The 63613-nt window shown below is 32.5% G+C and overlaps 5 protein-coding genes and 1 long non-coding RNA gene across 9 annotated transcripts; 3 read left to right on the top strand and 3 right to left on the bottom strand.

Moving 5' to 3' along the window:
* Positions 1-6650: 6650 nt before the first annotated feature.
* On the bottom strand, positions 6651-8938 carry LOC107922948 (GDSL esterase/lipase At2g04570). Its single transcript, XM_016853152.2, has 3 exons — positions 7575-8938; positions 7010-7499; positions 6651-6920 (listed from the first exon to the last, which is right to left on the bottom strand). Exons 1-3 carry the CDS (start codon positions 7950-7952, stop codon positions 6721-6723), a joined length of 1068 nt encoding a protein of 355 aa, XP_016708641.2. The 5' UTR covers positions 7953-8938; the 3' UTR covers positions 6651-6720.
* Positions 8939-19478: 10540 nt separating this feature from the next.
* LOC107923220 (uncharacterized) lies at positions 19479-21273 on the top strand. The gene is made up of 2 exons (XR_001691550.2): positions 19479-19781; positions 19892-21273. It is a non-coding gene; the product is annotated as an uncharacterized lncRNA (long non-coding RNA).
* Positions 21274-22712: 1439 nt separating this feature from the next.
* LOC107922733 (protein-tyrosine-phosphatase IBR5) lies at positions 22713-26400 on the bottom strand. The gene is made up of 5 exons (XM_016852885.2): positions 26164-26400; positions 24804-24903; positions 24174-24231; positions 23638-23744; positions 22713-23294 (listed from the first exon to the last, which is right to left on the bottom strand). The coding sequence occupies exons 1-5, from the start codon at positions 26398-26400 to the stop codon at positions 22981-22983; spliced, it is 816 nt and encodes a 271-aa protein (XP_016708374.1). The 3' UTR covers positions 22713-22980.
* Positions 26401-26455: 55 nt separating this feature from the next.
* Positions 26456-33067, top strand: LOC107924391 (3-oxoacyl-[acyl-carrier-protein] synthase, mitochondrial). 3 transcript variants are annotated; one of them, XM_041081302.1, is made up of 16 exons: positions 26456-26593; positions 27608-27808; positions 27994-28223; positions 28877-28984; positions 29073-29144; positions 29322-29408; positions 29709-29860; positions 30353-30433; positions 30524-30557; positions 30670-30736; positions 30828-30904; positions 31377-31437; positions 31519-31601; positions 32180-32251; positions 32504-32700; positions 32832-33067. In XM_041081302.1, the coding sequence occupies exons 2-15, from the start codon at positions 27685-27687 to the stop codon at positions 32666-32668; spliced, it is 1413 nt and encodes a 470-aa protein (XP_040937236.1). In that variant the 5' UTR covers positions 26456-26593; positions 27608-27684; the 3' UTR covers positions 32669-32700; positions 32832-33067. The 3 variants fall into 3 exon arrangements, with proteins under 3 accessions (XP_040937236.1, XP_016710313.1, XP_040937238.1); XM_016854824.2 differs by having other exon boundaries at positions 26463-26593; positions 27603-27808; XM_041081304.1 differs by lacking the exons at positions 26456-26593; positions 27608-27808 and having other exon boundaries at positions 27994-28676.
* Positions 32970-37092, bottom strand: LOC107924390 (putative BPI/LBP family protein At1g04970). 2 transcript variants are annotated; one of them, XM_016854821.2, is made up of 6 exons: positions 36590-37092; positions 35792-35930; positions 35133-35487; positions 34643-34891; positions 33506-33631; positions 32970-33417 (listed from the first exon to the last, which is right to left on the bottom strand). In XM_016854821.2, exons 1-6 carry the CDS (start codon positions 37008-37010, stop codon positions 33214-33216), a joined length of 1494 nt encoding a protein of 497 aa, XP_016710310.1. In that variant the 5' UTR covers positions 37011-37092; the 3' UTR covers positions 32970-33213. The 2 variants fall into 2 exon arrangements, with proteins under 2 accessions (XP_016710310.1, XP_016710311.1); XM_016854822.2 differs by having other exon boundaries at positions 35792-35931; positions 36774-37090.
* Positions 37093-51160: 14068 nt separating this feature from the next.
* LOC107922735 (uncharacterized) lies at positions 51161-55378 on the top strand. The gene is made up of 11 exons (XM_016852887.2): positions 51161-51320; positions 51433-51566; positions 52005-52086; positions 52425-52495; positions 52617-52718; positions 52828-52917; positions 53619-53693; positions 53793-53825; positions 53910-53990; positions 54713-54772; positions 54854-55378. The coding sequence occupies exons 1-11, from the start codon at positions 51266-51268 to the stop codon at positions 55031-55033; spliced, it is 963 nt and encodes a 320-aa protein (XP_016708376.1). The 5' UTR covers positions 51161-51265; the 3' UTR covers positions 55034-55378.
* Positions 55379-63613: the final 8235 nt, after the last annotated feature.

Below are 63613 nucleotides of genomic sequence, written 5' to 3'. Positions count from 1 at the left end.
GAACCGTTGATGGATTACTAAGGCATCCGGCAGATTCTTTAGCTTGGAAATCATTTGACAATAAATTTACAAGCTTCGCAAGTGATCCTAGGAGTGTGAGGCTTGGGCTAGCATCTGATGGATTTAATCCTTTCAAGATCATGAGCACTGCCTACAGTACTTGGCCAGTAGTGCTTGTTCCTTACAATCTGCCTCCATGGATTTGCATGAAGCAATCTTCCCTAATCTTATCTATGATTATCCCTGGAGAGAAAGGGCCCGGGAATGATATCGACATTTATTTGCAGCCACTTATTGAAGAGTTAAAACAATTGTGGGTTGGTGTTGAGACATACGATGTGCTGAGAAAGGAGAACTTTAATTTACGTGCAGCTTTAATGTGGACCATTAATGACTTTCCCGCTTATGCCAATTTATCCGGTTGGAGTACCAAGGGTCGTTATGCGTGTCCTTGTTGTGCTGCACAAACATGTTCGCAATGGTTATACAATGGGAAGAAGTTCTCTTACATGGGGCATCGTCGGTGGTTACCGGAAAATCATAGATTTAGATTTCAGAGTTCTGTATTTGACGGTACTGAAGAGTTCAGAGAAGCTCCTTCGCAGACCAGTGGCTCTGAAATCTTGTTCATGTTGGAAGATATGAATTTTATTTATGGGAAGATGAACCAACCGCCAAACACGCAAAGAAATAGAAGATCCAATGATGAAGCTGATGATGACTCTGATGAAGAGGACGATCCTAATGAGGCGGAGTTGTGGAAAAAAAGAAGTATTTTTTTTCAGCTACCTTATTGGGAGCATCACCTTCTACGACACAATCTTGATGTTAAGCACATTGAGAAAAATGTCTGCAAGAACATTGTGGGTACAGTTTTGAATGTCGACGGAAAATCAAAAGACAATCTTCAGAGTCGACTTGATTTAGTCCAAATGGGAATCCGACCTGATCTTCATCCCAATCCACTTCCGAATGGGAAATATCGGTTGCCGCCTTCTATTTTTTCAATGTCAAAGACGGAAAAAGAATTGTTCTGCACGGTGTTGAAGGATATAAAGGTTCCAGATGCGTATGCATCAAATATATCTCGATGTGTTAGTGTTAAAGATAGAAGATTATATTCGCTAAAATCACATGACTATCACATCTTGATGCAAGATTTACTGCCAGTGGCTCTACGATGTTGTATGTCCAAGAAGGTGACGTCTTGTATAATTGAACTATCCAACATAATGAAAGCCATTTGTGGCAAAGTTTTGGACGTTCAAGAACTTCAGAAGGTACAGGATCGAACCGCTTTAATTTTATGCAACATGGAGAAAATCTTCCCACCTTCCTTCTTCACCATTATGGTTCACTTGATAATCCATCTCCCGCACGAAGTAATTCTTGGCGGACCCGTTTTCTATCGATGGATGTATCCCATAGAAAGGTGTTAATTAAAAGTTTTAAAGTTTTCCTTCATTCACCTTTATGCCTTTAGTTTCAATAATTAAGAAATGTTGTATATTATGTTTAGGTTTCTATCCAAATTAAAGTCTTACTGCCGCAACAAGCGATATCCAGAAGGATCGATTGCTGAAGGCTACTTGGCAGAAGAATGTATGACCTTCTGCTCAAGATATTTGGAAGATGTTGAAATAAGGTTAAACAGACCAAATAGGAATGCTGGACTCACGGACCATAACTTAGCCGATACTTATTTGTTCCAAAGTTTTGGAGAACCAATCGGAAAAGTTGAAATTACAGAATTAGATCATTTATCGTGGGTACAAGCACATCGATATGTTCTGTTTCACCACGATTTATTGGAACCTTTACGGAAGTAAGTTCTACAAATTTGATAAATATTTATCAAACTAATAATTGTTTATCTTCTAACAAAGATCACATTTTTTTAACACAGTGAGTACAAACAAATATTGAGATCTCGTTTGCGCTCCCGAAGAACACAACATCGAGATATCAATAAGTTGTTTACAGAATCATTTTATGAATGGTTAAGCCAAACGGTATGCAGTTCGAGCTTCCGCTTACAAATAATAATGTTTTCTCATAACAAATGAATTACTCAGTTTACTTTCCATTCAATAGGTTTGGAGCGGGAAGAACGTAAACGACGATGTTAAATGGCTCTCCCAAGGTCCAAATCGAGTGGTTAAAAGATATAGTGCGTTCCTCATCAACGGATTCAGATTTCATACAAAATATCGCGAGAGGTTGAGGAGAACGCAAAATTGTGGAATTGTTGTCAATTCTGCAATTACGAGTTATGCTAGTGCTAGGGACAATAATCCTGTCGAGGGAAATGTGGAATATTTCGGACAACTTACTGACATAATTGAGTTGGATTACTACGGCAAATGGAAAGTTGTCTTATTTCGTGGTGATTGGGCCGATGTTAATACAGCTCGTGGAATTAAGCAAGATCAATTTGGTTTTACAATGGTGAACTTTGACCGATTGATTCACACAGGACAACAACTGATAGATGAGCCGTATGTATTCTCATCTCAAGTCAAACAAGTTTTTTACTCAAAGATCCAACTGATGAGGGTTGGTACGTTGTACTCCGTAACATCCCTAGAGACTTGTTTGATATGGGCAGTGGAAGTAGAGATAACATCGAAGATAGATCAGTAACTTTACCCTTTCCAGAACTAAACTTAAACGATAATATCCCTAGTACTAGTGCACAATTTGGATGGGTTCGTCAGGATACCGATGAAGATATTTACGAATAATGATGTAGTAAGATTTTACGATTGTTTAATTATATATAATATCATAATTTAAATCTTCGTCTTATTATATGTTTCAACTGTTTTATATGTGCTGTTATTGTTGTAATTAGCTATTAAGTTATTAACTATTTTATGTGTATTGTAGATAAAATGCCTAGAAGAAAAATTCTAAGGGGAAGCATTGTTCAAAATAATCCAAACTCGACAGAAACTAATAGTACTGAACAACAGACAGCAGTTGGATCTTCAAATGTTCCGATTACAGCTGAGGATCCTACAGAAGTTCAAAGTAATTTTTCATTTAATTTACATGCGTGTTTCTGTTATAGTTGATTTATTTTTCAAATTCTTATATTATAATATACCATTTGTAGCTGAAAATGGTGGGACGCGCAGAGGTCGAGGACGTACGCTACTTAGAGAGTTGTACGAGTTAGATTCAGTCGAGCGTGTCAAAGTTGGACGAAACAGTTTTGGTCAGCCTGTTGGATCAGAAGCTCGACTTTTAGCTGGATACATGGGCATTTTAGCACGAAATCCGAATATGTTACCTATAAACTACGAGTCATGGCATCAAATGCCCGATAGCAACAAAAACCAAGCCCTCGATAATATTAAGGTAACAAAATGTTAATGTCATCTATAATGCTTGGGAAATAGTTTCATTTATATTTACTTTATTAACTTGTGTTTTTTGTTTTTTGCAGGCGAGGTTTGCTTTAGAGGTCTCGGATGCTTATGTAAAGAAGGCATTGGGAAAAAGATGGAGAGACAACAAAAGTACTTTGAAGAAAAATTATTATAAGACAAAAACAACCCTCGATGAGAAATTGCAAAATGTCCCGCTGGGTATGTTGAGGTACCAATGGGAAGATGCGGTTAGATTTTGGCATTCGAATAAAGGCGAGGTCTGACGTCCTTCTAAACTATTGTAATTATTTTGGTTTATAGTATTTTCTATTTACGTACTAAAAAATTTCATAACGTAGGATCGTGAACAAGTTGGAATAAGCAGCAGGCAGAAACAAAAATTCACCCACACAGCCGGGTCGAGAAGTTTCGCATGTGTAGCTGAGGCGGAGGTATTTTTAAATTTTTTAATATTGTCGAATATGTATAACTTTCTATTAAATAATATTTATACTACTATATTGTAGGAACGGTCGTCCGGTCAAAAAGTTGGACGCCTTCAACTTTTTGAAATTACACATAGGAAGAAAGATGGATCTCCCATGACTCCTGAAGCTGCTGAAATAATGGTACGTTTACTTAATACGATTTGACTTATTTTAGTTATTTATAGTGTTTATTTTCTAATGGTTTAATTCATTGCAGTTAATGCGACTATTGTTATGTTGCATATGTTTTTCAATATATAATATTGTGTTCCTAACTATGTGATATATTTATTAGGAAAAACTAAATGATAAAAAGGCGGAGTACGAAGCAATTGCTTCTAGTGATAGTTCGGTTCATCTTGAAGATATTGATAATCGGATTATTACTGAAGTTTTGGGTCCTGAAAGGTATGGTCGGGTTCGATTTCAAGGATCTTTTGTTAGCCCAACCCAATATTTTGGATCCAGCTCCCACCAATACATGGCTTCGGGGAGTCAGGCTCAAGCTGAAGTTCAGAGGTTAAAAGACCAAATGGCTCAGATGCAAGCGACTACAATTGAGGTTCAAAGGAAATATGAAGAACTCCAGCTACAACTTAAAGCAGAGGCGGAAGCGAGGGAAGCAGCGACTGCAGCGAGGGAAGCGGAGGCTGCAGCAAGAGAAGCAGAGCAGAGCAAAAAGTACGACGAACTTCAGCAGCAGCTTCAGATTATGATGAAGATGTTTAAGTCGCAACTTCCACCTTCATAGTGTATGACATAAATATTTTTATCATTTTAACATTTAACATTTTTTGCAAAAACAATATGAATTCACTTTTATTTATTGATATTAATATTATTTTATTCCCTTATGTTGAAATATTATATAAATTTATTGCTATTGGTTGCTTTTGAAATGTTGCTTTTGAAATTTTGCTACAGGAGGGCAGAAAAAATGAAAAATTTAATAAAAAAATCCCAAAAATAGTGGCGTTTTTGTATAAAAGCACCACTAAAGAACATGTTCTTTTGCGGCGTTTGTAAAAAATGCCACTAAAGAACATGTTCTTTAGCGGCGATTAGAAAAAAAACGCCGCTAAAGAACATGATCTTTAGCGGCGTTTTCCCTTAAGCGCCGCTAAAGAACATGTTCTTTAGCGGCGTTTTTTCCTAAGCGCCGCTAAAGAACATGGTCTTTAGTGGCATTTTTTTACAAACGCCCTAAAGAACATGTTCTTTAGCGGCGTTTTTTTCTAAGCGCCGCTAAAGAACATGATCTTTAGCGGCGTTTTTTTCTAAGCGCCGCTAAAGAACATGATCTTTAGCGGCGTTTTTTTCTAAGCGTCGCTAAAGAACATGGTCTTTAACGGCGTTTTTGTTTGTAAACGCTGCAAACATTTGCGACGTTTTCATTAGCGGCATTTTTTCCGGCGCTTGAAGAAGCGCCGCAAATATCTTTAGTGGCGTTAAAAAGCGCCGCTAAAGGCCTAAAAAAACGCCGCTAAAAACCTGTTTTGGTGTAGTGCTCTATGCCATCTAGGTCTGAGAGAATTTCTTTAAACACAATTAAGTGTTAGTGCATAGACGTACCTTCCTCCAAACGATGAGTATAAAGGCGTTGCTTCATATGCAACTTGCTAAGGTTTTCGACATGCATAATTGTTGTAGTTTTGCCCATAATACAGCGGTAGTCTTCTCCTTTCAGCATGTCCTGTTGAATTTCATTCGATAGATGCAGATGTAATTGCGTTAAAGCCTTTCAATCTTTACGCTTCTTTTCTTTCTCTGTCAATGTCGAAGGCATCTTATCTACTCCTAGCAGGGCATCCTCCAAATCCATCTGCGCAAGAACTACCTGCATCTTTATCTGCCACAGCGAGAATCTGGTGTTGTGATCCAATAGCGGAATATAATACTTTATTTTCGTCATTACTATGATCAAAACAAACAACCTGAAAAAGCTCTGATACTAATTTATTAAAAAATTAAACGTCAATACTGGCAATATAGAAAGATCACAAAGAAAAAGAAAGAAAAAATAGAACACACAAATTTTACGTGGAATACCTTTCGGGGAAAAAACCACAGGTAGAGAAGAAAATTCACTAATGTCGAATTCGAATGATACAAAGAGGAGTTTCGACTACATTTATTTATAAGTTAAAAAAACCCTAATTTTAATCAATGTCAAATATATTATGCTAATAAATGCTAAATATATTATACTCATAAATACTAAATCTTCTAGAAAGAAAATATATTTTGTTTAACCTTACTCGCAAACAATCTCTTAGAATTTGGGTCACACAACTCAAACATAAGCAAATTTATTAATCAATATTAGCAATGTCATACATAATGGCAGAGCTAGAAAATTATTTTGGGGGGCTGAAATTAAATTGTATATTTTTACGATAGTAAAAATATAATTTGACTATTTTAATAGTGTATATCTTTATAATTTTTAAATGATTAAATCAAATTTTTATCATTTTTGATGTCAGAGTACAATTTTACCATTACTAATTTAAAGTTTTATAAATTATAAAAGGTGTAAATAATTTTTTTTTTCATTTTAATAGGGCCAAGGGACTAACTCCTTGGTTCCGCCACTGGTCATGTATAAATAAATTATGAATAAAAGCGTACATAATTTTAAAGATTTTGCATATGAGTAACAAGTACAAAAATAAATTTAAATAAAAATTATTTTTTGGAAGGTAAATAAATTACAACTTAAAATTCTAATCTAAATTATTATTATTGAAGATGACATAAATAACAAATAGATTAAATATAAAAATGGTAAAAAAAAAATTCTAGAGTTATACAGATATTTTTTTTTTTTGGCTTATATCATATAGTGGAGCATACAATTAAAGTGAAAGGAACTTGGCCAAAGCATTTTGGACAATGTAACTGGCTATGATAGAACAGGTTTTCTGAGTGGGGTGAAAAGAATCCCAAAACACAAACTCGTCGGCATTGGAACATGTAAAAGGATTTCTCCGGCTGCATGCGTATCCCATTTCGAACATCCCTGTTGCACAACATGCCACCGCCGTTACCTCGAACCCTGCCCATCCAATTATTTATATAAATAACATTAAATCTGATATCAGTTTACTTAAACATAATTTAACAATATTAAGGCAAAAGCCATACCATAAACTGCAGGCTTTTGAATGATTTTCATCAAAATACCATAGGGATCTGAAAACACCATCTGCATTCCATGAAACTTTTTATTCTGTTTAATCACTAAAGCATTCAGTTTCCCATTGAAATCGGCTGCCAAATTGTTGAAACTATCTACACACTCGCTTCCACCCATAAGGTTCCCGGTTCTCTCCAACGGCATACACCCCATCGGAGGCAGCCCTCCTAACGATATCTTCCGGGCTCCAAGTTCATACAGCTTCTCTGTGAAACTTGCGGCGATCCCAACCAGGAAGCTTTCGTATTCTTCGATGGTGTATTCCGATGAACGGCCTGGGATTGCGTAATAGTTCTCCAGGAAATCGTTCGTTCCCACGCTTATCAGGTATAAAGCCCCGCTGATTACGCCGTTGGCTTTCCTATCTCCCAGATAGGCTCTCAGTTTCTTTTGATAGTTCTTGTAGTACTCCAGTTGTTTCCATAGTGGTATCACTGACTGAAAATTAAAATTTGAATATGCATCGTTTTATTAGAAAAAAAAAGAAGAAGAAGATGAAGTGCGGGAACTTACGAGGACATTGGAAGTGGCATTGTCGTAGCCGGTTGCGGCAGAAGCAAAGGTAACTCCGGTGGCGAAATCGGATATACTATAGGAAGGATCGAGGTAAGCAGGAATTGCCGGTTTGAGGCCGAAAGCCTCGGAGATGAAGTCGGTTGTGATTTTGCCATTGGAAAATCTTCCCGTTGGACGCCTACCGTTGAAGTCTCGACCATAAGGTTGAAAATTGCTCCTAGCTACGGTGGGGATGTAGTTGTTATTCCCAGAATCAACTGAGGAGTCCCCGAACACTATGATTGCTGGAATTTTGCCCCCATTAACCAACACCAAAAATTGAATTGAAAGGAGCCATAAGATGTGTATCGATGGCGCCATTTGCTTCAATTCCATAGATTTTCAAACAGACTATATATATATATATACAAATGTGGTAGGGGTGGGGAGGGGAGGGATCGAGCTAACTTTCTTATTTCTTATTTTCTAACTTTCGGATGATCAAATGGTTGGAGGAGGGCTTTTATATGCGTAAATATATATATATTCCAAGCTGACACAGAAAATGATAATAATAAATAAAATGTTAAAATTTTATATAAATACAAAACACTATAATTGTATGTAACTATGATATGGTAATATATATTCCAAAAAAAAATATATCTATATATATAATAATTAAGATGGAATGTTGGTGAAAGATTTAATAGCTACTTGAATCAGGAGTAAGCGCTGTTCTTGGGTGATGTAATAACGGCCAGGTTGGCTAAAGACGTCCAAACATTTGAGACAATGGTTCTTATTGCTTCAGGCTTTAGCTAAGTCCTGTATCATAATTAAAGCTTTTTAATGTCTTTCATAAATACAAGCTATTAAATTTAAAGATAAATTAATAATACATTAATTTTAATTAAATGTGTTATTTAGATTTTTTATATAGATAATTTTAAAATCTTGATTAATTAAAAAAATGATCTGTTTTTTTTATTATATACATAAATGACTTGAAATTAACAATAAAAATTGACGAAGCTAAAGAGAATGGTACTACCAACATGTCATGTCAGCCACTGGAATAAAAAAATTAATTTTTTAGTGGTGCCAAGGAGAATGGTTCAACTTAATAAATATTAGGAAAATACTATTATTTCTCCTTGGCACCACAAAAAATATTTTTTTTATTCTGGTAGCTGACGTGGCATGTTGGTGGCGTCATTCTCTTTGGTTGAATAACGTCATCAACTTTTACTGTTCATTTTAAGTCATTTACCTATATATATCAATAATAATGTTAACAATTTGTGAGAAATGGATCAAACCAAAATTTTATTTATAAAAATATAAAAAATTAAAGTTGCATGTATAAAATTATACATTAGACCAAAATTTATGTCTAATTATGAGATTTATACCTTAAATTTATGTACAATAAAATTTTTTTAATTTGATTAAAAAACAGTTAGCGTCCTTAATTTATATTTTAAAAAATAAGATACATGATGGTTTAACTTTTGTGAAATTAAACTCCATCAACAATATACGATATAATAATTTTAAATATAACAAAATTTATTTTGATGACTTTATGATTCAAACCGAATTAAGATATTTGGAGTAGAAGCATTACATTTTTTAATAATTTATTGATAAAATTTGAAATTAATTTAATAAAGGCATCATTAAAATTAATAGCAAAAGCAATCAACTAAACCCGTAAAGCATACGGACTACTTAAATTAAAATGTGGGAAATAATTCAGATGATCTAAAAAGAAAAAAAATGTGGAGAGAGATTTATTATTGGTGGTGTTATTAGTAGAAACACATGCAAGTCGTTGGTGTGTAGGTCAAGGCCTTGAATTGGAAGGGCTTTCCCAACTAGAAAGGTGGTGCTTTACCTGCAACTAACCCCTCATTTATTATATTTTTCTATGATTTTCTTTTTGGTCCTCAACCACATTAATTGGTATATCCCTTTGCGACAATCAATTCAATTACAAGGTTTTTACTCTACCATTGGGACCTTTGTCGAAATTTGGATATTGAACTTAATGTAGAGTTTATATCAGTTGTCAGATTAATTGGTTTAACTATGAAAAAAAATTATAAATGGACTTAATTGTTTGTTTTGTGTTCATTTTGGGTTTTTTTTATTAGTTTTGAGTGGTTGTTTAGTGGGTTATTCAAATCTTTTGTTTAGATCAATATATCGATTTGATTTATTAATTCGATTCTATTTTAACAACACTTACATCAACAAAATTCTTTTTCATTAAACTAGTAATATTGTTGATAGGGATTATTAATTTCTATATCATTGTGTTCATTATATAATTACCTTCTTTATTTTTTTTCACCATTAAGGATGGATACTATAGTAAACATCTATATTATTATAATGTATTTGGATGATAACAAGTTAATTTTGTGTGTTTAATGTACTTATTTCTGGTCAAATTTTGAATAGAATGTTACTAAGCTTGGGATTTCTTGTTTTAATTTTGTCAGAATGCAATTAGAATACTAAAGTTCAAGTAAACAAGTAAATTCAGCTAAATTGAAACAAAAACCAATAAAAAGGGCCAAATTAAAAAGTTACAGAATTTGTGGTTGAATAAAAATCGGATTGTGATTTTGTCAAACTCTATGAATAAAAAAAAAATCTGATTTTAGTTGCTTGTTAGGCATAATCCTAAGAGCAATCATGCAAAATTTGGCATATGAAAAGTGTATAAATACCTTATAATGGTGGCTTGAAAAAGACACACTCGAATAGAATTAAAAACAATTCTTATATTTTCTCTCTCACGCGTAGTAGCTATTCAAGTTTACTTCTTCTTTTTTTTCATTTCCTTATTTTTTGGTTCAATTATTTTTAAGTCATTTCTCCTTTTCACTTATCACTCTTACATTCAAATCCACTTTTAAATCGCAATCGAGTATGATTAATTTTATACTCAACCAAACCTCATTTGGCCTTAGGCCGATTGTAGTTCCAATAAAAAATGGTGAGATATGAACCTGCACTAGAACCTTACAACATGGTATTCATTATCTCTCCTGTATATGGGATAGTCACATTTGTCCCTTGAAGTTTATCTAATTTCAGCTCAAAGTGCACGTTGGGAGGGAGTTGTTTTGGCGTATAATTGGAAAACGAGTTGGTCGTCCGCCATATTTGAGTTCCCACGAACAAATTGGTATGTTCAATTGGAAAAAGTTAGTTGAGTTCCGTCAAGGGAGATATGATTGGATTTAAACAACCCATGCAGTTGATGCTATTAAATCGAAATGGACTTTTTTAGATCGCAAGGCTACTGAGATCTTGAATTACGAACGCATGTTACATGGTTAGATAATCGATAAAGGTTGGTTTACAAGTCGTACCGGGACCAACTACACAAGGAAGAGTTGACGATTGGGGCGTCCTTGGTCGCTATAACCAACTTATCGTTAAGAAGAAAGAATATATTTTTAAGAATCAATTCAAGTTCGGAGTGTACCGAAGCTAAGGCTAAGCATTCACATATTTGATGTACAAATTTAATTTAAATTATTCGATTTTATTTTGCAACCTTTCTTATGTTATTATTTCATTTTATTTTATTTTTTCTTTATCAACTAAATTCCGCCTTTATTTATTTTTTAGCTCTGCACGTATAGGTTGTGGGTACGACAACTGCCTAGACACAAGAATTTGGTTACGTAAACAGGAAAATTAGGAGTCTCAGTCCCTGTGAGATCGATCCTACTTCTCTTTACTATTGTTTAATTAAGTTAGAACATAAGAAATTATATTTGGTGGTTTCGACGCCCATCATTGAAGTTACACAAATTCAATTAGTAGATGTTAAAAAAACAAAAAAATTAATAAAAATAAAAAAAGGTTAAAGGGTACAATGTCATTTCAAATTTTTATTATGCTTTTTTTCTAAAAATATTTACTTTTCAAAAATTCTACTCAATAATTTAAAAAATTGTCCACTTAAAAATCTTAACCACATATGATAATTGCGTATTTAAGACTCAAACTTGAATACTTAATAACTCAAAAATTCAAGCTTTATAAACAATACCAAGATTTCATTAACTAATCGTTACAATTATTAGTAAATCAAATGATGAAATATCATTCAAAATGAAATTAAGTGAATTTATTTTTAAATTATTTTAACATAATACTATATTAGGACATATTTACATATAGGTGAAAAAATTATGTTAAAAGATACATTTATAACAAGTTGATGTAAAAGCAAATTAGGATGCTGATGCTTGGAATTTAGACATCATAATGTCCTAGGTTTAAGTTTCATGATAAGTGTGTGCTTTTTAAATTTATTTTAGGCCTAAATTGTCTTTTACAAACTTTATATAAAAATATAGAAATACAATAATTTTTAATAATAATTATTATACTTATGTAAAAAATTAATTTTTTTAATTGAATCAATGTTGAACCAATTTGTGATAGTATTTTAACCAAATAATAACAATTTATAGAATTATCCACTATTTATGTCTTAAATATGAGTTAGTATTTGATATATTGAAAGTGTACTTTTTTAAAAAATTTCACAAGCGGCTTTAAAATATTGTTATGTGCCTTGAATACTTATCAACCTCTTAACCTTATTTGTAGAATTTAAAAATTTCACTATTATTTCATTAAATATTAAGACAATTACTTAGTACAATAGTTGTGAAAAATTTTAATTTTGCAAGTGAGGTTTAGTGTAACACCCCTAACCCGTATCCGCCATCGAAATAGGGTTTCAAAGCATTACTAGAATTTACAGATCACTTAAAAAAATTCAATTAAATACTTACCGATTCAATGCATCATATAAATAAATATATTACCATTCAATCAACAGCTTGACACTTGTCTAAGCATCAAACAACAACATTGTTAGTATACTAGTACATATTTCAAATAAATTCAACATTGATATACTATTTTCTCGACATGTCACACTTGAGTTTTAATAATTGTTTTTACTTACATAATTTCCTTGTTTCAAACATATTAAAGATAATCATATATGTACATGTCATAAAACATATCATTCTCTTACCGTTTCTTCATAAGTATATATCATTCCTTTCATTATATCAATATTTCATGCTCCACCATTTCCATATATTTTATGTATATTTATTCCGGTAATAGTTTATATCAAACTTAACATAAATTATATTCCATGTACCTATACTTATTTCATTTATCTATCTTCTTAATTATTTCATACAACTATTTTGTACATATATTTCCATATGACCAATTCTTGTAAACATTTCATACAACCATTTTGCATGACCAATTCATAAAACCATTCATCATTTGATACACATTACCTGAATATTAGTTGTTCAACAGATGTCTTGGCGTCTCTCATCCACGATCTTATTTATCTTCGACATGATGCCATAGTGTCTTTCAACTATGGTCTTACTCACTTTCTGTCATGTTGCCATGGTATCTTTCAACCATGGTCTTGTTCATTTCATGTCACGTTGCCATGGTATCTTTCAACCATGGTCTTATTCATTTCATGTCACGTTGCCATGGTATCTTTCAACCATGGTCTTACACATTTCATGTCATGTTGCCATGGTATCTTTCAACCATGGTCTTACACATTTCATTTCAGATAACACATTTCCGCGAACCTCATCCTTACAGCGGGATTACCAGTCCAGGCTAAATCTCCTGTAATGTAAACTCATAGAGTATTGTCGGGATTACCAGTCCAGGCTAAATCCCCTGCAACGACAATTACTCTAATGAGCTTGGATCTGAATTACTAGTCCAAGCTAAATTCAGACCCTAATTCAAATTACCCGTCAGGGCTAAATCCATTTTACACATATTCTTCGGGAGGGCTGTATCAGGATAGGATCACCCGTCTGGGCTAGATCCTTTTTACCGTCAATTCCTTTTCAGAGATCCATCGAATTTTCCTTTCATTGAACCAGGATTTCTTCCCATTTTATCAAATATATCAATGTTTCATTAATTTTCATATAATGAACATTCAAATCATATTCACATCAATAACATACATTTCAAGCATTTAAGAATATAATTCAAGTTACACGAACTTACCTTATTGCTTGTTTGTGTTTATAATTTCATTAATTCGATATCTTTTCTTTTCCACGATCAAGTCTCGTATTTGAGTCGTCCGGATATTTATAAATAAATTTGATCATCATTTTCATTCGTTTCATATTCTAATGCATTTAATTAATGCTCTAGGCAAAATTACCATTTTACCCCTAAACTTTTAATTAATGACGATTTCCTCCTTAGGTTTAAGAAAATAAAATTCTTGCAATTTAATCCTTACTTCCAGCTATTATTCTCATACATATTGATAACAGTCCATGAATTCTATAAAATATCAGAATTTTCCATAATTTCAACACTTTTTAATTTAATCCCTAAAACATGTTTTCCCCCGATCTTGAACTAAATTAATAATTTCATTCAATTTTGTAATTTAAATAATAAAATAATCCATTTCATGCAATTTGGTCATTTCTGAAATTTTTACAAAATTGCCCATAAAGTTTTAATTTTATTCAATTTAGTCCCTGAGCCTAAAACATGCAAATTAGCCATGCTAGATGAATATTCATACACATTTTTCCTCCTCCTCCTCTTCATTCCACATCCTTAGTGTATATAACACACTTGTAAGTAACATTATCTATAATTTTTATTATTTACTTTTATGAATATTCAAGCTGTCCATCTGTGTCATAGTCACTAAATTATTTATTTATGGAGATATAGAACTCAAATTTAAGATCCAATAATTTTACCTGAAACTATACTCATATATATTCTTACCATAAAATTTTCAGAATTTTTGGTTTAGTCAATAAGTACAGTTTATCCTTTAAAGTTACCCCTGTTCTGCTGTCTGACAGTTCTGACCCTTCTTCACTAAAAATTAATTATCTCTTCGTACAGAATTCAAATTATGTTCTTGTTTATTTTTATTTAAAATAAACTCATTCAGGATTCTAAACATATAAATTTAAGCCCATAATTATTTTTATCCAATTTTTTATGATTTTCCAAAGTCAGAACAGGGGAACCCGAAATCATTCTGACCTTGTCTCACAAAATTTATTATATCTCATGCTTTACAATTTCATTGCTTACATAATTTCTTCTATAAGAAACTAGACTCAATAAGATTTAATTTAATATTTTATTCATCCTATAATTATATTTATACAATTTTTTATGATTTTTCAAAGTTAGACTACTGCTGCTGTCCAAAACTGTTTTAGTGCAAGATATTAATTACCATGTTTATAACACCCTTATTTTCTTTTTCTACACTATTTTCTCATCACTTTCTCTTATTTTCTCTTCACTAGCATATCAAGAACATAGGACCTTATGTAAGAAAACTATACTATAACATTATTTCCATGCTTTCTCAATAATAACAACTTAAAAATATATTAAAATTTTGATGTACTTACCTTTTTCTATTGATTCCAATCTTTAATTTGATTTTCTCTCTCCTCCAGCTTCTATTCCTTGAATCCAATTTGAAATTCTAACTCCCCATAGTCTCCTTAACATTTTTCTCTCTTGGTAGCTATGGAAATTCTTTTGATTTCTAGGCGAAAATAGTGAATTTTTGGTGGAAGGACCAAATTGTAAAGAAAAGAAAACTTTCTTTCTTTTCTTCTCTTCTAACGTTTGCATGCATGGAAAGATGATGAGAATTCTTCATCTTTCCTTCCTTATATACTAAATAAATAATAATAAAATAATAATAAATATCTCATTAAAATATTAATAAAATAATATTTATCTAATTAATTAATTTAAAATATCATCAACATAATCATTACATTCTAGAATTCTCTCTCTTACTAATTGACCATTTTGCCCTTCATGATCTTTTAGAATTCCATCCTTGAGTCATCACTTAATTTGGTAAAATTGTCATTTAGTCCCTCATAAATTTTCACCTATTCAATTTGGTCCTAATTCATCCATTTTTCTTAGTTTCTAGATCATTCTACCTTAAAATATTTGCACTATTGGTCCTTCAACTTTTTCATATTTACACTTTAACTCATCAAATTTTGAGTATTTACTCTTGTGCAACAAGACTTTTCTCATCTTTACAATTTAGTCCTTTCTTGAATTAATATATCATAATATACTTTCCAAGGTTGACACAACTCAAAATTTTCCTTTTTGTCACTTTATTTTCTTATTTTACTATATCGAGGATAATATCTTACTGCAAAAATTTTCGGGGTATTACATTTAGATTTTATCACATGCTCTTAAGTTTATTTTTAGAAAAATGAAAATAAATAAAGAATACTTGTGATAACAATAAAATCTTAACCCACTTATGGAATTAAAACTTTCAACCACATATGTATCAAATAGTTATCCTAAAAATTAACCGAAATAACAATTAGGGTTAATATGTAGTTTGCCCCTTGAATTTATCCAAAAATACCTAGTTGAACTTGAACTTGTCCAAAAAATTACACTTATTAAAATTAATTTATACTTTTAAAAATATTTTAATTTTTTTATTTATGTCCACGACATGTCATACTAAGAGACTACCACGTGTCACCATTGGATTAGTCATCAATGTCACGTCAACACAAACTAATTGTGTTAGTGTAAAAATACTAACCTAGACAACAAAATATAAGTTCAAATACCAATTAAATAAAAAAAATTAAATACCAATTATATACTTTTGGACAAGCTCAGGGCAATTACATATTAACCAAAATAACAATTGTAACATCTTAGTAGACCTGATTATGGGCTGAGCTACTCGCCTAATCCTGAAGGCTTACTTAAAAAGTGGAAGAGTTCGGGTAAAAATATAGGCCTAAAATATAGGTTTGAACAAAAAATAAGGTCTATTTTCTAAACGGGTTAGGCCTCGGGTAAGATTTTTTGACCCGGGTCTGGCCCAGATCTACCTTTTTTTTTCTGCTATTTTTTTGTTATTATTGTTTGGATATTGTATAACTCTTATTTTATTTTTAATTTTACTACTATTTTAGAGACATTTGTTATAATGATTTTTTTAATGTATTTTTAATTTATTGAGAAACATTTATTGTAATTGATATATTATATTTTTTAAATTTATATTTATGTAAAAAAATTAATAAAAGTAAGAAAGACTCGGATTTAATATTATTATACGAGTCGAATTTAAATAAAATTTTAAATTTATTTTTAAATCAAATCTAGAAAACGAATATAAAATTTTACATTAACCTAACATAACAATAATCAAATATACATGGAAGTCTTAAATTCAAAATAAAGAAGACAAGACATATACCTCAAAATAGCGGCGCAGTTAATAAGGGGGATTACGAGAACGATAGGAATGAAAGGTATGCATAACTAGAAATGTTGTGTCATTCAAGATTTTTGTAATACTGAAACAACATTCTTATCATCATTTTATACCATGTCATGACACCAAGTTATTATTGCTTATATCTTTTACTTCCACTTTAAATGTGATGCTTTATGGGTAAATTGGTTGGCTAATTTTTATAAGTTTCATTTTTGTTATTAAAAATAAAAATTTGTAAATAGAATACTGTGGTTATAAAACGTTTTTATTTTAATTATTTTTCAGTTAGTAACTTTATTTTAGTAAAATTTCATTTTAATCACTTATTTTATTTGTTTATTTATTTTTTACAAGAAAATTTCCTTTTTAATTTTTTAAAATTAATTTTAATTTTTTTGCTTAGTAAAAAGGGAAAAACATGGGAGATTACTTGAGTTTATGAAAAACTTTTATTTATGCGGGAAAGATCACTTTATCCTTTTAATTGTTTTTAATTTTAATTTTGTCCCCAAAAAAAACTTGAAGTTTTAAAATGAATTGCTTGGATTTTTATAGACCAATTTGGGTTTCTACAGAGAAAAATCATTTTATTTTTATTTTTTAGAATTAATTTTATTTTTTTCAAGAAAAAGGTTTTTATTGGAAAATTCTTAAATTTTTATAGGGAATTAAGTTACAAGGAAAAACTTGATTTCATCTTCGCTAATGAATAACTTATTTCTGTACAAAAATCCATTTTTTTAAGAAAAATTATTAAAAAAAGAAATGAGTAACCAAAATGAAAATTTATTATAGTCACGTGACTAAAATAAGTGAACAATAATATTGAATTAATAACGGGAAGCTAAAATGAAAATGTTTTGTAATGGCAGTGCCCTATTTGCAATTTTTGTATTTTTTTAATGACCAAAATGAAAATATATGAAAATTAAGTGCTCAACTATGTAATTTATATCCTATGTTTAAACTTGAGTTTGAATTCCTTTTTTTTCAATACTAAATGAGAATCATAAAAAAATAAATTAAAAATAAAATTTATTATTAAGCTCTAATTTATTCAATAGCTAAAATTAATCAAAATAATTTGATTTTCTAACTGAAATTCAAACAACTTATAATTACATATATCTCGTAAACGTTGTATATATTTAACAGATAAAATAATATATCATTTTGTTAAATATATATCACATACTTACTAATATATTTAACTTATTTGATTTTTTTGTGTTGAAAGTTGTTGATACAAGAATGTAATAAGAAGGTCAAAAGTGATACACTTAGTGGGTTGAGAACTACAAGTGACTAAAGTGAGGAACGGAAGATTGTAAAGAGTTGGAGACAGATAGGAGTGTGCAAAATTCGGATAAAACCGAAAAAATTCGGTTAACCGATCGAATTTGGTTAATCGATCGGTTAACTGAATTAATTCGGTCGGGGGTCTGTTAATAATTTTTTGAGTTTTTGGTTAACAGTTAATTCGGTTCGAAATCAGTCGATTAACCGAATTTTTTCGGTTTAACCGAAAAAATAATAAATAAAATTATAATATATTAATAGCCCACTATTCACTCAAACCCAATCCAATATAAATCCAAATACTCAATTCAATATATATTAACCCAAGTACCCAACCCAATCATAAAAATTACAAATAATTTAATAAATAAAAATAAAAATCTAAAACAAAAAATAAAAATAAAAAACATATAATTTTATACAAGTAATTCTGTTAATTTGGGTAATTCGGTTAATTCGATTAATTCGGTTAACCGACCAAATTAACCGAAAAAATTTCGGTTCGGTTAATTTTTTTTAAAAAAAATTAGTTCAGTTTAAAAATTTTAAAAGGTTAGTTAATTCGGTTAATGTTATTTCGGGTCGGTTAACCGACTACACATCCCTAAGAGAGATTAGTTGAAAGAGAGAAGTGGTGGTTGATAGATTAAGTGTCTTCTTTGTTACACATCCTAAGAGAGATCAGTTGAAAGAGAGAAGTGGTGGTTGATAGATTAAGTGTCTTCTTTGTTATGAGGTATGGAAGATTATATAAGAGGGAGGGCAATGTATTGGCCATATGTCTTCCTTGGATTCGTAGGCCATTCATTCAGTGCAGGTTGCCCTTTAGGTGGATTATTGGATTTAACATGGAGTGGTACGGTATGCTGATGATGTGTAACTGTGGTCTTGTTAGTGTGGTTGAATATGGCAGAGTTGTGCCCTTGGCAAGTTGTCATGTTTGGCCAGGCATAGTGTCCTTGGCTCCCCTCTCTCTCATCGAAGGAAGGGTTATAAAGTGACCTCCTTTTAAGACAAGGCGCTTAATAAAGTTTCCTTTAAGGGTTAGGCGTGCGGCGATGCGTTTTATATATACGTAATATACAAATAAGGGTTTTTTTTGAAATATTGAATTTTATAATCGATGACTTAATTATTGATTTGATGACCAGACATGATTTATGAAGATGTGTGCTAGCCATTATTTAGGTTGTGAGCGTTACAAGCGTCATAATAAATTATGGGGTTGTGGCACTTTTCAGTGGTTGTTATTGTTGTTTTTTTTTTTGGGAAACATGCATTAAGGGTGCAAATGTCATATGTTTGGATGTTAGGCTCAGTTTTCTCTGTAAAGAGGGGACTTTGTTTCCTTCACCTACGCTAAATAAATTTATTAAATTCTCTTGCTTTTGCTCTGAAAATTCTTATCTTTCCTCCTCTGCAAATTCTCCGCTTTCTTTCCATCTATATTTTCTGCAAATTTTATTCGTTTTCTTCTACCTTGGTTTTTCGTGGTCTGAGGTTATTGGTGTTCTTTGGGTTTCTTTTTAGTGAATTAGGTAAGCACTTTTTCCTTTCTCTTTTTGATTTGAATATTGCTTTTACACTTCGAGTAGTTCCACCACTGGTGGTAAAAGGGTTGATGGTAGTAAAGGTAAGGTTGCTGCAGGGAAGAAGATGGATTGGGGTAAGAAAGAGATCGGTGGATATGTTTATCAGCAGCGGGTCCTTTGAATGTACAACAATGGAGGAGGAGATGCAGACCTTTTTAGAGTGTCACAAGTTTCTACTAGATAATTACGAGTTTGAGTTTTCCTTTCTCCATGGAGAGAATTTGTTGAGTGCAACTGTTATGGGTGGTGAGGGTGAAGGGCCAACATTCTTCATGTCTTTGTATGCCTTGGAGGCAATGTTCCATCTTCGCTCCGCCCATTCTTCATCGAAATGTTTAACGCTTGCAAGATTGTGCCAGGGCAATTGGCATGAACCTGTTGGTGGGCCTTTCTAGCATAGTTCATGCATCAATTTTTTATTAATAATAAGATGGAACAACCAAGATTTTTTTTAGAAATATAAAATAAGCTTTTAATATTCATTAATTATTTTAAAACTTAATGTTACTTCTTCACAAAAAATATACCAAACTGTATACCACAGGCATGGAACTGACAGAAATCTTAAGGGTTTGATAATAATAATAGATATAGGAGTAATGGTATTAAAAAAAGATAGTAACGAAATTTAGTTGATGAATAGTGAAGTTGATAGTAGAGTACAGCGTATTTTACAAATTACAAATTAATGTTAATCAATTATGTTAGGGTATTAGTGTATTGAAGTAATCCAAGTGTTAGTAAGATAAGGTTGTTGCCTAAAGACCAGCTCAAAGATGCACACCACTCCTAACAGCATTCCTCAACTCCCGATGGAACTCCCCAAATAGTAGAACTAATCAATCTTTAAATACCCCACAACAAAATGCAATCAGCAGAGAAAGGAAAAATCACACTCCTCCATTAACCCATACTTCCCGTCTTTCACCTGATAAAAAGGGATATCACTCACTGTGCTTTGGGCATACATCTCAAAGACAAACAACAATGGCCGTATCCAGACGAATGATCGTTTTCTGCTTCATCACGCTGGTGGTGTGTTCTTTCTTAGTTAAAGCCAGCAACGCCAGTCAAAACGATCATGGGTGCAACCATGGCGGTGCTCAGCCTGGCGATAGCCAACGTTGCGAAGATACCCCCGAAGATGAAGACGACTTCGATGACACTTTTAAGCTCGTCAACAACATCAAGATAAGGATCTAGTTGGGCGCCGCCCGGACTCCATTTCTTTGGTTCTTCACTCAATAAAAATGGGTGGTTGCGAAGCTCTATCTCTGTCTTCCATGCTTTCTGAGATCTTTCAGTTTGGCATCCTTTAATTTACCAGTTGTTGCAGTTTCTTTCTTTTTTTGTTTTTCTCGTGTTTGGATTTGGAAGGGTTTAGCATTTGTTTTGGTTGTTGCATGCTTTTTTATAAAACTGCATTTCTCATTTCTCACTTTGTTTTTTCTTTTTAAATATTATGGTTGTTAATATACCATTTAGGTGTAACTATATACATCATCATCTTTAGATTATATAATCATTTAATTCATAGATAATCTAAAAAGTTATATAATGATACCATCTGAGTGTCTACCTCATTATTGGTTGTTGGGAAATATTTAACATCTTGTCAAAATCATCTTTTATCTTGGAACTGGACAAGAAAAAGCCATTTTCCAAATCCATTAATTGAAACCTACCCTTGATACCATAGAGCAGACACCTTGTTGAGTAAATTGTTGAAAGCTATCTTCCTCCCCAGTAATTTGATCACAATTGATAAAGCTATTTTCTTTTCAATAAACCTATGAACACGATCCGAAAACGTGATGGAAGGAATTTCATTCACTGTCTCCGTCGTCACAACCACATTCTGTCACTCAAAATCTTCTTTCATACAAACATTCCCATGTGGAATCGATGAATCACCCATCAACTTAGCCTTATACGAATCCTTGGCCATGCTCTCCTCTTGCACTGTCTGCAAAATCCATTGTCGGGTCAGATACCTCCATAGAAATAGAAACGGATGTAGAATACAAATGTATATTTTAAAAATGACATTAATAAATGATGAAACATTTAATTTAAAACTAATTTAATGTATGATATTAAAACACAAAAGAAATAAATCACATAATATTCTTAATGGTAATATTTACAAAAATAAATTGGTAGGTAATTTCTTTTGAAGAGTAAATAAAATGTTCATTTTTTTATAATCATATTTATTTATTTGATCAATATATTATCTTAAAATTTAATTATAGATAATTGGATTACTGAGTTCGCATCTTAATCAAATGTTTTATTGATAAATAAGTATAGGTATAAATATATATTGATAAATATAGATATAAATATATTAATGTAAGCGTTAAAACTCAGAAGTATATTTAGTTATCTAAGCAAGCATAGACTGTGGCTGGACTCGAAATATTTGATCAGCTCAAGCAATACTTATAAGTAAAAAAAAACTTGTAAATATTCATGGAAATATTGACTATAATAATATGATTATATAAAAATGAGGTTTATACTGATTAAACTCTTGTCGTGTTACCCATTCACACCCCTATTATTGTATAATTTTTTTTTATAATACAAGTTAAGCAAAAAATATATATAAATAATAAAATAATTTAAACAAAACTACAATCTAGAAAATACACGAGATATACAAAAATTAAGTTGTAGCTGCCTTATGTTTGCCAAGCCATCCCTTCAAATACTAAGGATAAGTGAACTAGTCAAAGATAAAATCATAGTTATATTCAATGGTGCAATGATTTGATAAAATATTTGTAACGAAAAGAATCAAGTTTGTATGATCTTTGCAAAGCAAATTAACCTTCAACACAAACTCCCCCTCGGACCGGAAGCTGCATCTACTGTTCCAAAATACACTGTTTTTATTATGAAAAGCAAAAAAGAACATCCTACTTGAAATTATCTTTGTATATGAAATCTGGAAGAGCCCAGATAGCGTGCGCTTAATTAACATAATGAATGTATCAACTCATCGGATCTTACAGACCAGAAAACTTTTTTAAGATTTACTCCCAATTTACACCCACATATCATATAGAACCTCATAAAAGTCGGTCTCCGTTTGATTTTCTGGTGAAACGGTTGGTTTTGCAAAACAAACTTTGGGAATTTAAGTGCTATCCATTGGAATATCACTGGCATTAGGGTTCCCTAGGCTTTCGGACATACTTCTCTGAGTCTGACCGGCACCAAATGTGAACCCATGCGGAGGAACTTCTAAGGGCGGACGGGCAAAAATAGAAGTAGCACCAAGATTATTGAAGGCAGGTATAGGAACAGGAGCAGGAACTGCATCGTTTACCTTTGAGAAACCAAAGTTGAATAGAGCTCCAGCAGGTGGTGGGAATGCAGGCAAAGAAGGATTGGTACTTTCAGATGATCCGAAGAGCTTCTGCTCATATTCTTGCAACTGCTGATAGACAGCTACAAATCACATGCAGTGAATGAAAGTCAGAAATAGCAATTATACGTACAATATGAAAACTAATAACATTGACAAGGTCGTACTTGAATAAACATTACAACTGCAAGTCTACAATCTCTAAACTTGATTTCAATCACACCAAAGGAATCACATTTAAAAAAAGATTTACTTTAAACAAGCACATCACACAATAGTTACTCATGAATGAAGCATCTCTAGTCTGAAGTCTCTTTTGGATGGCAGGAAAAAAGACAATTTGGCTGACATTCATTTTTCCTATTCCAAAAACTATTACACGGCTTTCCTATATTCTTTAGAATTAAGCATCATAAACAACACTACCTTCACTCAACTCAACAGACGATCTATGTTCTTTCACCCATTGATAGCTCTGCGGAAGCCTCCATCCTTTAGACCTCATCAAGTAAGCTATTACGATAGCTGGTGACCTGTCCGAAAGATTATAATCATCCTCGCAAACAATTTTATAAGTTTAAGTGGGCAAACTCATGCCTGCCTGAGCATTTGGATCAATGATAGGGGCATGTATATCCCATTTCAAGGAATGAAATATCCAACTTCCTCAAATAAAGGAAAAAGAAAAAGGTGTACACACACATACAAAGCAGTTTATCTCCTGTGTGCAAAATAACAAGGTTTTGCAAAGCCTTTCCGAAGGGCATCTTATGGGAAAGATTCTCGGGTAAGGTCCAACCAGGTTCTTACAATATTGAGAATCTTATTTTCAGCATTCAAAAACTTTTAGGTATAAAATAAGATATAAAAAAAGGAAGGAAAAAAAACCACTTTAATATACTCATGTTTGTCTTACTGTGTATTTCTAGGATGAAAAAGAATGAAGAAACAATAAAATCAACCTATTTTTTCCTGACATGCAATGCACAAGAACTCGAGCCTTATCCTTCTCACATTGCTCTGCAGAATTCAGGAAAGAACTACAGGTCATAATATGCCAATGAGAAAATAAAACAAATGCAACATGTCAAGTGGCAGTCTCTGAGATATTGCAGTGCAACTGACAAACATTAATTAAGCAAACTTCCCAAAAGCCATTTTTCACAAGGGTAACAAAGGCATCATGATTTAAGCAAAGCAAACCATAAGAAAAATGTCAAGTTGAGAAAATTTGTTTGAGCTGTAAGCTCAATATCTTAGCAATTGTTCTACATTGTGATGTGTAGAGCCCTAGGGAAGCACATGCATTTGACAGCAGAATGCTCATAGTTGGCCATGTGAATCAATAAAATTAAGAAGCATCTCATTATGCAAAATAAAAAGAGAAAACATACATATAAATGCTACTCAGGACATTAAAAAAAAACTGTGTGAATGTTATTCACTTCTGCTTGGGCCAACTTGATGAATTTTGCACAGGTAAAAAGAATCCAATGAATGAAAGAGGAAATACCAAAGTCATGCACATGAGAACAGATATCAAACTCAGGCTTTTGACAATAGACTCAATTGCAAGACAAAGGTCAACGCACCTAAAAATTGTATTGCATCATCAAATTGTAAAATTTTGTCATCTTGCAGGCAGTGATAGATAAATGAATTCCTGTATAGGTTTTGACATGCAGGTACGGTCTGCAAGAGAGAATGTAAATTACGTAAGGATATGCCATATAAGCAATCTACAAATTTTGACACTTGACGGCCATCAGTATGCATTTTAGTAGTCACAACATCCAACAAAGAGGAACAAAGCAAACTGCATGATAAAGAATGAAAAAGAGTGAATCTTGACACCATAAGTCTTACCACTTTCTAAGATGTATCTTTCAATCTCAACACTGATAGCAATTGGACGATAGCAACTATTTGTTTGATTAGTATCAATTAAATTAGGTTTAAAACATAATCATCTCACCGTTTTTTGATAAAAGTTTTTAAATCTTTGACCCATTCAAACAGTTTTGTGCCCTTAGAAAAGGCAAACGGATTATATAAACTTCCATAATGTGTAAAAAACAAGTTCTTTACTCGCTGCAGTGTTTTGCACATGCTGGTTAATTCTAAATGTCTAATGGCTCTCATAGAATCTTAATTTACTATCAAAAGGAAATCCCATCACAATTGCTCTCCAGTTATGATAATTTGATACAACGTGCAAGGTTTACCCTTTATCTTCAAACTGTCCACTATTTTATGCCTATATACCTAAGCAAATGGCAATAACAATGATCCTAATTAGAAATTCTCAAGTAAACACTATGAAGATCTTACAACTTCATTTTTATAACAAATGACAAAGAAAACAAACGTATCACTCTGTGGACTGTCTGCCGATCATATCTTCCTATTGTTCCTAGTTCTAACTTTACTCAACATCCCATTCTGATCTTGCCTCCTGCCAAAATTGCGCATTTGATTTTAACTTCTTCCCCATGTTTTTAGCTCATCCATGAGTTTAGCCAAAAGGTAAAGGCCTCAAGTAGAGTCTAAATGTAAAATACACTCAGATTAGGATAGTTCTCATACTCCATTCCAAAAGTTGGGTTTAATCTTTCCATCACATCTCTAACCCCACCGATAACAATAAAACTTCTATTGGGAAACTGACATGGGAATTTTCTAGATCAATAAAGTTAAAAGATGTTTCTTATTTAAGGAATTGGTTAAAATAATTAAAATGCAGAAATCCCATCAAAGTTCAAACAGCGTAATAGAAAGCTTAACAAATACAACACAAAAATCTCGTCTAGTGAACAATCAAAAATAAACTTTTTCCCAAATATCCATAAACCCAACATCAAAAGTAAAAACAGTAAGTTGATACTAATACTATAAAGAAACATAAATAAATAACAATGAAAAAGGAAACGTGAGGAACAAGAAGGGGGTTACATTAAGGACGCGAGTAATTCCTTGAGTCTTGAGAAGCTCAGAGCGAGAGGCGTTATCATAGCTACCCAAATAGAGAAAGTCAGGCAAGATCACCGATGGAAAAGCACTGAGTTGAAGCGATGTTCTATCGGAAGAAATGGGAGGGCGGTGCCCACATATCCCACAAACTTCCCCTTCCTCGTACTTGTGATAGTGCCCACATACCCCACACGGATTCTCCCTCTCCCTCTTCCTCATCCCCACTCACCACCCCCCCCCCAAAAAAAAAGCTACAAATTTTCGATTAAACACTGGTCAAGAACGCAAAGAAAAAAAAAGACCCGGAGTTTTGTTCTCGAATCAAAAGGGTTTTAGTTGAAGGGAAGTCCTTGTTGAATCCAGATTTTGCTTGATCAAGAGGAGAGAGTAAAAGAGCTTTTTTCTTTAATAGGTAGAAAGTTGATTTATACATTCATTCAATTGAGTTTTTTTCTTAATATTGTCTTAATTTACTGAATTTAGAATGCAAACGGTAGAGAATTTATCCCTCTTCCTTTTTCCTTTTTTCTATTATTTGTCTAAATTTTAGACATAAATTTGAATTAAATATTTAACATAATTTAAAGAAATTGAATTTTTACATAATAATAATTATTATTACTATTTTATATTATATTTTATTAGATGATGTCTTTTTATTTTATAACATTTTAATTTAATATTAGTTCAGAGATATTTACAATATATTTAAATTTTGGAAATTATTATCCATAAAATTCTACATATTTTCATAATAAAAATTACCATATCATATTCATTATAAGAAATCTTTTATATTACAAATAACATATTTTATATTTAATATAATAATATTATCTCAACATTTTCTTATCGAACTTTTAAATTGAAATCACTAGATAAGAATAAAATTTATAAATTTTTATATTTGTACAATGACTAATATATAATTTAATCATAAAATTTAATAAAAAAATTATTGTAGAAAAAATTCATAAGTTATAAAAATGTTAAATTCACAATTTGTTTTTGTAGAAATTTGTTCATATGTTAGGAAAATAAATAAATTCACATTCTGATGGGAAACATAATTAGTGTCATATCAAGAATATAAAATCTTTTATTTCCAAAAAAGAAATTATTAAGAATAATTTAAATAAAAGAAGTGATTGGTGGCTAGAAATGGTTAAAAAAGTATATGTAGTCTTTTAATTGAAATTTATTTTCTTTTAATTTAAAAAGTAAAGACATAAATACTTTTTTTTAGTTTTTATTTTTGAGTTTTCTAAATTGGTAAAATATTTTATTTTCAAATAGTAATATAATATATATATATATATTCACCTCAAATTTGGAGGAAAAATATGCCGTAAATTAGTAAAAAGTAGCAGTTAAGTGTTTGGAACCCAAGTTTAACCGTGTGAGTTGCACTTTTTATGAAGATCAGTTTGGTACTTCGCAATCGCAGTCGCTCAACTTTGAAGTTTAACCCTTCGCCTGTACGGACAAACCAACGCGGTGGACATGGCAAGGCGCTGTTGGCATAAACTGAAAACGACATGTCGTTTCCAACTGTCTCGTCACCTTTCTTCTTCAACCTCTCTCCCGCCACCTCCTCTTTCCTCTCCCCGGAGGGTGGTCGTCACCGGTACTATACCTTTCTCCAGTCTCATTTATTCGCTTATGATGCTTTGACGACTTCTCGATTTTCAGTATTAAGAAAGGAAAAAAGACAACTTTCGGGAGAGCTTTTCTATACTGGTACGGGAGGGTCTTATTAGATCAGAAAGAAAACTTTCTTAGACTGGTTGGTTACTTGTTTTCGGGTTTCAGGGCTTGGGCTGGTGACTCCACTCGGGTGCGGAGTAGGAACAACTTGGAAGCATTTGATAGAAGGCAAGTGTGGAATAAGGGCAGTAACCACAGAGGATTTGAAGATGAATGCTTTTGATAAAGAGACACTGACGCTTACCTTCGATCAGTTAACTTCTAAAGTTGCTGCAATTGTGCCTTGTGGGACTGCCCCTGGTGAATTCAATGAGGACCTTTGGTTTAATGCTAAGGTAACCCCCTTGTGATTTTGGTTGATGACCCAATAATTGTATTGTGCTCTGTGTGTTACTTTGGCATGTGGTATATTGAGCTGGGTCAATGTTTTTGTTTTGTCGTTGGAGTTGTACATAGATAAATTTGGGTTAAGAATGTAAAGCTGGATGCTTTTGAGGTCAACTATTTAGTTTCTAGAACTCTATGGATTCTGGAACATGGTCTCGAGTAAATACTGAAAGGGATAGTAACATTATATTGAATGCTACTTTCCAAGTTCTTAGTGAATTTTCATTCCTAGCAAGAAACTTGGGCAATTAAAAGATGTGAAGATGGAACAAAGTACATTGATTCCTCGCAACTGCGAAGGATGTTTTACTTTGCAAGCTGTCCAGGGTTTGAATATGAACTGTATTCTCAATCAAAGGAGCTCTGTCTGCTTGGAAAGTGGTCTCTCATTAGGCCTTGATGTGAGTTCTAGATTTTTACATCTCAGAATCCCAAGTTGTTTTATCATTTTAAGGCGGTGTGCAGTGTCTAATCCGATGCTATATTACTTATTTATGCTAATGAAAATTAGGTTAGGTTCTCTCTGTAAGACTAATCAATGTGCAATAGATTTTTTTTTCTTATTCTTTGCATACTACTATTAATGATTCTTGTTGATCAGGATCATCGATCAATTGCGAGATTTATAAGCTATGCATTATGTGCTGCTGATGAAGCTTTAAAAGATGCAAAATGGCCACCCGCAGATCAGGAACAGAAGGAAAGAACGGTAAGCACTTTTGAATAGCTGATAATATGTGAGATCTTCTCTAGTTTCTTTTCATTATCTTATTCTTTATTAATTTTTGGGTAACCAGGGAGTCTCTATAGGTGGTGGGACTGGAAGTATTAGTGATATCTTAGATGCAGCGCAAATGATCTGTGAGAAGGTTGGTTTCTTGCAGCCACGAATTTTTTCATTATGATTGTAAGTATTTCTATTGTCATTACTAGCTCATAGTGTCATCATCATTCCTTTCCTCGTGTCAGCTATGGGCTGGAAAATGAACTACTTGAATATGGAGAAAATTAATAAGACAAGTGAAATCTCTGCTCTTTTAATGCAGCGTATTCGTCGACTAAGTCCTTTTTTCATACCAAGGATACTCATCAACATGGCATCTGGTCACGTGAGCATGAAATATGGATTCCAGGTGTGTATATATTATATTTTTCATATATGGCATGCTTGTCACCTTATGATGACCTAAACCTAGTCAAGCAACAATTTCTATTTAAGGCCAGTTACTACTGTGATTACAAATGGTGCTTCATCACCATGGTGATTCTAGTTCCATCTGTAAGGTCATTTTTAGTTATCAAATTTAAAATTAATATTAATATTGCAGAATGTTAGCAATTACAGAAAATAAACATTTAGCAATTACAGAAAATAAACATACTCCTAAAGTAAAAGTTATTTTTGTGTAGTTTAATTGCCCTGTTGAATATAGGGACCAAACCATGCTGCAGTGACTGCTTGTGCAACTGGGGCTCATTCTATTGGTGATGCTATGAGGATGGTTCAATTTGGAGATGCTGATGTCATGGTTGCTGGTGGCACAGAGTCTAGCATTGATGCTTTGTCAATAGCTGGATTTTGCAAGTAATGATAAAAACTTACAGTTTTTTTTTTTTTTGCCGCAATATCCATTTTGGCTAGTTAAAATATTGATAAAAGTTCAGTAGAGTGATGAAAGGTTATTAAAGGCCAATATGAAAATAGTATTATGTTTAGATATGATTCACAAAACTTTTGATTCCATGTCATTTCTCCTTTTTAGTGGACCCTTAGGGACATTTCTCTCATTCATTTAACTAAAGCGGCTCTTATTTAAAATGAAATTTTGATAGAATTGCTTCAGCAGGAATGGCTCTAGGAGACATTTAATGTTTATTAAGTTTCCAAAAGTTAATGCTTGACTCTCTTTAGCTTTCTTTCATTAAGGCAGACCATGAAGTAAAAAATTAGGGTGGTTAGCTCATTATGCTGATAACTCACCCCCCCCCCTCCCCAAATCCTTTTGAATGCTCAATTACTTTGTTTTACTCTTTCCATATTCTACTTAGCTGATAACATTTTTCTTCTCGACTCCAGAGCTAGAGCTTTGACTACCAAGTATAATTCTTCCCCTTCAGAAGCTTCACGACCTTTTGACTGTGGCCGGGATGGGTTTGTGTGAGTAAAGTTTGACTGGTTAATTGTGTCAAGCTCATTGCTTGCAATTATTTTCTTTATGCTACTTCCTAACTTATCATATATTGCCAGGATAGGTGAAGGTTCTGGTGTCTTGATATTAGAGGTAAATTGAGTTATGGTGTTTCTTCTATATTTCAATCACAAACCCCTTCCCACTGTTGTTGTCTATGATGCTATTTATTTTATCATTATGATTATACCCGATCTGTATTAAGGAACTTGAGCATGCAAAAAGTAGAGGAGCAAAAATTTATGCAGAGGTCCGTGGATATGGGATGTCAGGTTGTTGTCAAAGATCTGAAAATTTTCTACATTAACTTTGGTAGTAATGTTCAGTAATATTTATTTTCTGAACACTAATTATGACTTCTAGGTGATGCTTATCACATTACTCAACCACATACTGATGGAAGAGGTGCGACTTTGGCCATGGCACGTGCTTTGAAACAAGTAATATTCGCTGAGTACTTTTGACCCTTGATTTGTTAACAGTTATGTTTAGCATCTATAACAACATCAAGGGGATTCCTTTTTCTGCTCCCATGGGTCATGTCTGAGTAAAATACAGGATTCTCAGCTTCTTATGTTGATATTGTTATCTTTTGGTCTTGGCAGCGTGTGAGGCAGCCGTGCAAGTTATATGTGGCTGCATATAAAACAATTGTGCTTGAGAATATGTCACTTGAAAATGTGGAAAAAAATTATCACTGAACTTTAGTGATTCGTGACATAAAGAGCTGCATGATAGTTTATTTCACAATTAAATGTGCAATTCTGGATTCTAGTAGTTGGTTCATTGGTTCCATTGTCACTTGACCTGTCGGTACCCTGACAAGTTGCCTGCTAAATATTGTTAATCTTTTCTCTAATACATAATCAGAAGATTAAGTTTATTATGTACTTACTTAGTGTGCTGTTTCAGGCTGGTCTGCATCCTAACCAAGTGGACTATGTGAATGCTCATGCTACTTCTACACCTTTGGGTAAGTTTCTGTTATTTGATGTTCTAAGTTCTGTTAAATCTGGTTTTTGTCTGATTCATGTCTCTGGAACCCCTTGTTTAGGTGATGCAATTGAAGCAAATGCAATCAAAGCCATGTTCACTGACCATGCAACATCGGGTTCTTTGGCCTTCTCCTCGACAAAGGTAAAATTCAGTATTTCAGACCATATGTACGACAACGATAACTAAAATTTTCTAGGCAAAATCACACTCGGTTACTTATGCATCAATCTTCAGAACTGACTAGATGATTTGAATTTAGTCTGGTTGGAGTTTGATATCATTTTTACTTCTTCAACCAATATGCACAATCTAGAGAGGACTAAAGTGCAATGGAGACAAAAACTATAGGAAAACTTCAAAAGGGATAAAACTCTGTCCAAGATATAGTATCTTAGGTGATTACTGCTAACCTCAACTTGCTTTTTCTTTGCCCAAGAGAGAGAGAGAGAGCCTTCTCTATAAAGCTGTTCACATCTCTATCTAAAGAGATGTGCATTCAAATTTCTACTATAAATTTTCTTACTATTTTGCAAAGATGTGCGGGAAAAGGAGGGGGAGCGAATTAGCGAGAAAAAAAAAAAAGCAATGTTAACTTTTCCAGTATTGGACCATTCTACTTTGCTGTAATTTCATGAAGTTTTCTTTTACCGTTGATAGCTTTCATCCACTTACCAACCATTTCCTTCCATTTAAACTGCTACAATCACCAACATACACAGGGTGCTGTCGGTCATCTTCTTGGTGCAGCCGGAGCTGTTGAAGCAATTTTTACTGTTTTAACCGTACACCATGTAAGTATTTCAGTTTACATGCTGCTTAATGATTCAAATGAAAGCACCTTTCTTCTTTTTGGTGGGACATAGCTTTTCAAAAGGCTTTTGAAATGGTTCAATAGGAATTCCCACTTGTATGAACCTATTTGTGATCCCTATCTACTCATTTTTTTGCCCGCGCTTGATTAATGTTACAAAAGATTCTGTTTAGTAGTCTTGAGAAAGTTTGGAACTGTAGTAAATGATCATTGTGGTGGTGTCTTATTGCAGGGGATTGCACCTTTGACATTAAATCTCACTAAACCTGATCCCATGTTTAATGATGCTTTCATGCCTTTGACTGCTTCCAAGGAACTGCCAATTAGAGCTGCGTTGTCTAATTCTTTTGGCTTTGGAGGAACAAATGCGTCCTTACTTTTTGCATCCCCCTCCTAGAACAGATTGATTGGCCAAACTTTTTGGTATTGGTGGGTATTCGATGCCATTTCTTTGGTTTGATTGCATCGGCACTTTGAGAACCACAATCAAAGATATAAAGCCGATCAAGTAGGTCATTGTGGCAGACTCTTGTTTATTTTCTTGTTCTCTTATTTTGTAGGCAACCGTTAACTGCATAGAAACAACTTCATTATGTGACTGCGGAAAATTTTGAGCTTCAGATTCTTTAAGATCAACAGTCAGCAATAGCTGCCATAGAGCCGAGGACAATGTAATGATGGTTCTCTTCGCACCGTGATTTATGAGACATTTATGATTAGATAAACATCAAAGAAAGTGATACAAATTGAACTGTACCTTTGGTCATATATTTGTGCATTCAACAAACTTTTATCACATTGCTGCATTTTCTTGACCAAAGAGTTGGAATCTTAAAGTAAAAACTGTACAATGGGAAGTGGGAAGTTGACAATTTGCTTCATTCTCTTCCCTGTACGCCCATTTTGAGGACATCTCAAGGTTGCATGATATGAACAGTGATCTTACTTGATGTGGATTGGAACCTGATTAAGATCGTCAGATTCTGAATACGACACGTTGCTGCACACGGTGACTTGTGAACTAGAGAAAATAATTTCAGCATTCTGAAGCGTGAAGCCATGAATGATGGGCAATGGGAAACCTTTTCCAAGGTAGGAATTGGCATATGGTATGCCAACGGTCTGGACGAGCGTCCACATCACAGGCTGCAATGAGTAAAATACACATTAGACCTTTTATTGGTAACCATGCATTATAAACATCAATCTGATTGAATACTAAGATCATACCAACCTGAATCAAATACATTCGAAGATTCCCTATTTTGCTCCACTTCAATGACATTGCCAAGTCATCTAGCTTCACACTACCGCCGAGGTTATTCCCCATGATTTTAACTGAACCTGTGCCACGGATCACCTGTCATGACAAAGGCAACTATATTGGTCACAGAAAAGGGACATAATATTTCATTATGAAGCTTCAAAAACAGTCCTTTTTTTCTAATCCATAACCTTTGGAATAAGAAAAACTAGAGAAGAAACCATGCATAATGCGATAAAACCTATGAAGAAGGATAAGGGAAACACAGAAATGGAACTCTGAGACCTAGCCTCTTCAAAAGTCATAAACTTAACAGTCAAATAACAAACAAGTTGCCTATCTCTGTCCGGTAAAATTTCAGCAGTTTCCTATCCAAAATGCAACCCTCAGAAATGCTATTTTACATCAATATAAACACAAAACAAATAATTACTCAAGTCAGAAGAGGAAGAACATATAAAGAATCCATACTTGAGATACATATCATTGGGCTGCCCTCTAGGAAACTTGATTTTGGTGTTCTCATCTATTATAATGGATTAAAGCTTTTATGTTTATTACATAAAATGCTGAATGCTAGTAGATATAAATGAATAATTCAGTAGTGAACTATACTACCACAGGTTAACATGCTTAAAATTTGCCGCTGCTTTTTTTCAGTACGTCTTACAATCTACAAATTGGGGACAAGGATAATAAAGATAGAGTTTGAACCCTAATCTTTGGGGTGCCAACAAAGAGCCTTAACCTGCTCCCTTAAGTATTCAATTTGGTGATTCTCATACCAGCATAAGAAGAGAAAACCATCTCTACACTGCCAGATATACCAGCCACAGTTGACAAGATTGATGAACCATTTTCGGGGATGCAGAATGACGAACTTGGTTAATGAAATCAAGCACAAATGATAAAGACTCTCAAGAGTGCCAAGCCAAAGGGGAAAATTAACAGACCAAGGAGCCATGGTTTTTCTTTTGTATTCCTTTCATTTTCTTCTTTGCAAGCAGGCAGAGGTGGGAAGTGAGAGGTGTTTTTCAATAAACAAATGAAGATGCAATGGGAATATTACGAAATTTCTGACCATTATGTTCTAATCAACAAACTTACCAATGAAATGCAGGCAACCGGTATTACTTGACTACCTTCAACCACATCAATTATCACGTCTGCATAAACGGAGGCACCAATATTATGCTCAGAAATCCTTATGACAGGTGGAGAAGACAGAGAAATGTTCAAATTCATATCATCATTTGGGTATTTCTTGTACAGTTGAGGGATGATAAATCTCCATCCGGCGGTATTTAAGAGAGCTTGATCTGGTACTTTATCCACAATCCACTCCATAAATTCAGCCTGACACATATAGAAACCATTAATTTAACAATATATAATACAGGAGATGCCACACTAAGGCACCTCAAAGCAATCAGAACTAAGAAGTCAACAACTTTGATTCTCATTGAGTAAATCAATCTTCATATTGGTATAATCTATATTCCTTAACCTGAATAACTTGATTTCTATATTAGCTACAAATTATCGTGAAGCTAAAGCAGACATAATTCAACAGTTCTGCATAGTTTTGCAAACTCACATCATAGTATAAAGCAGAAGCAGAGTTGAATACGGCTTCATCTAATGAAATCCCTAGCATTTTAGACTGATCAATGCAGAAAACTGAAGGTTGCGACGCCTGCCGGTAATGGTTAGAAACTGGTTGAACCGTTTTACCATCTGTGAATAACCCATTGATGTCAAATTCAATGGAAGAACTACTCAACTGAGGATTTTCCACGAAAGATACATTCAAAGAAGCATTATCATCCACAGGAATTTCCTTCGGAAGGGATTGCAGAAATGAATCAAGCTTTAAGATTCCATCTTTAAGTTTATTGGTAATAGCACTTTCCACTGCAGATCCTATTTGCTCCTCAAAGGCATTAATCATCCTGAAAAATGAAACAGTAGCAATGAATCACCATAAAATAAAACATAGATCCAGCTTTGCAAAGAAAAGTAACTAAATGTGCATAGGTGAGGCCATTATTTTCTCACTGAAGAAAGTTGAAGACATAAACCAACACCAGAATCCTTTTCTGTTAGTGAAAGGAAAAGCAGCCCAATGATGATATAATCATACAGAAGAACAGTTCTTTTAAAAACTTCTGATAATGCAAAATGATTTAGGACACCACAAAACGAACCTTGGATACAACTAAGACAAAATTAGTCAATTGATATAAATTAACATACCCTTGATAAAGCCAAGAAGCTCCTCCATCCAATTTTATGGTGATTTCTTTCACATAACAACCGCTCTCCAAGAGGGACAGCTTCAAAGTTCCTTCATGATTCTCCAAGCCTAATGTAAGCCCCACCTCCATTCCTTCAACCTTATGCAGATTGCAGAGGCATTACTCATCAGATTCCCTTTGTTACAAGCATATTACAAATAAGCAAATAAGCATAAATTCAGAACAGCCAAAAGAATCATTGGTGCATGAACTTCATGCATGGCTGCTATCAACAAGCAACCCGCTTGTTGATAAAAAAACGATAATGAACGAAACATGTTACACAACAACCATATGTAAAAATCCAGATACAAACATAACATTCTATAACAACCCTACAGTAAATGCACTGCAGGAACCATAAAGTTCATACTTGAATTTTATGAAGTAAATGAAGCTTAACTGCAAATATAATAACTTTATCCCATGTCCTTAATCAGCAGAGTAAATTTAATGAACTAGTAAACGACTATATAACACAAAACTCAGTTCCAGCATAAGAAATGAAACCCACTAGCATGAGAACAAAAAAGCCAAAGACTACCATATATTTTACCCAAAATCCAAAGCGGACAAACCAACCAAGAGCAAAGACAAAATTGAAAGAAAACCCATTTCTAGAGCTTGTTTGGCCTAGAGCTACAATGAAACTGTCGCAAATATTAAGCAATTTTAAATTGAAATTCGTACCTTTGGTCTATTTTTTACAAAAAAAAAATTATGAACAGTTTTTAAAAAAAAGGAGGAAAAAAAAAACCCTCAACAGAAGCCCTTCCTCCATCAGATATCTCAATAGGAACAAGCCAGGAACTATAAGAATAATGCCAATTCATGGTCAAGTTACAAGTAGTCCCCGAAGCAACAATTGCGATCCCAGAATTCCCAAGTTTAACATAAGACGCCAAAACATCGATTTTATAAATAGTAACATTGGAGATAACCATATGAACATTTCCCAGAAATGGGATTCGGGCAGATTTTTCGATGGTGGCAGGCAACTGCAAAGGGATGATGGAAGAGATGGCTTCGTTGACGAGCAAGTCCTTGACGAAATCAAGGCCGTTCTGAGACACGAGGATAGAGGTAAAGGATTCATCTTGGGTTCTATGGAGATTGTTAGCTTGTGATGATAGGAAGGTCGAGAAGATTAAGACGAAAAAGAAAGCTAGGGATGCCATGGCGGGAGAGGGAAAGGGGTTCGGTTGACGTTTTTACTCCATAAATACTGTCATTTATTGGCCATGATTGGAAATGCAAACGGTGCCGTGGAAGGTTGTGCCATTTTTGTTTGCTTGAGGTAGAGTTGGCTGCCACGTCACGCAAAATAATATTTTGTTTCTGCTCAAATGTCTGATTTACCTACAACTAGACTTTTTTATAAGGGTAATTTATAGAATTTGTCACTTAAATATTAGCATTTTTTTTGTCATTAAATTATAAAATTTTTAATTTCGTCACTAATATTTTAAATTGTTTATATTTTAGTTACTCACTCTGTTTAATAGAAGTAATAATGTGACTTTTTTAACTAATATAATAACATATTTATCCTCAATATTTACACATTCTATCAATTTTATCCTAATTTTAAAAAATTTAATAAATTTAATTCTCTATATTTACAAATTCTATCACTTCGATCATCAATTATAATGTTTGTTCTTTACTTCTTTCACTATTTTCTTTGGTAAATGCACCCGAAAGATCCCACTATGATAGGGACATGATCAAATTGATCCCTTTAAGAGATTAAATTTATTTCGACTATGTTTGATAAACTAAAAAATTAAGTGCTGAAAAAATAAGTGTTAAAAAAATAATTACTAAAAAAATTAAGTGTTGAGTTTAAGTTATAAAATATGTTTGGTATTTTATTTAAAATTAAATATCTAATATAATTAGATTATTTGATAAATGTTGACGATCAACCCGTATAAACAACGAGATAGTAAAAGTGGAGAAGAACGAACATAAATATTTTACGTGGAAAGCCCTCAAAGAGGGAAAAACCATGGGCAAATGAAGCTTCAACTTTTCATTAAATAAGAAACAAACAAGAGTACAATATGGAGAAAATAACCCAAAACCCCGAATACAAAGCTCAAAATCTCAAAGAGCAAACCGGTAAACAAAACCCTAGATCTCATAAGACATTTACAAAAGGGGTATAAAATACTCTCCATAATTACCATGAAACTCTCCACAAAACTTATATGCGACTGCATATTGTCGCCCTCAAAGAAAAAACCTAGGACTACATATTGATTGGCTTAACAAAACAGGGATACAGTGACTACTTTAAATAGGCTTAGATTAGAGTTCTAATCATACTAAAATATCCCTAGAATAATCAAGGTCTAATTGGGAAAAGAAGTCCTGCTTGAAGTTTAAAATGTGATTACCAAATAGGAGAACACGTTGTGACATCGTAATCTCCCATTCGCCTCATCATGACGTTGTCCATCGTGTCATCCCGACGAACTGACGCTCATTGTCCCAATGTTGGGCCTGTTTTGGCCCTTCTTCGGTTACTCGTTGATTCTCCTCTAAGGTGCCTACAACATGTCCAATAAATGCAAGGATGATCTGCCGTAATTTGATACATTAAATTAGGCTCCCATTTCACTTAAAGAGCATATTCTCAAGCAATTTATGTGGCTTTTATATGTTTTTGTCGATTTTTAGTTTTGTCATTAATAAATTGCTTTCTATTAGTTTTAAGCCATTTTTGAGACCCAAATTGGCTAATTGTAACGCCCCGTACCCGAGACTGTCGCCGGAGTCGAACACGAGGTGTTAACAGACTTAATTCATTACTTAAACAGCTCAAACAATTTATTTTTAAAATTTCCAGTCAAGCTAACAATCTGCGTCATAGTCGATTAAAAATTCATATCTCGAGTTACGAAACTCTAAATCCAATTCCGTAAATTTTCCCTGAAACTAGACTCATATATCTATTTACTAATTTTTTCTAGAATTTTTGGTCAAGCCAATTAGTACAATTTATTAGTTAAAGTCTCCCATGTTTCAGGGTTCGACTGCTCTGACCTCTGTGTATTACGAATCAGATATCTCCCTGTACAGAGATTCAATGACTATGCTGTTTGTTTCTAATAAAACTAGACTCAATAAGGAATCTGTACATATAAATCATGACTTATAATTATCTTTGAACAATTTATGGTGAATTTCCAAAGTCAGAACAGGGGATCCAAAAATCGCTCTGGCCCTGTTTCACAAAAATTTAAACATCTCATAAAATATAACTCACATAGCTGTTTTGTTCCATCCATATGAAAATAGACTCATAATTACTCAATTCCATATTTTATTCACCATCTAATTGTATCTCTACTATTTTTAATGATTTTTCAAACTCACGTCACTGCTGCTGTCTGAATCTATTTTATGGTAAATTTTACCTATTTCATGTTTTCCATGGATTAGCTAGTAATTTAGCATACATAACACCAAATATGATCATGATTAGCCATTCCAATGGCTAATCATTACCAAGCATTTTCATACCACTCAATAACAATATCATAAGACCATATATACAAAATGATTATAATGCTATACATGCCATACTCAAAATATGCAAGCCATTATGCCAAGATGGTATACGGATATAGTGTGAGCATGCCTCCGACCGTTCCGATTTCCGAGCTGGCATGTCAACACTACAAGGAATGAAAAGGAGGGAGTAAGCATAAATACTTAGTAAGTTCACATGCAAATAGCAAGTAACATAACCATATAAGCAAACATAAAACATCATTTGCATAATCATCACCAAGACATTCATATCACATTTTCATTTATCATCTTACCATATTGTTGTTATATCAAGTTTTCAACCCGAGGGTTAAGTACATACCTATTCAAAGTATTCATTTCACAACACTTACCAATACGTCCCTTTCATCTTGAGTATTCCTCCATTTGAGTAGAACTTTACCCGTTGAACACATCGGAATATAATTCGGATACATGGAAAGTTTGCACATAAGTGCCACATATGTAGCCAAGCTACTATGTAACCCGCCCATAAGCGAACTCGGACTCAACTCAACGAGCTCGGGCGTTCGCATCCATGAGTGAACTCGAACTCAACTCAACGAGTTCGGATGCCTAGTTACATCTCACGAACTCGGACTCAACTCAACGAGTTCGGACATTCGCATTCATAAGTGAACTCGGACTCAACTCAACGAGTTCGGATGCCCAAACATCCTAGTGACATGTCACTTGTATCCTAATCTATTCCTAAGGTCCAAACGGGCGTTTTCCTCGATCACACATCTTTGCCATCTTCCACGGAATATCGAAATTGATACTTCGGTGATAGTTCATACTCATCAAGTAATTCACATAATTACATATTATTCAACAATAACCACAAAGCATAATATTTCATGATAATAATCAGCATCATATCATATAAACAACATTAAATTGCTTAAAATGACAATTATGTTACTACATTTACACATGAACTTACCTCGTATGCGAAAATGGCTACTTTTACCATTTCGTCCACAACTTGGTATTTTCCCTATTTTAGCCCGAATTTTAGTTTTCCTTGCTCTATCATTTAAAATATAGTCTAATTAGGACTCACATTATTAAAATTGACCCAAAATCATATTTTGGAAAAATTACAATTTTGCCCCTAAACTTTTGCATATTTACACTTTTGCCCCAAAGCTCGTAAATTAAACTTCAGCCTATTTTCTTATGTTTTATGACATGCTGATCATTTTTCCCTTCTATGGCAACATCAAATTCTCACTCTAACATGTACTTATGACTATTAGGTATTTTTACCGATTAAGCCATTTTGCTCGTTTTCACTTAAAACCGAGTAGCACAAGTTGTCTAACATAATTTAAAACCTCATATTCTATAATAAAACACCAAAATACACAAATTTCACCTATGGGTATTTTTCCAAATATAAACCCTAGGTTAAATTATTGCTAGCATAAGCTAAATCGAGCTATCGGGACTCCAAAACGTAAAAATCATTAAAAATGAGGCTAGAACAGACTTAAAATCGAGCTTGGAAGCTTGAAAAACCCTAGACATGGTTTCTCCTTGCTATATTCGGCCATGGGGTTGAAGATGAGCAAAATTGGCTTTTAATTTTGTATTTTAATTCATTTTACCCCTAAATGACCAAAATGCCCTTACTACTAAACTTTCCAAAAATTCCATCCATGTCCAATTTTTGTCCATAGACTTAGAAATTGGTAAAATTGCTATTTAAGACCTCCTAATTAATATTTTAAAACAATTTCATACTAGAAACTTCTAGAATGCAAGTTTTGCAAATTATTCAATTTAGTCCCTAATTTCAATTTAAGCACTTTATGCATAAAATTTCTTCACGAAATTTTCACACAATCATGCAATCATATAAACCTTAAAATAATCATAAAATAATTATTTCTATCTCGGATTTTGTGGTCACGAAACCACTATTCCGACTAAGCCCAAAATCAGGATATTACACTAATCATGCCATAGAAAACCTAACAAGTTGATTGAGTGTTGTAAGGAGTCGACTGTGGCCCAAATGTGAAGAAACATCACCTAGAAGGGGGTATCGCAATATCGAAACATGGAAGTGATGATACTCCTGATAATGCTAAAATGAGAAAAATAGATGCCACCTATAGTAGTATCACGATACTATACCATAGGTATCGCGATATCGAGACCCCCCAAGAATCTCAATCTTAAGACTGTTGTGGGTATCGCGATACCCATGCCTGATGAGTGAAAAAATCGTAGAGACAATTTTGTGTCCAAACAAGCTTATATCTTCTTTTATTTAAGGGTAAAATGGTCAATGTTAGGTTAAATGTTAGTAGGTTATAAATACAACTTTATAAACCTTTCATTTAGACTTCTGGTGGTTGAATAGTTTCTTTAGGTTTTATAGTTTTTAGGTTAGGTTTTCTTTCTCTTTTTCTTTTCTTTTTTTGCTTTTCATTTTTAGTTTAGGTTTTCTCTTTTCTTTTTAGAGTAGATTTTATTCTTGTAGTTTTCTTTATTCTTTCTTGTAAATGACTTTGTAAATGAAGATGAATGAAGCTTTTGGTTGCCATTGGTTCCACATCTAAATGAGCATTTTTTATCCTTATCTCTTTATTGTGCTTATTAATTGTTCGATGAAATGTTTATTTGGATGTTAAGATTTATTATGTGCTAAATTATTGGATGGTTAGTTGATTGGTTGTTTGTTTGTTAGCTTAAGTTAATATATATTCTTGATTGATTGGTTGTTCAATTATATTGAAATAGTTAATACGTTAGAATTGATGTCTCTAATGGAAAACCTAGATAAACGAGACCAAGAAGAGAGTTTATCCTTAGATATTTTAATATAATTGTGCCGAGTAGTGAGACCGAGAGGTAATCTTAGGTTATATCTTTTAGTCTAAAATGAGACCGAGAGGAGATTCCTAACTAAGAGTGGCAACTAATATAATCAATGTAGGTTTATTAGTTTAATTAACACTCAACTAATCAATAGACCATCGTTTAATCATTTACATTATCTAAAAAATTAGAAAGAAAGTTTACCTTAATTAGTTAATTAATAGTTTAATTTTAGTTTATAAGCCATTTTATCTGGACTTGCACTAATAATTTATGACTTGATTAAATTAGTAATTGCTTAACTTGTAATTAACTTGATAAACACATTTACCCACTTGGAAATCCTTTGGGTTCGACCTCTTGGAACACTTGGTGTTCTATCAGAACTATGAATATTACAACTGACATTATATGCTTGCAGTTAAAAACCCGCTCTTTTAAATTGTTTTATAAAATAATTTATTTTTTTTGTGCACAAGCGCGTACGGGTCAGAGGCACACCCTACAATAAACAATAATATAATCTTAAATAAAATAAAATAAAAATCATTGAATTTATTTTCTATTAAGTGATAAGTAGCTTCCTATCTACTTATCATTTTCTACATTTTTTTGTAAAAAAAATTCTATTTAGTAGTTTTCATCATGAGTTATCAAATGTGTTTAAAAAATTAAGTTGCCAAAAAGATTAATTTTAAGTTGATTGATTTTTTCAATAGTTTATCAGAAAGGCTTGTTGTAACACCCCTTACATGTATTCAACGCCGGAATAGGGTATGAGGCATTCCCAGACTTATTCACAAGCAAACATTCAAAACCGAGACAATAATTTCCACTCAAATTTAAAACTTTCCAATAACATACATATGGTCACTATTACGAGCCTTCGAGGCTCAAAACATACATTGGAAATGGTTCAGGACTAAACCGAGAATTTTGAAAGCTTTTTAGAAAACTTAGAAAAATTTTCATGTAAAAGGGGTCACACGTCCGTGTGGCATGGCGTGTCTCTAGGGCATGTAACTCTCTGACTTGCATCCATGACGAAACTTAAGTCACACGACCTGAGCACACGCCCGTGTTTCTAGGCCATGTGGTAATTAAACTTTCACATTTTAGGTACAGACTTCACACGGCCATATCACACGGCCATGTTAGAGCCCGTATGTGTCACACGGCCAAGCCACATGCCTGTGTGCTAGGCCGTGTGTCTAAACCTAGACATTCTGTTTCTCATTTTTAAGATGCAGGGGACACGCGGCCTTAACACATGCTCATATGGCAGGCCGTGTGTGAGACACACGCCCGTATGTCTACCCGTGTGGACGAAAATAGGGCATTTAAGACCACTTTTCTCACCCTCATAATATCTTCCTACACAAAATCACATTTATATACTAATTAAGTCCAACCAATCAACCATTTCAAGCCAAAACATATATATATTCAATTATCTAACACAACCATCAAATTCAATTTACTTTGCATACTTAATCATTCATTCTATTACATTATCATTTCAACCCCTATACATGCCATATAAATCAAAAAGTTGTTTAACAAAATCTACCAGAGTAAATCTGGATAGTTTGATCCTTGATGTAGATCTGATCTTCAGAATGTATGCACGTCAAACTACAAGAACAAATAACATTCACAAGTAAGCTTATAGAAGCTTAGTAAGCTCATAGGCATAAAAAATAAATCTTACTGAACATTTTAGACAATCATTTAATATTTAATTTCACTAATTCCTCCTGTCAATCACAAAATCATTAATAAGTTCATTTGATTGATTTCAATCTCACTATTAATCAATTCTAGATCTCTTGGGCCTATTTCTCTTTTACCTTCATAGTCAAATTAACGAACAATAATGGAATTGAGTGCTTCATTTTCATATTGCCATAGTAAAACTATGGACTTGCACATAGTCACATATCACACACCGAAGCCATAGCCCAGCCATGGTTTTACACGGATCACATATCACATTGATGCCATATCCCAGATATGGTCTTACACAGAAGCACATATATTATCGATGCTATATCTCAAATATGGTCTTATATGGAAGCACATAATCACATCTCACCGATGCCATAACCCTATTATGGTCTTATACAAGAGCACATATCACATCACACCCATGTCATAGCCCTGCTATGGTCTTATATGGAAGCACATATCACATGTTGCCATGGTCTAACCATGGTCTTTTCCATCAATTCATCTTGGTCACAGAACGAAAGCACTCAAATCCATTGTTCCAACTAATTTATACTTTTACTTATATATTATTTCATAATTATTACGATTTTTTAATATTCATTTACAATAATATACCATAGTATTCTTAAAATTTTCATGACAAAACATTGAATTTTGCCATATGAACTTACCTGGGCTGATTTGCAAAAGTTGTAGAAATTTCAAGGGCTATTCTTGCAATTTCTCTTTTCCACGATTCGGCTTTACTTCTTGATCTATAATTATAAAATCATTCTCTCATTAGCATCTATTTCAATTTATTCTACTTCACAATTTATGCTCTTTAATTTTATAAATTACACTTTTACCCCAAACTTTTCAGCTTTTACAATTGAGTTCATGTTCAATTTATTCATCAATTGAACTAATTCCTCTCAAATAACACTTTATCTAGACATAATAAACTACTTCACAGCCTTTGCCACTCAAAAGTTCAACACAAAAACTTAATTTTAACAACTTTCACAATTTGGTCCTAAAAATAAATTTCCATTCAATTATCTCCATAAAATCATCACATAATAAAATTAAAACTTCAATTCCATGCTAAATCATCATAAACTTCCAGCACTTACTCATGAAGTTTTCCAAATCTTTCATAAAAGCAAAAACTAATGGATTAAATAGTAGGACCTTGTTGTAAAAGTCTCAAAAACACAAAAATTTCAAAAAATAATCAAGAAAACCAGCTTCTTAAAAGCTCTCTAATGGTGTTTTTAGCTGATGAAGATGAAAAAAATAATGAATTCTCTAGAATTACTAATTACATCATCTTTTACAATTAAAATTTTACCTTATTTCCAATTTTACCCTTTGTTTCACCTAATTTCAGATTTTTCTTCTTCTATGCTGTCTCATGCATTTCTTTTAGGCATATTTATGCCTCAAATCCTTCCTATTCATTACTTATGCTATTTCATCATTTCTCACAATTTTATAACTTATTCAATTTAGTCCTTTTTATTTAATTGACTACTGAAATGTTAAAATTTCCTAATGAAACTTTAATACTAACTTATTAACACTCCATAAATATTTCTAAAATTATTTATGGCTCAGGTTATGAATTTGAGGTCTCGATACCTCTTTCTTGACCCAATTATCTAACAATATTCTTTTAAAACACAAAATTCACTAATTTTAAAAAATATTTCTAAAATCACACCTAACCTTTACTTATAAATTTCTAAATTACTAAACTCATATGTCGGTTTTAGCGAATTGAATCACTGTTCCGACACCACTAAAATTTGGGTCGTTACGCTTGTATTATTAAAAAGAATTAATAAATGTCAAATTGGAATAGAGTTAACATTTACTGTTTAAAAGAGTTAACATTTTAAAGTTTTTATGGATCTATAAATAGAATCTTTTGTTTAGAATTTAACTACGATTGATACAAATAATTTTCAAGTCATTTTTTATACGAAAATGTTAATTATGTTACAATTTGGACTTATTTAATCCTTTTTAATAATATAGGACTAAATCGATCCATTTAATAATAGAGGGATTAATTTGATCTAGTTACTATAATATATAGAACTTCAATCGTTTTTCTCTCATCAGATGCTATGAAGGGTATGTTTGATAACACGTGTTCATACTTCTCCACACTACTATTCTTTTTAGCCTTAATTCACGATTTGGTCTTTGAAATATACTTATTTTCTCACTTAAGTACCTATTTTTTTTGTCCCAATTTGATTCTTAAAGTATGATTCCATTAAAGTCTTTAGTCCTTTTTTTAATTGAGTTAAAAAAATTTCAAGACACGTGGTACTCCCTCACCATTTTGACTGAAATAAAAAAAATATCGGATTGAAAACTCATTCATTTCCATATTTTTTTTCATCTCCTTCAATCAATCAAAATCTTTTCATTACCTCTTTCCACCAATCAAACTCTTCACCCTCCACAATTTATTATTATTTTCCCTACTTTCATTTTCTTCACTTCTCTTCTCCACCTTGGCTATTAACTACTCAATAAACCCTCCTTAAACAACTCACAATAACTCTGTCTTGCAACACCATCGCACTATCCTAATGCTTGAACCAGGGCATTCCCCAAGCATGTTCCAGCTCCACCACCATCAAGGATCACCACAGCAGCACCCAATATCGCCACCAACAACATCCTTCAACCGCAACATATTTCTCTCTTTCTCACGTTAAAACTCTCTAACAATGTTGTTCTAAATCCCATTTGATATGGATTGGTTTCAACTATTGTTCAAGAGTGGACTAAACAAGTGAGAGATATGTTGGAGGCAAGAAAGTGTTCTGACATGAAGATTTCATACCGTGACAGTCTGCTATTTCTCTTGAAGAGAAAAGATTTTAAAACCACTATTATGGTGGTTGTAATAGGCAAATTTTGGCCTGGGCCCCAAAAAATAATAACCGAAGCCAAAGCATGCAATCGGTCGGAAACAAGTTAAAAAAGGGCCAAATTGAAAGATAATCATTAAATTGTGGCCAAATCAAAAAGATGGAGAAAGCCAAGGAGTTATCAAAATTTTTTGACTTGGTAAAAGGCTAAAAATAGGTAGATATTTATTTTATTTTATTATTAAATTATTTAGGCTATTTTTAGTAAACTCCATATATATAAATATGAGTATTTTGTTATTTGAAAGGGATTTACTTTTGGAGGACTTTTGGTATTCCTACTTCAATTTGGAATTTGATTATTCTCTCTTTTCCTATTTCTATTGGAATTGAATTATTTTCTTTTCTCTTTCAATTACGTGGGAATTTTGTCCATTTCATTTCAATTTCTTTGTTTTTTCTAAATTCGTCTGATTGCTTTTAGCCCTTCTGTTTTTTTATTTGTTTTGCAATTAAGTTTTCATTATTCTTAATTTTGGCCCTAAAATTTGTTTTGACTACATTTTGGTCTTGCTTGAAGCTGTGTGTTTTGGAGGGTGGAGATTATTTCCCTTTTGGCCCCTCCTTGTTATTCGCACGTTCAAATTGATCCATTTTCTTTTATTTATTTCTGATTTGCCCCAGAATTTTGCTTTAAGGTTCGATTTAATCCTTTTTTATTTTCGCTATTTTATTATCAAATTAACTAATTTAATATATTATTGCTATTATTTTTATGTTTCTATTTATATTTATTTTGTTATTCTAATACTATTATTATTTATCTATTTATATTTCTACTATTATTATATTTCTATTTATTATATTTTTATTTCTATTTATATACTAATATTATTTTCATTATTATTTTTCTTATATATGTTTTTCACTCTTGTTATTAACATTCTATTTATTTATCTATCTTTTTACTTTTTTTTGTTATTATCTATTTTAACTTTTTATATAACGCTCATTTCAAATTTTTATACATTATTTACTTTAATATTTTCATATATTATATATTTCAAAATTTTTTTACACATTATATATTTTGAATTGTTTATATATTATTTTTAAAGAGTTTTATATATTATTTTATCTTGAATGGATACTATTTTTTTTAAAATTATTTTATATACTTTAGATTGCTTTTATAATCATCCTCATTTTAAAAAACCTCTCAAAATAAGGAAATATTTCATGTTTGAAAATTCGAGAAATCGTGCCCTACCGTACTGGGTTTCGATTTTTCGTTCAACCGAATAACTGAATATCCTTTTGAAATTTCGTCCATGTTTTCTTAAATTAAAATGAGGCAATATTTTTTGTTTGGAAATTCAAGAAATCGTGCCCAATCGTGCTGGGTTTCGACTTACCATTTGACCAGATAGCCAAATATCTTTTTGAAATTTCAAATGCATGAGTTTTGAAAATTATAAGATGGTCTTGTATCGAGGGTTTGAAATGCCCTATCGTGCTAGATATGATATTTTATTCCTTGTAAGCGAGAGAATCTCAATATCCAATTCAAGTTATCCAAACGTTTTAAAGGAATTGTATTTTAAAATCTTTTTTCAAATTTTCAACATTAGGACGTTAATTTATCAATACGGTACCAATTTTGGGCGTTGCGATGGTGCTAATCCTTCCTCGCGCGTAACTGACTCCTGAATCCGTTCTCTAGTTTTTCGTAGATCAAAAACATTGTTTTAATAAACCGAAATACTTTATTAAAATGATCGATCACAAGGTGACCCGATCACACTTAAACAAAAAGGATTGGTGGGGACTCCATTTTCATTTTAAAGTTGACCTCTATTTTTCAAAATAAGAATGGTTTCGACAGTGGTTATTGTAACTAAACATGTGAGGTTCATGTATAGTAGAAAGTTTGAATTATGTTGTTTTTTTTTTCAAAGTATGTAATGTGTTAAGGATCGACCCTTATAAACAACGAAAGAGAAAAATAGAGAATATTAAGAACATAAATTTTACATGGAAAACTCTTCCTCACCAAAACTAATCTACGACAACATCTTATCACCCCCAAAAGAAAAGCCCTGTAGTACATCTTTAATTTCCTTATCGAAATAGGTATACAAGACCCCTTTAAATAGGATAAATTTAAAGGGCTAAAATGACTAAAATATCCTCGAAGTAATCAGAGTTCGACTGGGAGAAGAAGTTCTGCTTGGCTGTCAAAATGTGATTGTGTTATTTAAGGAATATGTCACGTCGTTGTGATGTCTCATGCATGCTCGCCATAACATTTCCCTCTTCGTTAATTGGAGAACTTGTCCCATCGTCACGACGTCCATCGTCGTAATGTCTATGTCCTTCACATTATGACGTCATGCCTATATCGCCTCTATTTTTGTTAAGTGCCTACAAAATGTCCGATAAATGCGAGGCACACGTTACAAATCTCCACTTTTGTAATTACTATACCTACTTTCCAAGCCATGTCACGGGTGGAACTCAATATTTGTAGAATGTCAACCAAGCCCAAATTGTTCTTGAACTTGGAAACTGAAATATTCCTAGTCTTCAAATTAAGGTTGTATAATGCAACCAGGGCCAGTAATACATGAACGGATATGTGTTTCACAATAGAAGATAAAACATCGAGGAAATCAACTCCCTCCACTTGGTTGTCACCCTTTGTGACTAACCTTACTTTAAACACTATGCTTTACACAAAACTGCTATAATTTGAAATTTGTGATTCTATCGAACTGCTTGATATCGAAATTCGTTATCACCATCCCTAATAGATTGATTGAGGAAATATAAATTACTCTGATACCAGTTTCTTGGGGATTGGCCCGTACTCTCATAGAGTAAACCCGAAAATAAAATCCTAACTCTCATATAATTCTCTCAAAAGGAGTACAAAATTCTCTCCATAGTTACCATGAAAACTCTCACCAAAACTCATCTACAACTACATCTTGTCGCCCCTAAAAGAAAAGTCCTATAGTACCACATCTTTAATTGCCTCATCGAAATAGGGCCACAAGACCCCTTTAAATAGGCTAAGTTTAAAGGGCTAAAACAACTAAAATATCCCAAAAGTAATCAAAATTCGATTGGGAGAAAAAGTCCTGTTTGGCTGTCAAAACACGATTGTACTACTTGAGGAATACGTCACGTCGTCATAACATCCTATGCATGTTCGTCACGATGCCAATCTATTCATCAATTTGAGAAATTGTTGTGTCGTCATGACGTCTCTCATCATGACGTTACCTCTCGTCATGATGTCGATGTCCTCGATGTTATGCCTATTTCACCTCTGTTTTCGTTAAATGCCTACAAACTGTCCGATAAATAAGAATCACACCCTACATAATGTTATATTTCCTCGAGGAGGGAATTGTTTTCGCACTAGCCCTCCTATTTGGCTTTGTCATCACTTATCACATCTTTCTTTCTTTTTTATTGTATCTTAAAGAAAAATGCAAAAACATAATGGTACAATCATTCCATTTTGATTCATGGTCATTGTTATTAATATGAACTTCCATTGTCCTTACATTTCTATTTTTTTTTCAAGTCTTTGCATTTCTTATTGATCCTTAAATTCCATAATAAATAAAATGTCACAATGTAGTGACACCAACTGTTGTGTGTTATTCTTTTTCAATCAGTTTTGTGATTTTTGTTAATTACAGAATAAAAAGTATAAGATTTGAATTGATTCTTGTACGAGAACAAAAACTTAATAGAGACTTAAGTAAAATATGTGCAATCAACAGTCTCGAACTAAGAAATATATAGCTTAGGCTCAGCTTTTCCATCAATGAAGAGGCTCATAAACTTCTCTCCATCAACGGTTTCTTTCTCTATCAGAAGTTGAGCAAGCTTGCCAATATGTATTGTGATTATCTACCTTGCCCTTGAATACACAATGAAGAACATGAAAGAATGGAAAAATAATAAATTACGGAGGGAGAGGAGTTTGATGGGTGGAAGGAGAAGAAAAAAGTTTAAATTTTGATGCTAAATGATAAGGATATGAAAGAAAGCAAAAAGAGTGGTGAGTTTTCAACTAATATATATTATTTTGGTCAAAATAGTGATGGAGTGCCATGTGTCATATTTTTATTCATTGAAGTTTTTTTTAATGTCAATTAAAAAATGGAGTAAAAACCTTAATTAATGATACTTAATGTATTAAATTGGGAAAAAGATTAGGTACTAAAATGAAAAAATTAGTATACTTAAAGGGCCAAATCGAGAATTAAGCTTTATTGAATGGTTTAGTTTTACCCAAACTTTAACAATTAACAGTGAGATTAAATAGTATCGTACCAGAACACAGAAGGTGGATTTCAATTGAAGTCTGCGCCTCCTCCTCTTCGATTCAAACAGGAAGCCCAAAAGAAGAAAGAGCGATGGCGATGCAGGCAGGGGTTCAGACCTCCAAAGTTCTAATTCTGATGGGCGCTGGTTATCATACTTTCCCTATTATCTAATGTCTCTTCTTCTTTTTTGGTCTGATTTTCCTTACCTTTTTTTACCATAGTTTTGAAATTCGGGTTTTTTAAAATTTTGGGTTTAGGTTTAACTGGTTCAATTGTTTTGAGGAGTGGGCGTTTATCTGAACTAATTTCCCAGCTTCAGGAATTACTGAAAGGCGTTGATGATGTCCAATTCTCGCCTTATAAGTATGATCACACCCTTCTTGCTGCTCAGGTACTCTCAATCCTTTCCAGTCAAAATCTAGCCTTTTAGTTTACTTTAAGTGCACAAGTTTTCGGCGTTTTATATTATTTTTCAAGTGCTGAATATGTATATAGAATCTATGTTATTTGAACTTCCATTTTTCCTGAAGTACCCATGCCCGGTACCTGTGTTTGACAAATATTTGAACATGGGTATCGGTGTGATTCTTCAAGGAAAAACTTAGAAAAATTGAACATACTTGTTTTGGACACATATCCTTTTATGCCGGGTTAATAGTATAGAACTTGTTAGACCAGATTTGGGTAAATGTCAATGAAATTTTGCAGCTTTGTTTCTTTCTCTAGGTGGGGGGATGAGGTTGGAGTTCTCTTTATCTGTGTTAATCATTTTCCTCTGTAAGATTGTATTTAACTATGTGTGTATGCTTTTGGGTTTATGTACTTTTAGATTAGACAATTGGCGCAAGAGCTCAAGGATTTGACAACGTCCAATCCGGTAACCATTCTTAATGGGAACTCAGGCTCCGGCGGTATGTGCATCTATATCTTTTGAAATATGTCTATATAATTTAAATTATATATATCTACTTCCTGTTTTGCATCTTTTCATTTAGATTTGACCTGTTCTAATTTCTTTGAATGGTTTACTTGGTCTATTAAATTTATTAATTTCTTGGTCTCATGTTCTAGAGTACTTTGGTTATATGGGGGATAGCTTATGTGGATCTGTGCCTATATTTTAGAAAGTATGAGTTGCAAATATGCTGCACTGTGAAGAATTAGAAGTTGAACTTTGTGGCTTATTATTAAAACAGTAATATAGCTGTAGGGTGCTTGCTCACTCCTTTTTTTTTCCTGATGCACACAGGGGGCATTGCTTCTTATCTTGTGCCAGCTGCAGCACTTGGAGCATTAGGATATTGTTATATGTGGTGGAAGGTAAAACTATTTTATTGATGAATCAAAAAATGAAATATCATTTTTTTCCAAAGTGCTTTAAATATTTTACTTTTAACATTCCTAAATTTCTGATGTATTGTTCTTATCCCTTATTATGTAGGGCTTGTCAATCTCTGATGTGATGTTTGTCACAAAGCAAAATATGATGGATGCTGTAGCAGCTGTGTCAAAACAATTAGATAATGTATCTGAAACATTAAATGTGAGTAATATTGGTGTTTCTTTTATGTAATTGTACTAATCCTTGGAAACAAATTCTTTGTTTGACACGGTTTTCAGTGTTTGATTTTGTTCTTACTTCGTTCATGCAGACAACAAAAAGACATCTATCCAGGAGATTGGAAGGCTTGGACTGGAAAGTAGAGGAGCAGAAGGAAACATCCCTTCTCATCGCAAAAAATGTATTCAAAGACTACTTTTATTTTGAACTATCAGTTATTCATAGGGGCAGTAGATATTGGATACCAGTAGAAGATCAAATATCATTTTTCCATGAATCTTTTGATATTTTTCCAGCTGCATTTGAGGAAATATTTAAGCCTTGGCCTTTTCCCCTCCAACCTTTAAAATGTTTTTCTTGTATTTTAGTTTGAGTTGTAATCCATTCCCTCTTTCCCTTTGCTTTTACTGATGATTCGCTTTCTGGAGCAGTGATTAGAACTTTCCAAAGATTGAGTTCCGTTGCTTTTAGAAGCTTATTGCAAATCTTCGTTATTGATTTAAAGTTTTTGAGGTTTCCCAGCTATAATGAATATTTTCTTTTTTGATTTGCGATTTCTGATTTTAGATACTTTTACCTGAGTTTGAAATCAGAGTTGCTTTGTCAGTCTTTCTTATTCTTGACATTGTGTAAGTAAGAGCCCATAGTTGGCATTACGGAGAATCATTTGAGAGTTTATGAGGGTGCATTGTTTTATTATGTCGATAACTTTTTCAAATAGAATGAAATTCTAGCATATAAGTTTATGGCTGTTGCAGCCTTATAGATCTTCAAATCAACATCCATTCTTCCAGCTGACCTTTGGTTTGCTTATTTTGTTTATGAGAAAAGGGAGAAACCGTTGATCTGCTCATAATGACATGAAGCATTATTTGCATGCAGGTTGACGACATGAAATCAAACCTTTCCGAAATTGGTTTTAATGTGGAAATGATTAATAAAATGGTAGCTGGATTGGTAAGATGCATTTCTTTTCTTATGTTCGATCTTTAGGTGTGCCGGTTTCGTACTTATTTGCAACTTATCTGATGCTTCATTTGTTACTGAACTCTGCAGGAAGGAAAAATTGAGCTTCTTGAAAGCAAACAGGTTAATTCTGATACTGTTATTAAATATTACTCTCTAAATTACGAAATTGTGCAGAAGTGTTAAGTATGATTCTTTGCCATGCAGGAGGTAGCTAATTCAGGTCTTTGGTATCTATGCCAATTTGCTGAAGGAGTTAAAGATGGAGTGAATACTAAATTTTTTCAGGTTAAATAATCTCTTTATATTGTTTTTATTATGCGTTATGTTCCATGAAATAATGATGCTGGGAACCCACTCCCATATTGGTATCATATATATGCATATTGGGAACAGATGTGCTTACTATGCCCAAATACAGAATGGATACATAAAACTAAACCTTTTCTGAGGTTAGCGTGTATATCGCGATTATTGTGCATTTTATTCTAGAAAACCAGATGCTAAACTTTCATTTCCATATGATTATAGTACTTTATTCTATCCATGTTAAAATATATATACACTCAGCGTTCCAAAAATGTGGAGCAAATAACATAAAAGATTGTTTTGGTCACATTTGGAGATAAGTGTGTATGCTAGAGGGAACTTTGGTTTTATATTTTGTTCCTCTGATTGTTTGATTTGTTACTTAGATTGCTTAGTCTAGTTGCAGAAAAATTAATTGGTAATTTATAACTAAAAATGTGGTTATAAGAGTTTATTGTCATCGTGTTTTTTGTCATTAGCTTTAGGCTAAAATTCTGAGCGTGTCATACTTTTATATTTTCAAGAGTTACTGATTTTGTTCTAATTGTATTGCCTTGCAAACATATCCAGTTCTCATTTGTCATCTTGTATAAGACAATAGTATTCTTCAGATTCAACATTCTTGCTCTGAGCAGCCACCTATATGTTCAGTGACTTTGTTATGTACTCGTTATTAATTAGTTGTTTGTGCTTGTTGGCAGGATGTTGGTGCAAAGCTTGCAATCGATTCAGCTGTGAAATATGAGGAGAAATCGGTGAAGGTACGTGAAGTCAAGCCTTGTTTTCTTTATCACAAATATACATCCTCTCTCCAACTAAATTGTCCAAGGCTACAATTTCAGGGACTACAATTCCTTACCGAAACCAATGAGTCAGCACCAAATCAGAAACCAACAGTAGACCCTGACAAAACCGATGTAGATTCCCCTGTCAAAAAAGTCCCTACCATGAAAACGAAGGTACACAGATCATATCCAGTTGGAATTTCCTGGGCCAGGGATATCATAGGGTCTGATACATGATTTTCCAGTTTCTTATACGATCAGTTTTGTGAATAGACTTTTCTCCATTTATTTGCTCATGATGCATGAGCAATTGAGCATTGTTCTTCGAATTTACTTCCATGCCATAATCTGTGTATTTCTATATTGTTAAGGGTGAGAGTGAATGTTGGGGTTATTGTATTCTATAGTAGCCTACAGTCGTTTGACCGGGCATTCCATTCTGGTTTTTTTCGACATTGGATGGGCTATTAAAATGTTTTATTATTTTCATTAGATGTACAAAATAAGCAGAAATGATGTTGGTATTTTGATAACCTGATAACTTCAAGTCAAGCAGTTTCAATATAGCTTCTTTATTCTTCATGGATGAATATTTATTTTCATGTTGGCAGGACCATAACATATCGTTTATTGTCAGATATTCCTTTTAAGATATTCGTTAGTTTATTCTATTTTTAAGTGAAATAATATCTGGGTTTATTTTGTGATATCAAAGCTATAGTATATTTACTACAATCTTATCACTATAGTGAATTTGCTGTCCCTTCTTTATTCCATAAAATATTATTTTTGAAGCTATTTTGCAATCAGAAAATGAGCCCAAAGGTGATGTTGGAAGAAAAAGAATTATTCTGAAATCCAAAGTATAATGATAAAAAAAATAAACTTGTAGATTGATATATTTATGCCTTACTCCTTTCTACAAATCTGAGGAAACAACGATTTGAATTACAGTCACGAATATGGCCATTTATTATTGATCAAATTGTTTAATTTAAACTAAAGTATATAAATAAATCTCGTAACCAAAAAAAAAATTCATTAAAAATGTCGAAAACAAATTATTGGGATGAATTTCAAAACTATACATAAATTTTGGTTTGATTTTGTAAATTTTATATATGAAAAATTGATTTATCCAATTTTCATAAATTAGTAACACAATTATTAATATAATATTATTTTACGTTTATATATTACATACACAAATAATTATATTTATCTAATATGAAAATAAGTTGTATTTATTTCTTTAAATATATATGATTGAATCAAAATTAAAGTTTTATATATATATTTGAACCACAATCAAAGTTTCATGTGTATAATTGTACCAAGTCAATATATATGTACTTGTCATGCATGTAAATTCTTGAATCAATCCAATATTTCTATTATATCGATTAAAAATAGTCTATATTAATATATATTTAATAGTTGAAAGTTTTTTACATAAAATAAATAGTTCAAAAATTTTAATTTATTTCAAACTTGACATGTATGATCTACATTAATAGATTATGAAGTATGACGGTTGGATTGTTGAAATATTAATTGTATAAACCAAAAGTGGTTTTACACCATTAAATAATTTTTTATACAATAAATATTTTAACAATTCAACTGTTGAATTTATTAATATATATATATTTGAATGGAAAATTGTTGAATTTATTAATATATTTATACTTATCATATATGTAAAATTTTAAATTGATCCGATATCTCTATTATATAAATTTAAAATAAAGCAAAAATTTTTAACTATATAATATTTAACTAAAAAAAACTACTAATCATGTGCCGTTTTAGGATTTAAGTAATATACATGTTGATTTTAGGATTTAAGTAATATACATGTTGATGAAAGGGAAGAGTAAATTAAAATTCAATCACATGCTTACTAAATATAATCTCATATATAAATTAATAGACTTTAATTTATAATTGGAATTTTTTTTAAGGAGTGGTTTTGAAATTTTCGGTTTATAATTTAACTGGTTAATATTATATTTTAAAAAAAATTACCATTTTAAATAAAATGTTGAAATGTAAAAAATGTATATTTAAATGATGTTAAAATTTTATTAACATTATGGTATTTCAATAAATATATAAAAATATTATAAGTCTTTATTAATATTTATATATAAATATTTTAAAAAATTAATATTAATTATTTGTAAAATTTAATTTAATTGTATAAATTTTTAATTTAAATATTAAAATATAGTCATTATAAATTCAATTAAAATATATAATATTATATTTTTGAAACAAATTTAAAAAAAATAATTATATATTCATACAAATATTATACAAAATATATTAGATCATAAGTAAAGGATAAAAACGTTATTTGATTCTAAAAATATTTTTTAAAACCAAAAAATTAATTTTTTTACTTCAAAAATGGATAATTTACTAAAAAACGCCCATTTCCAAAATTATTTATGGAAATGGGCTAATTTTTTTTTATTATTTACCGAAAGGTCCAAATTTCCTGAAAGTGTGTCCATATCAGCGCGAAGTCAGGGGATGTGTCTGCAAAATGCATCCCTGGGGAGCGTTTTGTCCCGCTCCAACGGTCATTTGACCATTTGACCTCCAACGGTCAAAAAAAAAAACTATAAAAGGCCCCTTTTCATTTTTTTTACATAAGAGTCCTCTCATAATTCTCTTTAAATTCTCTCCAAATTCTCTCAAGTTTCTCTCATATTTTTTCAAAGCTCTCTTTAATTTTTGCAAAAAAGCTTTGTTTAAATTTTTTTGAATTATTTTTTAAAATTAAAAAATATTTGATCGTGTTAGCAATGGCCGAAAAATTAATTCGTGTCGATAATAAACACATCTTCGTCGATTAAATGACAATGGTAAGTGATAATTTTAATTAATTTTTCAATACTATTTAATGTTTTTTCATTTATGCAATTTTAATTAATTTTTATTTTTATAATTTTTTATAACAGTCTGTAGATTTGGTGTTGCAATGCTATATCCGTAATATGTCTGGTCCTCTATTGCCGTTGATAGAGAATTACCTGCGGGACGTGGGTTTTTAGCACGTGGCCACGATAGGCCGGGGGTGCAAGTTGGACCTGAAACTAATCAGTGCGTTGATAGAGAGGTGGAGACCTGAGACACACACTTTCCATCTTCCATGCGGAGAGTGTACTATCACTCTAGAAGACGTGCAATTGCAATTGGGATTGTCGATAGATGGGTACGTAGTCACGGGGTCCGCTCAATCTGCTGATTGAGGAGCCGTATGCTACGAGCTTTTGGGTGCTATTCCGGATAATATTAACGGAGGTCGGATCAAGATAGTCTGGTTACAAGACACATTCTCAGAGCCGGATAATGATTCGACTGAACTAGAAAGAATACGATATGCTCGAGCATACATTCTTGAGATGATTTGAGGTTATCTGATGGCGGACTTGTCACGAAACCTCGTATATCTGAGGTGGCTGCTGAAACTCGTTGATTTTAGAGCAGCTGATGAATTTAGGTTTGAGTCTGCTGTGTTAGCAACATTTTACCGGGAGATGTGTGGGGCGACGCGTCCGAATAAAGCCAAAATCTGAGGTTGCCTATCACTACTGCAATCATGGGCATGATTTTACTTTCCATTTTTACGTGCTCGAGTGAACCACCCATATACATTCCCACTGATAACGAGGTAAATTTTATATTAGATTTTACAATTATTACGTAGATTTATAATATAATTGTATGCTAAAAATTTATTTAATTAGGTGGAACCATTTGGCGAGTTATGTTGGAATACCCACTTCTCTTGAAGACGTGCAATTGCAATTGGGATTGTCGATAGATGGGTACACAGTCACCGGGTCCGCTCAATCTGCTGATTGAGGAGCTGTATGCTACGAGCTTTTGGGTGCTATTCCGGATAATATTAACGGAGGTCGGATCGAGATGGGCTGGTTACAAGACACATTCTCAGAGCCGGATAATGATTTGACTGAACTAGAAAGAATACGATATGCTCGGGCATACATTCTTGAGATGATTAGAGGTTATCTGATGGCGGACTTGTCACGAAACCTCGTATATCTGAGGTGGCTGTTGAAACTCGTTGATCTTAGAGCAGCTGATGAATTTAGGTTTGAGTCTGCTATGTTGGCAATATTGTACCGGGAGATGTGTGGGGCGACGCGACCGAATAAAGCCAAAATCTGAGGTTGCCTATCACTACTGCAATCATGGGCACGATTTCACTTTCCATTTTTACATCCTCAGTGAACCACCCATATACATTCCCACTGATAACTAGGTAAATTTTATATTAGATTTTAAAATTATTACGTAGATTTATAATATAATTGTATGCTAAAAATTTATTTAATTAGGTAGAACCATTTGGCGAGTTATGTTGGAATACCCACCTCTCTTGAATATATACGACTTTTATCAGACCAACGATTGGAAGCATAAGTACGTATTAAATAAAATATATATACATAATAAAAATAGTCATTTCGTATTTAGTATTTAATATTTAGTATTATGTATATAACTCATATTTTTATCATTTCATATAGTTTCAATGGACACCATACAAGGATCTGGCAATTTGGGAAGTAATTCTAGATGAATTTTTTCAAAATCTGAACATTTGGCATATGAAGGTCCTATTGGTCAACTATGCTATCGTGGAGATGCACTAGTCAGATAGAGTATTGCGGCAATTTGGATTCCGACAACCGATTCCCATGGAACCTGAGGTGTTCGATGATGAGCACAAATTTGACTTACGGCTATTGAATACAGATTGGCTGTAACACCTTGAAAATTTATACATTAAGATATTACTCTTAATATAGTAAAATAAGGAAATAAAGTGACAAGAAAAGGAAAATTAAGTTATGTCACTGGGAAGTATATTATGACATATTGATTCAAGAAAGGACTAAATTGTAGAAGTAAGAAAAGTTTTGTGGCCCAAGAGTAAATACTCAAAATTTGAGGGATTAAAGTGTAAATATGAAAAATTTGAAGGGCTAATACTGCAAATATTTTAAGGGTGGAAAGATCTAGAAACCAAGGAAAAATTGATGAATTAGGACCAAATTGAATAGGTGAAGAATTATGAGGGACTAAATTGCAATTTTACCAAAATTAAGTGATGACTCAATAATGGAATTTTAAAAGATCATGAAGGGCAAAATGGTCAATTGGAAGAGAGAGAAATCTAGAAAGTAATGATGATGTTGGAGATATTTTAGATTAATTAATTAATTAATTAATTAATTATTAGTTATTAATATTTTAATTTGATTTTTTTATATGATATTTTATTATTTTATTATTATTTTATTAGTATATATAAAGAAAGAAAGATGAGGAACTTCTCATCCATTTTCCATGCATTCATGTTAGGAAGAAGAGAAGAGAAGAAATAAACTTTTCATTCTTTACAATTTAGTCTTTCTACCAAAAATTCACCATTTTCACCTAGAAATCAAAAGAATTTCCATAGCTACCAAGGGAGAAAAATGTTAAGGAGACTATGGGGAGTTAGAATATCAAATTGGATTCAAGCAATAGAAGCTAGAGGAGAGAGAAAATCAAATTAAAGATTGGAATCAATAGAACAAGGTAAGTACATCAATATTTCAATATATTTTTAAGTTTGTTATTACTGAAAAAACATGGAAATAATGTTATAGTAGAGTCTTCTTATATAAGGGTCTATGATCTTGATGAGTTAGTGAAGGGAAATAGGAGAAAGTGATGGAAAATATTGTAGAGAAAGGGAATAAGGGTGTTATAAACATGGTAAATAATGTCTTGCACTAAAACAGTTTTGGACAGCAGCAGTAAGATAATTTTGAAAAATCACCAAAAATTGTGGAAGTTGAATTATAGGTTTAATAAAACATGAAATTAAATAATATTGAGTCTAGTTTCTTCTAGAACAAACGGTGTAAGCAATGGAATTGTAAATCATGAAATATGATAAATTTTGTGAGACAAGGTCAGAATGATTTCGGGTTCCCCTGTTCTGAATTTGGAAAATCATCAAAAATTGGATAAAAATATTTATGGGCTTAAATTTATATGTATAGAATCATAAATGAGTATATTTTCAAGATAAACAAACGATAACATCATTTGAATCCTTTACGAGGAGATAATTAATTTTTAGTAAAGAAGGGTCAGAACTGTTAGACAGCAGAATAGAAGTGACTTTAAAGAATAAACTGTACTTATTGGATAAGTCAAAAATTCTGAAAATTTTATGGTAAGAAGATATGTAAGTCTAGTTTTAGGAAAAATTAGCTGATCTTAATTTTGAGGTTTATAGATCAAGATATAAATAATTTAGTGACTATGACGCAAATAGATAGTTTTGAATATACATATAAGTGAATAGTGAAAGTATTGATAATGTTACTTGTAGCATGTTATATAAATTAAGAATGAGGAATGGAGAGGAGGAGGAGGAGAATATGTATGAATATTCAGCTAGCATGGCTAATTTTTATGTTTTAGGCTTAGAGACTAAATTGAATAAAAGTAAAATTTTAGGGGCAATTTTGTAAGGATATCAAAACTGACCAATTTGAAGGAAATGAATTGACTTATTGTCTAAATTAATAAATTGAATGGAATTATCAATTTAAATCAAGATCGGATGAAAATCAGGGAAAATGAAAAATTACTAAAATTCCGTTAAATCTGGGTATTTTTGCAATTTTGTCAGATAAATTTGTGTATCATAATTGAGCATGAAAATATGTTAAATTGTATGTTATATTGGGTTGAATGTGAAATATTAGTACATTCATATAATATGAAACAATATGAATACGAAATGAATTATTACCATATATGCTTGAAGTATATGTATAATGATTTGTACATGTTATATGGACACATGGTGTGGAAAGTATGTGCATATAGAATTTGATTTATGTTAAGTTTGATATGAAATATTATCGGAATAAATATACGTGAAATATATGAAAATTATGGTACATGAAATTTTAATATAATGAAATAAATTATTTTAAATGGTAAGAGAATGATATATTTCATGACATGCACATATATGATTATCTTTGATTTATTGATACAAGGAAATTATGTAGGTGGAGACAATTATTAAACTCAAGTGTGACATGTTGAGAAAATAAATATATCAATGTTGAATTTATATAAAATATGCGTAAGTATACTAACAATGTTGATTGATGCTAAGACAAGTGCCAAGCTATTGATTGAATGATAATATATTTATCTATATGATGTATTCAATCGGTATTTAAGTATTTAATGGAAATTTTTGCTAAATGATATGTAAATCAGAGTAATGCTTCGAAACCTTGTTTCGGCGACGGATACGGGTTAGGGGTGTTACATTGGCCGAGATATTGGTCAGAATATATCGAAATGTGAGAAAATCGGTATGATTATATACCTACTCGGGAACCGATCATCGTTCTTGAGTTAGCGTGCGTGCCAGAATACATGCCATGATTTAGGATCCATGACAAGCTATATTTACTGTCGAAAGAGAAGAGGCGACGACAAATTCGTGTCCAAAGGAAACGACAGGGCCCTTTAAATCTAAGAAGAATGGATGACGACGCGGGCCCATCAACAGCGCCTACACAATCACCGAGCCCATCAACAGTGCCCACACAATCAGCGGGCCCAACACTTCAACCGACGACACCCATATCACAGTCTTTTCAGATTATGCCAGGTGCGTATCCTAACACTTATATGTTTCATTTTCCTAGTCCTATGGCAGGTTGGAATGTATGGCCTGGTTAATCTCCGTTCCCAATTACTTTGAGTTAACCGCCGATCAATAGGCTATCATCGTATGAGAGATCGCATGAGGCGCCATCGGAGAGCCATTCTTTTTACCAATCCTCATCGCCTTATGGGATTCAAACACCTTCGAAATAGGTGATGCAAACACCCCCGCATTCATTATTCTATCAAGGTGGGTCATCCTCACAACAACCACAACCAGATTCCCTGCCAGAGGAACCACAATCCCCGCCAGAGTAACCACAACCCCCACTGGAAGCTGAACCAAGAAGGAATCATACGCGTAACCTACAACGACCCCCATGTGGCACTAATTCCGACCGGCACCAATATTGATTTTTTTAATATATTTGTACAAAGTTTTTTTATATTGTTTCATTTAATAAAATAAAAGTTGTTTTTAATATTTTAATTGTAATTTGCATTTTATAATTTTAATAAAATAAATGTTTTTTTAATAAGGCAATATTTTTAATATTTTTATATTTTTAATAAAATATAAATAATGCAACATAATTTTATTACAACAACTATCAGTTATTCCGATTTGGACATGATCGAGTTGTATGACCTGGGTTTCTACACCATCCGCACAACTTCTGTTGGTTTGTTGTTTCTCGGATATCCATATTGCTACGTATTCTAGTCGAACAAGGTCGACCCTTTGGTTTGCGACGCAATTCTCTATCTGGTAATAGCTTAAATGGAGCAAGCGATACAGACGGCTACTTACGTTCATCTGAGACCGATGGAAATATGTGTCTCCACACGTTGTACATGTATTCTATTTTGTACACTTCGTTGACATAGCTTATGGGATCCAGATGGAGTGTAACACCCCTAACCCGTATCCGTTGCAGGATTAGGGTTACGAAGCATTACCGATCAAAACAAAATTCAGAACAGACAGTCATTACAAATCATGCACCTTGTAATATAATTTCCTTTATAAAAGTTATTTTTCAAAAATAAATTAATAACCGACCTCTTAATCATACAAGTCAAATT

This window comes from Gossypium hirsutum, chromosome A11, assembly GCF_007990345.1.
Source record: "Gossypium hirsutum isolate 1008001.06 chromosome A11, Gossypium_hirsutum_v2.1, whole genome shotgun sequence".
Taxonomy (NCBI): Eukaryota; Viridiplantae; Streptophyta; class Magnoliopsida; order Malvales; family Malvaceae; genus Gossypium; species Gossypium hirsutum.
This window is presented reverse-complemented; position numbering and strand designations above follow the sequence as displayed.

Coding starts and splice junctions, on each gene's coding strand:
- LOC107922948 (XM_016853152.2), bottom strand. CDS start 7,952: ATGGAATTGAAGCAAATGGCGCCATCGATACACATCTTATGGCTCCTT. Junction 7,500..7,574: donor ATGCCACTTCCAATGTCCTC/GTAAGTTCCCGC, acceptor TTTAATTTTCAG/TCAGTGATACCACTATGGAA. Junction 6,921..7,009: donor TCAAAAGCCTGCAGTTTATG/GTATGGCTTTTG, acceptor TTGGATGGGCAG/GGTTCGAGGTAACGGCGGTG.
- LOC107922733 (XM_016852885.2), bottom strand. CDS start 26,400: ATGAGGAAGAGGGAGAGGGAGAATCCGTGTGGGGTATGTGGGCACTAT. Junction 24,904..26,163: donor GAATTACTCGCGTCCTTAAT/GTAACCCCCTTC, acceptor TCTCTCTTGCAG/ACCGTACCTGCATGTCAAAA. Junction 23,745..24,173: donor TGCATGTCAGGAAAAAATAG/GTTGATTTTATT, acceptor TCTTTCGGACAG/GTCACCAGCTATCGTAATAG.
- LOC107924390 (XM_016854821.2), bottom strand. CDS start 37,010: ATGGCATCCCTAGCTTTCTTTTTCGTCTTAATCTTCTCGACCTTCCTA. Junction 35,931..36,589: donor AGGAAGGGCTTCTGTTGAGG/GTTTTTTTTTTC, acceptor ATCTGCATAAGG/TTGAAGGAATGGAGGTGGGG. Junction 33,418..33,505: donor TTCGAATGTATTTGATTCAG/GTTGGTATGATC, acceptor TACTCATTGCAG/CCTGTGATGTGGACGCTCGT.
- LOC107924391 (XM_041081302.1), top strand. CDS start 27,685: ATGGCAAGGCGCTGTTGGCATAAACTGAAAACGACATGTCGTTTCCAA. Junction 28,985..29,072: donor AGGAACAGAAGGAAAGAACG/GTAAGCACTTTT, acceptor TTGGGTAACCAG/GGAGTCTCTATAGGTGGTGG. Junction 30,737..30,827: donor CCGTGGATATGGGATGTCAG/GTTGTTGTCAAA, acceptor TATGACTTCTAG/GTGATGCTTATCACATTACT.
- LOC107922735 (XM_016852887.2), top strand. CDS start 51,266: ATGGCGATGCAGGCAGGGGTTCAGACCTCCAAAGTTCTAATTCTGATG. Junction 52,087..52,424: donor TGGGAACTCAGGCTCCGGCG/GTATGTGCATCT, acceptor TGATGCACACAG/GGGGCATTGCTTCTTATCTT. Junction 52,719..52,827: donor ATGTATCTGAAACATTAAAT/GTGAGTAATATT, acceptor TCGTTCATGCAG/ACAACAAAAAGACATCTATC.